Consider the following 70,971-nt stretch of genomic DNA (forward strand, 5'->3'; position numbering starts at 1 on the left):
ATTCCAGTGGGAAAAGAGGTTCTTGCCCTCATTCCCCCTTGGACCAACCATCTATTTAGATGGTCCCTTGTGCCCTAGATCAGAGCTCAGTGACGAGTGCTTATGCTCTCTCTGCACTGGGAAAAAGGGCTGTTCTGTATTTTGTGGAGCAGTACATGAAACACAGATGTGGCCAGCCCTAGAACATGTTGTGGTCTCACAGCTGGTTTTTGAGTGCAGGCCCTAAGGTCCCTGGGCACTCTTTGGCCACCAGACCAGCTCAGATTTTCAATCAGGCTAAGGTAATGAGTTTGGAAATAGAGCAAACTCTCCCACCACCCTCCCTTCTGACATCTACTGTGCAACACTTGGGGCATTGTGATGCAAAAGGCACCAGCGAAGAGATGCAAGATGTGACTTGGAAAGTCCCAGTGAGGCATGCACATGGCAGAGAGCATCCCTGCAGGAATCCTGGGTCCCTCATTTCTTCCCTGACCACCAAGAATGGCTGGGTTTTGTTTTCTTTTTTCTTCAACCGTTGCAAAACTGATGTAGCAGGGACAGCAGTGCACATGAGGAATGGACAGGTCATGAATAGTGCCAAACACTCCAATCACACTTCTTGGATGGTTCCAGTTGTTCTGGACCACAGCCATTCCAGGACTCTCATCAGACGATGCTGTTACCATACACTGCCACCATTCTTGTTCAACTTCTCTCCTCCTAGCACCTCTACCATCATCCCTGACCAGATGCATGATGGAATCTGTGTGAAAAATGAAGAGTCAACCTGGAAGAGCTGTTCCTGCTCCAGCATGATGAAACACACTGCACCATTCTTGCAAAAGGATCTAGAGATAATATTTGCCTTCTGCTCTTCCTGCCCCACATGCCTCTGCTGCCTGCCTGGTGCTAGTCTTCACCTTTTAAAAAAGTCATATCCAGGGAATAACAGAAATGATGGACACAGGAATCAGAGAAGATGTAAAAATCCTGCAATATCTTTTTGATGGAGCAAGACCACAGGTCTGCCACAACAGGTCACTTCCCCCATGCTTTCCCTGTTGCTCAGTGGATAACCCAAATTTTTCCCTTTGTTTCAGTTTCACTGGAACAAGTTTCACTCAGTCCAGTTTAACTTCTCTATCTGAAAGTTTCCAGCCTTGAACAAAGTCAGTGAATTCTTACCACGGGATTTAGCATTGAATTTTCCATTCTCCCTGACCATGTCTGTTCATGCCAGGGCAGCTATTTGTGCTGGGAAAAGACCAGGATATCGAAAGTCATAAGGTCTTGAAGCACTGTATTTTTGTACAGAAGGTTAGCTCCTGGAAGCCAATGCTCTGAGGCAGAATTTTCTTCCTGGAGCTCCTTAGTGTATTCCAGAAAGGGGTTGGTGTTGTGAAGGCTGGTTGTCACAGCCCTCGAGGTTTTACTTCATTTGTAAATTAGCTTTTGCAGACTGTAACAAGCAAGTTTTTAACTACCTTACAAAAAGGAAGGGACATAGAAAGATCATTGTGTTCTTGGCCAAGGAGAATAACCCAGCCAAGCCAGGCTGGACGAAATAACCCAAATTCCACCTCATGCCCCAGGGCAGCTGGCCACTTCCACTCCTGCTCAGGGCCTCAGGACCCACATAAAGGAACTCTACAGCTGTGGAACAATTTTGTTTCCGGGTGCTCCTGGAAATCCAGCAATTTAAATCACTTTCCTATATTGAAAGTTGTCTGCACCTCACTCTGGAAGGCCTCCCTGGAATCCATGGGCTTTGCACTGCTGTAAGACAACAGCAGGGGCCAGCCCCACATGGGACACATCAAGAGAGGGTGACTGTCACATGAACAGCAGCCCCAAACATGTGCAATCCCTCTCACTCACAAAAGGGTCATTTCCCCACCACAACAAAAATTATTGTTTTTACCATTAAGTAACCCCAGAAAACCATCTGTTTTCCTCAGCTATCATCTGTGTATCATTTCCACAGACATACTTACTCTCTGCCACAATGTTCCCCTCACATACTGATTTCTGAATTTGAAAAAAAAAAAGCATCTACAGAACCTAAAGCTGGGGACCCACTCTGTACTCACAGCTTTAGCTTCAAAACCTATCTGCTTGAAACTGAGTGAACAACCTCCAGGATCATCAGAAGGCAGGAGGAATGCCATTATTATGAGTGTTGCGGGTTCTCCCCATGGGCTGTCCTCCAGATCACATCTGGGACATCCCTGGTGTAAGGGTGTAAGGCAGCAGCCTCACCAGCAAGTCCCCATTTGCTGCTCTGTGATTCTCATGAAACAAAATTCAAAACACTGGGGAAGACAGAGAGGGAACCGCCTGCCCTGAAATGCAAAGCTCAAATGTAATGTGTGGAAGGAGAAAGAAGCAGGGCTGTGATATGCTTGGACAGACAGGTGTCAAAGACTTAGGAAACCGGGCAGATCTGTCTCCTTTTGCAGCAGATTCAAGTGGGAAGGGCATAAACCTGTTGGGTGAGACTTGGAGGTGCACAAAGCATCAGTATCCCCATTGCAGTGTGGCTCCATGCCCAGAATGTGTCCTTCACTGGAGCAGAGACCAGTAATCTCCCTCCAGCACAGGATCTGCAGGGTGGCAGGCACAAACCCTGCAGCAAGGGCAGCCCTTGGATGCCTTCAAATAACCAGGAAGACATTCACAGAGCCTGGGCCCCTGTGTCAGGCATCACCAGCACCTGGCAGGCACCTTTTTGTCCTGTCTCATGGTGATTCACCAGGAAAGAACCAGCCCAGCTTGGCACCTCAGCCACCCCCAGGGGTTCTGTTGGGGAACAAGGGAGTACAGGGGACAGGCTGCAGCCTACTGAGGTTTCCAAAAGGCATTTGGAAAGTTCTTGCCCATAGGTTCAGAGAGAAACTGGAGAGCAATAGGTGAATGAGAGGTTATCAGAAGGACAAGTAACAGAGCAAAGATAGGAAATAAGGCACAATTTTAATATTGGAGGGCTGGTCTTCTATACAGGGTTGTGCTGGGATGTCTGCAGAAACCTGGGCAAGGTGGACAGGCAGGTGACAGCTGTTGCAGATGACATCAAACGGCTCATGGCAGTAAAGGTGACCTTATGATACTTAGCAAACAGGTGTTCAACTGGCAGAGGAGATTATGTCAAGGGAGGCAAAATCTTGTTTTACATACAAAACAGGAGAGCCAAATGAGACCACAGGCATTAGGTAACATTTCTAGCTCTGTAGAAATGTTACCTAATGCAAGGAAGATAGAAGAAACCTCAGATTAAATGTAAGGAGTTACTAAGGGCGGGGGGCGGGGGGGGGGGGGGCAGGGGAAGGAAGTGAACAAATCTGGAGCAGGAAATCATGTTATAACAAAAACTTTTGGCAGTCCCAGCTCAAAAATTCTTCTGTTTGGTTCCCTCCACCTTGAAGATAGCAGAGTGAGATAGAGGTAATAGCAGAGGAGATCAAGAGCAGAGACATGGCAGAGCTTCTGGATGAGTAGGACAGGACTCTTCAGGCTGGAAATGGGCCAGCTGAGGATGGCAGTCTGCAGAATAGTGGAAGACTAAATAGGATGGAAAGAGGAAAACTCTTTCTTCCCACACAAGAGGTATCAGATGAAGATAGTAGGTGTATAACCCAAAAACAGAAAATGAAAACTTTTTTTGCACAAGGTGTAATTAGGCTGCAGCGGCTCCTGCTGCAGGATGCTGTGGTTACTAAAAGCTCAGCTGAAAGCAGGAAACAGCCAGGGATGGAGAAGGGACAGAAGGAACAAAACAACATTGAGGGCTCCCAAATACAGACACTGCTCTGGCTCAGGAAATGTGTAAGATGAAAAATGTTGGGGTATGGGAGAGTATAAGACTGTGCCTCTCCCACCTCTCCAGCTATCACTCTGCATCTATTCTTGACACTGGCATGGAGAGGATGCTAGTCTGGAGAGATGTTTGACTTGAGTCATGCTGCCATCCTGCACCCACTCCCAGATGCCCCAGATGTTTGAGGTTTGCAGATGGGGGTCATTTGGCTCCATACTTTTGTGTTTACTTTAATAATTTTGGTGTGGTGCCCAGAAATTCAAGAGAAGCACTGAGTGACGTTGTGAAAGGTCACCTTCATTGCCAAGCCTCATTTTCAAATCCAAAAGCAGTGTAAGAAGTCACATTGGTATATCAGTCTTCTCATATTTATTCACAAAAATGGTCTTCTGTTCCCTTTCTTTTTGCCACCCAGTAGAAAAACAAAACAAAGATGATGCTATGTTAAATATAGAAAATCTCTTTACAAGAGACTTTTTATAAATTCTATAAATTGCATTTATGAATTCCAGTCAACTTTACCTCATAAAAAACTCTCAAATCTTTTTGCCCTGGACTAATGGAAGCCTGGAGCTCTGCCTAAGGTCCTTCTGTGCAGCTGGGACATGTGTTTATTCTTCAGTCATGTCAACAAGAACAAACATCCCAAGCAAGCACCACTTCTTGGTTCAATGACTTGAAAAAACAGGACCTTGTGGGAAATTCCATCCCTGCCACTGCCTCTTGACAGGCCTCGCTTTCCAGGAAGCAGTACAAAAATGTAGGTCCTTGATACCAGCATGCTTCAGACTGGGAAGGAGCATTCAGTGACACCAGGAAATTCCTGTCCTTATATTCCGCTCACATCTGGTCCCTGGTAAGGACTTTTTCTGTCCCACATGGTGTGGGGCGAAGAAAAAGACTCCTACCTTTGAGGAGATGCAAACCCCTCTGGTCTATTATGTTTTTCCCTCTCTTTGTTTTCTCTTTCTCTTAGTACAAGAGGTCAATGTTAAAAAATTACAGATGTGTCCTTCACCCCAGCCCTCTGCTCCATCCACCTCCCTGTTGCACTGGGCTTGGGAAGAAACTTGCCAAAGCCCACACAGTCCTCACCTCCTGTTTCTTTTCAGGCAGGTGAGATGATGCTCCATTACACATAAGCACTCACACAAGCTGTAAGTCAGTTTGGCCTGGCCATGGGGCTCACAGGATGACACCACTGCTGGAAGGGGGCTCTGGAGGCTCCATTCTCCCTTCCCATTCAAATCAGGACCATTGCCAATACTAGCTCAGGTCATCCTGTGGTTTTGCCTAGAGTAGTCTTGAACAACCTTCAGACAGCAAGTCTGCCACCTCTCTGGGCTCAATCCTCTCCTAGGGAAGAAGTACATCATCTGCTGATACCGAAAAAATTTTGACACTGTCACCATCATAACCGCACTTCATGTGGGTTGTTGTCAAATTGTCCTTTAAATTCCCTTTTGCCAGGTGAAGCAAGCCCAGTTTTTGCAACCTCTGCTCATGGTTTGGACCCATCTGCTGAACCATCTACTGACCACACATCCATTACTGGGACATGTCTCTCCTGCATGCAGGCATGGAGTGGAGACTTCAGTGGAGATCCTTCTGGCCAGCAACAGTGCCTTTCCAAAAACAGTGCCTGTTAGAGGACAGGCCTTGTGACAAGCCCCCTAACATCAGCTCCAAGCACAGCCCCGAGGGAGATGCTGGAGGTGGGGCTAGGGAACAGATACTTTTGGTATGGAAGTCTCAGCACCTCAGTGCTGCCCTGCCTGCACTGGCAGAGCCTGGCAATCCCAGGAGAACCTGGCCAGCACAGGAATTGTCCCCAGCCCCCACTTATGGCTGGGAGAGAGGCACCCATCTGTATCCTATCTGAGGTGAAATTTCATCAGTGCTGAAACCATAGCAGCCCAGCATTGTGCAAAACATTTGAGGCTAACATAAACATCTCTGTTTTTATAAAAATAGAAATCAGATGGCATCTAAATGAACCCAGAGTGCTGTTCCTCCCGTGCAGTGTTCTGTCATTTGTCCACAAATGAAGGAACTGGGATCTGGATTTTCCAACTAAATGACACAGGCCATGCTCTGCCTTTGTTGGACGCTACAGCCCTGCTTTGACATGGTGCTTAAGGCATGCTGAAATCTGAGCTTGTGTCATGTCTGGCAGCCTGGACATTTTCAAAATCCTTGAGACACGTGATTTACCAGAATCGCTTCTTTTCCTGCATCCTTACAGCCCTTCAATAAAGCCCCAGCATTCTGCTGGTATTGGAGAGGGACAGCCCTAAACAAACACCTTAATCCCAGGGGTTTGGCAGCTCAGACTCTGCTGACGACCAGGACAGAAATGAGCCAGACACCAGCTCAGGCACCTTCCCTGCACCTTCCCACAGTGGGGACACACCTGACCAAACACAGCAAGACATGCAGCAGCAGCACTGCAGCTTTAGAATGGAAACTGAGGCACAGCATTGATGTGTGACAGCTATGCCCAGGGCCACATACCTTAGTGTCCCCAGGAATCCTGCAGACTTTTCAGCCTGAAGCTCAGCTGCTGAAGTGGTTTATCTGGAGTTCACCCATTCAGGATAGTTCCCATTCCCAAAACAGCCTTGTGCTGGGCAGAGCCTGTCAGCAATGGAGGCACCCATGTGGGTGAGGCATGGCTGCCCTCAGCCTCTGTGCTATCCTCCTCCTCAGACCTCTTATGTTGATGTCTTGGGGATGTTTTGGGGAGATCACATTTTCCTTCCAGGGTCCCCTGTTCTGCTGTTGTCTCCCCCACTACTTCCAGAGAAGCTCAATTTAGCTGTACCTGGAGGCTGCCCTGCTTCAACTCTAAGGATGTCCCTTGTGAGCCTGAGCCTCCAGGGATGCCCTGGAAAGTGCTCCTCACCCCTGCACTGAGTACACAGGGCTCAGTACTGCTTTTCTGATCCCTCTCTTCATGGTTGGGAGAAAGGATCCAGCTCTGGGCAGAGGAAAACAGGACCAGGTATGGGAAGACTAGAGAAATGTCAATTTTCAGGACAAGAGGAACTGAAAAAAATGAAGTAAGTGAGGCAGATTACAGACACAGATAAAACAGGGAAGACCCTGGGGCAGGTTGGTCTAAAAGGAAAGAAGAATTTAGAGAAGCAGACTGCTCCTCAGGATGTAATATTAAAGGCATGAAGAAACCTCCCAGTGCAGTAGGAGGATGTGCAGCATGTTGGGAATTCAGCTGAATCATAAATTCCTTAATCCCTTGAAGTTCAAGAAGGAATTACAAAAAGAAAACAAGCTATTCAAATTCCAGGAGATTAACATAAAACCATGGCACAAGCATCTGGGGAGCAACTGGAAATCTGAAGCACAGATGCCAGTACTGAGGCATGAGAAACACCACGGGAACACAATTTTAAGTGCTCAGAGGTGCATCTGCTCCAGCAGCAGCCTTGTCTTAAGCAACCTCTGTCATCCCCCTCACCACCAGCCCAGCCCCCAGGAGCTGCACTAGCACAGGAGAGGTCACATATGCAGAGGGGGCTGCCAAAAAAGTAAATTAAATAAGATAACACTAACAAAATGTGCACCCATTTCAGCCTAAATAAACCAGAGGTTTCCAAAAGTGGATTTCATCCACCCAAGTCACCCCAGCACAGCACATTTGGAAAAACCCTCCTGCAGCCATCCTCAATGGCCAAGAGGGAGGTGGGTCTCTGGGCAAGAGCAAGCAGTGCTGATCTTAAAAGACATTTCCTAGAAAAATATCAGTAGAATTAAAGAGTTTTCACCATGAGAATGATACCAAGACAATACACCAAGACTGTTTTAAATCAAATTAGTTCTGCCTAAGTCTATTTGCTTTCCCTCCAGGGCAGGAGTTTCACTTCTCTGAAAGCACAGCAACTGTGGATTTCAGAATTATGGAATGGGTAATGTTGGAAGGCACCATGAAGATCATCCAGTCCAATCTGCCTGCTCAAGCAGGGTCCCTTGGACCATGTTACTCAGGATTGTGTCCAAGCTCCTTTTGAAAATCAGTGCTTAGTCACCCTCACACTAAAAAAGTTCTTTTTCATGGTCAGGTGGTATGGTTGGGACTGTTGACTTTAACAAGATTTTTAACACTGTCACAAGTACCATTCATGTAAAAAAGGGCTGACTGCAGCTCGGCACTGGTCTGGGAAGCACCACACCTCTGGGCATACAGACCTTGGGCTGGGGGTCTGCTCCTGCAAAGCTTCTGGGAAGCAGACACAAAACTGTATAGAGATCCATGATCAGAGCAAAACTGCAGGGGGTATTGAGTGCAAGTCCACAGGAGCCTAGTCTGAGCCAGACTCATTAATGATTTGAATGCTGAAATGTAGAGAAGGCTTGCAAGAGGTCTAGGGACTGCAAGCACAGTGACCAGAAATAGGGGAAGAATCTGATCTCAGAATTATCCAGGAACATTAAAAAAACCAATAGGATGCACTTCAAACACAACAGGAGCAGCATATGGCAATGCAACAGAAGTAAACAACTGTATAAACACAAGGAGGAAATTGCCCATTCAGTAATAAGTCTGCAAAAATTCAAACACTCCAGAGTAATGACAGGTCATGAATGAGCTGTGTCAGCACATTGCTGTGAAAAGGGAAGCCTCCAGCTGGGAAATGCTCCACTACTGGCATTCCAGAGAACAAAAGGCAAAAGGTAGAATGATTGACAGACCAGAAATGTGATGTCTGAGAAAGCATTGATGGAACCAACACAGTCTAATTTAAAAAGGAAAGAAGGCCTAGACAAGATGTTGGCTCTCAAAGAAGTAAAAGCTGCTTCTAGAAAGAAATGCAGTAGTGGGAAGGGAAGGCAAGGCAAGGCAAAGCAGGGCAGGCAAACCGGGGAAGGTAAAGAAGTCTTCAGGGAAATTCAGCTCCACAATGGCTTTGATACCAGACCTTGGTCATGTGATTGCAGTTCTTCCCTGATCAGTCTCAGAAAACCACTCACTCAACTTTTCCTCGTATGTTGGGAATGCCCAAGGTTTGCTGGCAACTCCACATTCCCCCAGGGTCCTGTTTTTAGGTAAGCTGAAGGGAAGGTGATGCCAGAGCTCTGCTACTTGAACCTCACTCTGCCTCACAGGACCCGGGCACTTGGCTCCTGCAGTCACTGCCACTTCTTCCTCCCTGCAGCAAGTGTTGGGTATGCAGAGACATTTCCCACTGTGCCCACAGTAATCCCTGTCCGTGTGGCTATCAGGCACTCTTGGGGAAAACATTTCAGGCATGACTGTTTTTGATTATGATCTTGTGATCTGAGCTCCATCAGCCTGGGCTTGTTTGGTTTAAGAAGGAGCCAAGAAAGTGCTGCTGACAGGGCACTTACCAACAACCATGCAGGACATGACACAGCAAGAGGCTCATCCCTACTAGCCCAGGACAACCTTAATAAAGAAACCACCACAGAGCTATGACACAGTGCACCCTGTTCCTCACGGCATTCTCCCCTTGCAGCACAAGCTCCTGCCACAGGACTGCCCGGGACACCTGCCGTGCTCTGGGCACAGGGCTGAGCCAGGGACAGCCAGGACAGCTGCAGCAGCCCGGGCTGAGCAAACCCCAGTGGGGCAGGGAACCTTGGCCGCAGGGCTTTCCCCATGGCAGGGACGGCGGCAAAGCAAGGATGAGCACAGCGCTTTTGCCAGGGTTGACATTCTGAGACAAAAGACAAGTACATTGGTGGGAATTTAATGGGAGACCTAAGTGTAAACACGACAGGAGAAGGAACCCGCCCAAGCTGAGGGACCGGGGAGACGGCCCAGGGCCCAGCTGGGTGTTAGGAAGAGACTCACGATGGTCCGAGGAGGGGGCAGCTTTGTTCCCGCAGGTCAGCCCAGCTCCGCTGTCCTCAGCTTTTAAGCTGAAAGCCGGTGGGACAGGGCTCAGGAACACCAGCTACCAGTCGCAAATGGGCGACAGTCGGCGCTGAAGCTGGGCCCGTGTCTGGAAGGAGAAACCCTCCCGTGCCAGCCCTGAGGGCGTCCCCGCTCCGCGGCCCCACGCGTGGGCCCGGCTGTTCCCGCAGGTTTTGCTCCCATCTAGTGGCGGGTCCCGGCTCCACACGGGCGCTCGGCGGCCAGGACGAGGCATCCCGGGGATCCGCAGCTTGGCTCGGGCGGGGGCGCTCAGGGCCCCTGGCTGTCGAGGGACGAGGTGACACAGGCCGGGCAGGGGGGCTGGGGGCTGCCCTGAGCCCGGGCACCTGCTCGGCCAAGGGGCCACCCCTCAGCCTGCGCTCTGCAGGGTTCTCCCCCTTCTCCCATGGAGCTCTCCGTGAAAAACTCATGTTTGACGCCTGCCCCAGCTTCTTCCCGAGCCGCAACACCTCCTTTTGGGTTTATCCTTCCCTTCCCCAGACCCTCCTCTCCCTCCAAAGTTTGGATAGTGCTGAGTGAGACCCCAGCAGACATGGGAAAAACGGGCCATGGACCATGGCACCATCAGCAGGAGCTGCAGCAAGCATCTGGGAATGAAAATTGGAAACTTTCTCAGCACTGGGCAGCCTGGAAGGGAATAAAATTACATCATTCCTCATAGCACAAACCCATTTTTTAGGCACAAAAGATCAGTGTGGAGAAGTTCAGAGGGTAGAATCCAGTGAAGAAAGAAATCTAATACTCATCTATGAACCAAGACTGGCTTTACAATTTTTCCAAAACTCTGCAAGGGTATATAATCTAACAAACAGCTCCAGACAGTCTGCTCGTGCAAGTACTTTATCCCAGCCCTGAAGCACAGGGGTTTTCCCAGCAGCTGCTTTAAACTCAGTCCATTTTTTCTAACTTCTGGCAGACTGGCACCCCTTTAAGAACAGCCCATTGAGGCAATATGCCATAGTCCCATACAGGCTGTGTGAGCCAAGTTGGACAGGACAGGCAACTGCAGCCCCTGGAGGGGCAAGGGGGCAGCTCAGGGAGGACAGCTGGGACCAGGCTGAAAACCAGGCTAGCAATAGGAGACAGGAGAATAAGCTGGAGCTCAGAGAGATGGAATCAAGGCTCCTAAAAAGCAAGTAGGAGAGGCAAACCCATGCAGGATTATTTATTTTGGCTGCTGACTTGCTCTTAGTAGAGCCATATGATGAAGTTGTGAGGAGGCACCCAGGGGTGAAGGCACAAACCCATCTGCATGTGCCATATGGCCTTAGGTCAGACTAAGCCAACTAAAACTTTATCCTAAAGCCCTTCACCACAGCAGGAAGCCCAGCTGCTGTGGAGTGGGAAGAAATCATGTCCTTGGGTTCTGGCTCTGCAGCACTGGCTGTCAACCTCTCCCCTTCACATTCACAGAGCTCTTGCTCTTTCTGTAGAGCACAGGACATATCCCACCCATCCTGCTCACCGCTGTCTTTCACAATCTTCCCATAAACCTGCTGGTTATTTGGCAGGCTGGCACATCTCTAAGCGCTCTGTGCATCCTATTTTACAGCAGAGTTGAGATCCCAGAGTTTTGTTCTCCTGCAAGTCTCATACTCTGGTAAGGGGCTACACACAGCCAACCCAATTGATTCATCACGTAGGCATATTTCCCTGTAATGCCCCACAATAATAATGCAAATAACAGACATGAGAGAGCCACAGCCCTTTCCATGTCCCAGTGCCACTAGATGGCACCAGGAGTGTACCCTTCCCAGCCTGGGTGTTCCCAGAGCTGCTGGGGGAACTGGGGGAACCCAGCCCAGCCCTTCCTTGCTACAAAGCCAGAGACCCCAGCACACGCCAATGCTTCCTCCTCCTTGTCTTTTCTTCATGGACCGTGGGGTGCTGCGGTAAAGGCAGGCATTTCAGCCTTAAAGTCTAACCTTCAGTGATGTGCTGGGGGGGAATAGTCTGTGGTGGCTTTTGCCATGTTGTCTGTCTCACACACCTCCCTTTCCCCACCCGTGGACCTCTCCAGCTGGGTGCTGGAGAGGAAAGCCTCAAAGGCGGCTGATTATTCTGATTAATATTGGGATTATCATACGAGTTTTCCATCACTGAAAGCTCCTCTTGGGAGGGACAGGAATAAAACACAATTTAGTACATAATTTTGCAATCAGAATGTTTGCCTTCTCTGAGGTCTCACAGTTTTAGAGTTTGGTTCTCCTCCTGCACATTTGATACCCAACAGAGCTCAGCATGTCCCAGAGTATTATTACCTGTGTTTTTCACTATCAAGCCCTCCATTCCCTGTCACATCCTTGGCAAAACCACTAAATAAACCAGGGAAGCATAGGGAGCACCTCAGCAAATGTCAGATCTTTCCTCAGACCTCACAGCATAATTAAGGAGCATCTGATTTCCACTGCCTTCAGCATCAAGCCCTGAAGGTGACCCTCAGAGACAGCAGCTCAAATGAGGGCGCTGGCTGGTGAGGCCCTGTAGCAGCACTTCAAAGCATCCAGCCAAACCCTGGCCCTGAGCAGTGTGGGGGACTCAGGCAACAAACCATTGCTTGTCACACAACACTTCTGCCCAGAGCAGAGCTGGAGAGGTGATGGAGCACAGTTTTCAGAAGAGCCAGAGCAGCTTGTCACTCCTTCCTGCCCACATACAAAGCCTGGTGTGTCTGGGTGATGGTTGTGCATAGCAGTGGCACAACCCTTGTGTCAAGGGGATCCCAGTGAAACCTTGGAGGCAAAGGGAGTGGGAGGATTATGTGCAAGGAGCCTCTGAGATCCTGTCCTGCTCACAGAGGTGGAATCATTGGAAGGAAGGCCAAATGGGAGATGTATAGCACAGCTCCATAGTGATGCTGGCAGGTTGGTGGCAATGGCAGGGCTGTCCCTGCCCACATGCTGAGGCCACAAGGTAATCCTGCAGGAGGATCCTGGGTGTGACCCTGCTTCCCAGCCCTCTGCAGAGTGGCACAAATCCTACACAAGCGCTTTAACCTCAAGTTAGGGTGAAAGCTAGAAAGAAGGAGGCTGGATCATTTGGGAAGCTCAGGTCACACAACACAAGAGAGTGGGTTAAAATCCCTCATCCTCCTTCCCTGCAGCCTCCTCTCCCCTCCCTGATCACCTCAGACCATCCTAGGGAGTGACCCAGTATTCCCTTGCCACTGCCTTCCCTCCTGGGGAGCAACCAGGAGCACTCCCCCCCACCCCACCATCTGCTCTCCACAGGTGACCGGTGGGTGCCTAAGGACATCCCTCCCACACCATCTTCCTCCACACCAGGCTGCCTCTCCCCATCACTCCCAGCCAACATCCCTGCACCCTCTGGCTCTGGAAAATTTCATTAAACCTCATGGAAAATCTCAGGTCTTTATTTGGTCTCTCCATGAGTGAATGCTTCACACACAGTGCAAAAACTTGCTGCTACAAAACCCGCACACAGCAATGGCAAGCCTGGTGTCCCTCAGGGCTCCCAGCTGCTGTTTCCAAGCAGAACACGCCCTTGTCTGGCTGCAGATGTCAAATGGCACAGACACACATAGATATCAATATCTGCATGGCCAGAGCTGTCCGCATGCTGAAGGATTATTTTTTGCCCAACAGTGATGGAAATGTCATAGAGGGTTTCGTTTATTTTCTCAGGAAGGCTTGTTGCTTGAAATCCCCATTGGCAGAGGCTGACCCTGACACTGCTGTCACAATAGAGTCTGCCATCCAGGTCTGACATCCCTTCCCACCCTTGAAAAAATGTGCAATTCAGCAGGAGGGAAGGGTGACTGGCCCAGAGTTCCTGGCAGGGCTGGCAACCTTCAGAAGGCAGGTATTCCTACAGCCCTGGAAGCCCAAACCATGCCCACTCAGCCAGGTTGCAGCTCCCCCAGATTCTCCAGCCTTCCCACCTCCCAGGGAAGGTCTCACTGGAGCCACAATGGACAGCTATGAAATGTTAGGGACACCAGCACTGGCCTTTTGAGCAGCCATGCAGTCAGGAAGGGTAGGCAGGCCATGGAATGCTCTCACTGCCCTTCATTGGCTTGAGGGATGAAGTGTAACAGTGCCAAGGTCTCCTGGTGCACTGAAAGCACACAGAGGACTCCCTGGAGATGGCACAACCTGTTTCTTCCTTCTCCTCTGACACTCATCCCATGCTCAGCACTGCACCAGGAACAAAGCTAATGACAATTACAAGCCTGTCCTGGCTCCCTTCCAGATCACAGGACCCCATCTGCATGCAGGGCTTTGGGATAGGGCACCTGTGTCTCTGGGGTGATGACACAGCACTGCAAAAAGTGGCAGCACCCAGCTGGGTCTGCATTTCTCAGGGCACCAGGGCATGACATGTCTGTTGCTACACTCATTGACAGGTTATGCACAAGTTTTCCCTCTTCTTGCCAGGGAAGCAGACTTGAGGGGGAACAGCTGCTCAGAGGAGCACTGGCATGTCTGAGGTAGAGTTTTTTGCTTGGTTATGGTGTCAGAGAGGAGCAGTAATGGCCTATATTCACACAATAACAAAGGAGAGCCTTGAACCACATTCAGCTTGGGTGCTGTGACCAGTCCTTAGATAGCCAGGAAGAAAAGTAAGTGGTTTTCCTTTGGAACTAACTATTTACATCTGAAAACTAGCAGAGTCTTTGCCCAGAGTCTGGGACAAACAGCTCCTTTTACTGCCTGCTTCACATGAGGCTTCCCCTCCCTCTCCAAGAGGAAATTTCCAGTAACTGAGGTATAAAAATTAATACAAGACTATGCTTCTGAGCCAGATGTAAAACTCATACAGGAAGAGCTCCTCATTCCACACCTCATCATGGCAGGCTGCCCCCAAAGCAGGTCACAGACTTCACGAGAGAGGGAAGAGGCAGCTCTGTCTGCATCATCCTGGTGCAGGTCAGGTTTTGGTGGGTAAACTGAGGTGCCCAGACCTTTGTGTGCAGGCATTGCCAGCACAATCAGCCAGGCAATATTCCCTAACAGAGGTCTTGGATCCTTCGGGAAGTTGCAATGCTTGGACACCACGTGGTGCAGCAGCCCCTGGTTTCATTAGAGATTTCACGAAACAAGGGATGGAAACAGAGAGGAATTTAGTCAGGGGAAACCTTCCTCCACACTTGCCACATCCTGGGAATAACCACCAGGACTCAGCTGAATGACAATCACTTGGAAATTTTGAAGAAATATCTTTCTACCATATCCATATTCCTCCTCGACTTTTCATATAAGATTAGGATTTGAGCCACATGGGTTTCCTGCAAAAGTGCAGGAATTTTGTCTTCCATGGCTGACAGGCTTCTCCATGCATCCAGCTGCATATGAAGCTTTCAAAGAGCTGTGGTTGCAGATGCTGGCACAGGGGATCAAGGCCTCATATTTGTCCCAGCAGGCCTGAGGGAAGGCAAGAAAAAAGCTGGGTAATTAAATAGTACTTGTCAGAACATGTGCAAGAATCAAAAAGCAGAAACATCCCTCCTGTGCACACTCTTGCATGAAGCTGTATCAATACTTACCTGTTGAAATCCTCCACTTCCTGGGATAAGTAATCCATGGCCCACAGCCATGGGCAGCACCCCCACTGCTGCCTGCCCTCCCCAGCCAAACCTTCTCACTCCTCTTCTGGAAGGACATTTTGTGTTAACATGAAACAACCAAACCCAGTGCTTTTCCAAAGTCCTGCCACCTCCATATACAGAAGGGATAAATGTGTTCCTGGCTAGGAGGAAGCAGATGATTCCCAGAGACTCTACAAGTCGCACCCCAGAGCATGGCAGCAAAGTCACAGGGCTGGAATGGAAGGAGGAAGGTGGCACATTCCGTAACTGATTTCACCTTTACTGATACACCTGAACTCAGATGAGGTGACCAAACCATGCTAGGCATGTGTGCCCACCACACTGCAGACTCAGTGCAGTGGGTCTGCTGGGACTTGGGAGCCTATTTATCCAGGGAATTTCACCAAATAGGAGATTAAATGACTTACGATGCTTTGAAAACACATTCCTCGATATCTTTACTAAAGCAAAGGTGACACTATGGGTAATTTCTTTAAAGCAGGGTATAAACATGGGTGGCTGACAGCCAGTTCATTATATCAGAATCAGTTTTCATTAGGAGGGGAAGCTTTTGTTCTTATGGTTTCTCTAATTGCTTTCTCTCCCTGCTACGAGGGCAGCCTGCTGTCTGCCTGTGCCTGGAGGGCAGAGTCCTGCATACTTCATCCCTGATCTGTTAACATGGGTAACTATAAATAAATGGTGACACCTGAGAGTGGAGGAAGAAAGGGACTGTGCTTCTCAACCTCAGTCTAGTCGGCTTATGCAACAGAAGGTAGCTGCTGACAGTCTGCAGTTATTAACTGAGCAGGACTATTTCTGATAGCTGAGGGCTCTGACCTGGCCAATATAAAACAAAATTCTCCCCCTCTGAGCTGGATAACTTTGGACTAACAAGAAGTTGTCAATTATTTAAAATGAAGAAAATAGTTGCATGTTCTCCACTAAGCAGTATATTAAAATCATGAGGCACTGCTTAACTTCGAAACCTGCAGCAACTTAGCCCCCCCAAAAAAATAAAAATGCCCATTTGTGACTACAAAGGAGTCCCTTGGGAAACTGAAAGGTGATTGCAAGTTCTCCAAATGAGCTTTGGCAATTCTCACCATTGGATTTAACTCCTCACAGTGACAGCCATCCCTCTGATTTAAGCCCTTCTCCCTTCTGTCGTCAGCTGTGCCAGCACACAGTAGGCACACTTGCCTCACAGCACAGCACAGCACAGTCACCTAAATGGGGCCAAGTCTGGTTTAATTAATGCATCTGTCATGGAGGGGAAGTGGTGGGACTCACATATCCCTCCCCTTGGCACCAGAGAAGCAGGAAGATCACTGAGAGAATCCTCCTGTCCTGCTAGGAGGCAACAGGACTTGCCTGGGAGACCGTGCCCATGCAGAGGGTAAGAGCTGGGAGGGAGGGGGTGCTGCAGAGAGACCTTGCTGCAGGGACACACAGACAGTAAAGAAAGATGGGGAGGAAGAGCCCTGTCTTCTCCTTTGTCCCTTCTGTAACCTGAATCACTCATCTAAGCATTCAGCACCCTGCACTGCCTACAACACGATCCTCAGAGTGTGGAAGTCTGCAGGCAGAGAGGAAGTAGCGCCAGTCTATAGAGCAATAAGGACCTTGGGGAGGTGAAGCTACAGCCCCAACTCCCTGTAAGCAGGGTGCCTGCCTGTGCATGTACACATTACACACAACCATACTCACACACACCCACCTTTGCTAACAGCAGAGGCAGCCACAGAGTCCATATCTTCTAGGTTTTACTTCTATATCTGCAAAAAGCAAGTTTGTTTCTGTTTCCGATTCCCTGCAATTATCATGAAATGCCTTCAAGAGAGCAGCTCTGTCTTCTCGGCTGAGCGAATCTTTGATGTCCAGCACTGCACTCAGATGTTCCTTCCTTTCCAAAAGGACAAGAGGACAGGTAAGAGAATGAGCCAAGAAAAACAAACCAAACAAACAAACAAACAAAAAGGGAAAAAAAACCAGAAAAAACAAAACAAAAAAACCCCAAACAAACAAAAAAAAAACCCACCAAACTTGTTTTGTATCCCTCAGTTTTGCTGGACCAGACGAAAGATTGGAAGCTGCTTTTTGACACCCTCTGGCTACCTAAGGGGGAGGCCATATCCCAAAATCTTTGCGGGATGGGGCTGAGCTCACGGGACCCAAGCCTAGGGAACACAGCATCCCTGTGAAGTATTGAAAATGTTCATCTCAGATTCTTCCTAGAAAAAGACCTGTATGTTTCCATAATAGGTTTCAGATAACTCTACATTTGACCATTTGGAAGCATTTTTGATATCTTTTCTCCCCTCAAATGGAGCTAATTCTTATTTATCTGGAAGGTTACAGGTTTTGTGTTCACAGAGCACTGTTCTGCTGAGCAGGGAAATAACATATTATATATAAGGCAAATGTATCCAAGCCAAGGTGTGAAACAGAGAAATCTGTTGTAATCAAGAACAGTGCATCCACTCACACCAGGATGACCTCCTCTGAGATCTGTGTCTTCTGAGAACTATCTATGCCCACTTCCTATTTTATATACATATACATATACATATACATATACATATACATATACATATACATATACATATACATATACATATACATATGTATATATATATATATATATATATAATTGCTATGCTGTATCAGATAAGTTTTATAAGGCTTTATAGCTCAATAGCACCTTCAAAAGTAGTAAAGTAAAAAAGAAGTTAGAAACCAGACGAAGCATAACATAATCTCTTTGTCTTTCTTTTTATTTTTTTCCCCACAGCAGTCCTTCCTACAGAAGTATAGAGACTTCCCCTGCTGCAGGTTTATATCCTGACTGTCATGTTGAATAGGCACTGAAGTAATTATCTACCACAAATTGTCTGTCCCATATTTGAAGGTATTCACACTTTTGGCCCTTACAGCATCCTGTGAAAGAGAGCTCTACACTGCAATGATGGTAAGTTGGAAAAACACAGGCACAGCACATCAGAACAAAAGATAGATGCAGTAAACCACAGGCTTTGGAAAAAATTCAATTAGCTAAGATTTCTCCTTCCTAGTAAAAGCTGTGTTCAATTCTGTTAAGTTTCCTGTAAGAAATATAGTGTATATTATTGCTGAATATACCTAGAAACTTGTGAAAATAGGTATACAAGGTTTGGTGAAGTGTTGAAGCCAAAAGCCAAGTGTTTGGAAGTTATGAAATGCCCAAGTTAAGGATGTTCTTGAAACCTACATTTGATACATTTGTGCCTGTAAATTCTGCATTAAGGTAGTACTTTTCCACAGCATTTCTGCTTTGTTGACAGCAATTTCAACCATCCTCCACCTTTACAGAAGGACACCTCAACTTCACCAGTTCATGTCTGACAAAGATATAAACAAGGCACCAGCGAGTACATTCAAAGGCTCTCTGTGCCTGGCCCAACACACTGCAAAAGTATCACAGGACTAATATTGCTTTAGGCCTTCTGGTGTCAAGTAATCATGTAAGAAAGTACAGAAGTCAAATCAATAAAGACATTACCTGAGGTCAGGAAATTCTTTTAGAATGGGCAGAAGTGCTATTTTCATCCCCTCAGGATCAGAAGTTTGAATAAGTTCTAAAATTGCTTTTATGGGATCCTTGAGAGAACCAGCTGCAGGACCCTGGGGAGAGAAACAGTGTTATGTTCAGGGCAGGGGAAAGAGCACAGCGTGTTAAGAGCTGGACTCGTGTCAGACTGGGGATCTCTCTCTGTGTTAGGAGCTTTTCATGAGTGTCTGTGCATGTCTAGAAGTCTGATTTCCCCCCAGGGTAGCAGAAAAGAACCTGGGGAGTAGTTACAGACTGCTTCCAGTGTGGCTGGGCAACCATCTTCAACAGCGCAGAATCCCCTCCTGCACTTCATTTGGCAAAGTTGGCAAATGTACCTCATTCTGTCCTTTCAGGGCCGTTTCACCCTGTGGGAGGTGGTTTGCTTCTGGAGGTAAGCACAGCCCTGTGCTTGACCTATGTGAAAACAAGCATTGTTGGCCAAACATGCTGGCATTTCTGCTCCCCCAAAGCAAGCCCAGGGACAAAGCAAATCCAGAAAAGCCACCTTAGGGAGAGGATGAGGGGACACAGATCCTTTAATAGAAAAGAAGGGGGGAACAGGGCTGGACAGTGTAAAAAATGTGAATAGTTGGTAGATGTTGCATATGATCAACTCCCTCTAATCTGGAGCACACAGGAGAAAAAAGTCTCATCAAAAAACACACAGCATTTTTAGCAGAGCTGGAGAAGCAGAATGCAGATGAACCACCGAGAGAGAACTCCAGGTCTTGCTCAGATATTTCATCAGTGCAGCAATGCAATTTAATTGCTTCCCTGAATTATTGATGCCACCACGTCAACAGAGACTCTGTGACGAAGTAAACCTGGAGAACAGGCTGCCAAACTGGGGCAGGAGAAGCCCAGGTCCCCCTGATCTCCAGGGAGCATTAGAAACAGCAAGGCACACTCTCCATGTGGCACCTCTGCACTGAACATAAATTATTATTATTATCATTATTAACAATAATAATAAAAATAATAATAATAATAGAAGACAGCCTTCCCCCTCTGCCCCTGCACTACAGGCACACAGCATGTCTAGCTCTGTTCAGTGCACAAGCTGTACTCAATTCCTGAGGCACTGGTACTGTACAGCTTCATACTTGGCAAGCTCACTATTACAAAATGCTAATTAATTTGAAGGTGTCAGATTTAGTTAAGCACTACATAGGCAGGCAAGGTCAGAGGTAAAGAGCCTGCAGTCTAAAGGGGAAAAAAAGAGGTGTTTCGTCAGCAGTGTTTAAGTGCCTTTGACATGTACTGCTCTTAGGAGAGAAGCAAGGTATTTCCTAATGTGTTTTGAGAACAGAGGGGAAGGAAGAGCCCAAAGAAAGGGCAGAGCAGGGCAAGGAGCAGGTGCAGCTTGTGCAGCAACTGCATGATAAATTCAGTCTGCAGCAGAGTTCATATTTCACATGCATAACCGTGAGCCTCATGACTAAGGAGCAGGCTGTCCCCTGCAAATCACTTGTGCATTTCACCTCCAAGGCTTTTGATGCTCTCACATCAAGTAAGAAAGTGCACACACTGGGGGACACTGGGGAAACAGCTCTAACCAGATGCAGCCCTTTTTCATCCAAGCTTAATGTAGAGTTTTAATAGATAATTAGATTTCCTTTGCACACTTCCATGCACGTTACATCCAAAGCTGATGCGGAGCACAGCTTTACTGGTTAACTTCAGAGTTAAGATTAGAGAACCTTTCTGCTATTCCCTGTGTCTGAGTTGCTGAAAGCATTAATTCACCTGTGACTGATCATGCCAAGAGAGGTGGGTCTTCAGCTAAAAGCACTGACAGCTTCCAGCTTTCCACCATGAAACTAATGCATTAATTATAATGGGTCTGAGAGGATTTTAAAGAGGCCTACAGATGATCATTTTATTTCATTTTATTCATTGGACAAGGTAAGAATTGCTGACATATGGCTTGCAAGGGACTAGTCTGTGGAAAATAGATTTTCAGTCCCTAGCATTTAAATAGGCAAGTTGTGAGAATGACTCAGCATTCTTGAAATTATTATAACCAGTGTACCCAAGGGGGTTTATATGCTGTCACATCTTGAGTCCTGTTACCAGACTGACTTTGCAACCGCTGCTGTGCTGTTCAGTCCAGCCCCTTATGAAGCACCATGACTGGTCACTCTCAGCCTGCATCTGCTAATGAGCCATGTCAGGGACATTGCACAGCAATGATTCTCCAACTGGACCAGCTGAAGGAGGGGACATTGCTACCAGTGCAGTCCCTGCCTTTGGGTAATTATGTGACAGCCTGGTGGCATCTGAAGATGCTGTGTGCAGCACTGCTAATTACCCCAGATTATGAGGTGAGGCTTTTTAAAATTTCTGAAGTTGGTTCTGCAAATCAGAACCAGCACTTCTGCACAGGTTTTCTTCAGAGGTGTGGCTCTGGTTTTACACTCAATCTTCTGCAACATGCCTTCACTTCCTAATGGTGTGAGGTGTTTACCCCTGCGGGAAGACTCGTTCCTCCCCACAGCCGTCAGCAGCCACAACAGCATCAGCATGTTTTTGCCTTGAGGAAACACCACAGCACAGGAAAATTGCTCAGGCAGCCATCATCCCAGCTCTGAGGGGCTGGAAGGGCCTGTGGGGAGGGAGGAGGCTGGATGGAGGGGTGGCAATGCACACCCTGTGTCCAGGGAGGAGCAGCCTTACAGGGCAATCCAGAGAGCAGCTGGAGATGTGGAGCAGCCTGCTTGGTTCATCACTCCAGAGGCTCAAGGGAAGGCACTGCCACCCTATGCCATGTACCAGAGGCCTGATGAGGGGACCTGGCAGCTTTGGAGCTGTCTCACCAGCTCAGAGGAGCATGCCTCATTCTTGTGTCAGTGGCAGCAGTGTGAAACTTGCCTTCTCCAGTCATACACTTCAAAACCACGAACTAACAGCCTCTGACAGATCAGAAGGGCTGTCAGCACATCTGACTGTCATTTTGGTGAAGCTTGATACCCCGGTGGTGAAAACTCTTAAGCCTTTTTGTAGCTTTCAGAGTCTTTCCCTCTGCTGGTATTGTTCCTGATGACAGAGAGCAAAACTGTAACCATATCAAAGACTTACTAAGCACTCTTTAAAGATGGTTTGCATCATCCTATGATCTTCTTCTATCTTGTTGACAATCCTCCTCCTCTGCATAGCAGATGGTTTCCTGGGAGTGGTCAGGAGGGCCTGCATGTATTCTGTAATAATAATGGCATTGACAGCCTCCACGAGGGCCTGTTCCAGAACAAAGATACCCAGATTAACTTCCCTGCACTGAACACGGTTCAGACCACACCTGTACCAGAGATGACAGCAGATATTCTGCCCATGCAGATGGCTGTCGATTTTCTTTCCTTAAGTATTAATTTAAAATGCTTGATCTAATGCTTGGACTGCCTCCAAGCTGCATGTGGATGTCATAAACCTTGATGATAAGTGGAGACATCAAATCAAAAGCAATGGGACCAGTTATCTGAGCCAGAGGTCACTCACACTCCAGAGCTGCAGTGACACTTGGCTTGGCTAACAAATACATCACCTGGGGAAAGCTTGGGCTACAGACAAAGCCAGATGCAACCTCCCTGGAGCATCCACAATTGACACCTGGCCGTTGGGTACACAGTTGTGGCTGGGAACAGAGAAGTCACTGAGCAACTCCCTCTTAGCTACCACTGCCTGCTGAGAACCCCAATGCAGAGGCCATGCAGTACCTAACAGGGACAGTGAGTGTTTCTGATGGGGGGTGGGCTGCTGCACAGAAACCACATTTTGTTAGCAATTGAAATCAGAGCAGGGTTAGGCTGCAGAACAAAGGTACAGGAAATCCTCAGCTATGTCCAAAACAGACAAAGCAAGAGACAGAGAGCTCAGCCACAGTGTTTCACCACTGAGCTGCTGCTTGCCCCAGCACTAATGTGACAATGTCTAGGGCCAGGCTTTAAACAACAGCAGAATAGATCCTATGTTTTTTCTCTTCCATTACCTTTTTCCATATTGCAAAACGTTAATTAAAATCATCACTGACAAAGAGACTGCAGACCTGGGAGTACTGTGCTTAGGAGAACATGTGGCACATGTAGCAGCAGCAAATCCAGCCTGCACCAAAGAGTGTTCCCCAGGTTCCAACCTCTCTGCTGAAGAGATAAACTCAAGGGTGTTGTAAGATCGTAGACAAGTTGTTTAGGCTTCTGTAAAGGTGGAAAAACTTGGGTACTTTGTGAGGTTGTTTGCCAATGCTCTGCATGAGACACTATGCTCTTTAAGAATCTGGATTTTTCACCCCTCTGTGTCCACTCTACATCAAAGGGATCCTTAACAATAATCCTTAAATATAATAATCCTTAAAAATAAGGTTGAAGCACATCAGAAGCTAAGAAGATTTCCACTACAGTGGTACTGGGGCAATGGTAGGAGGGGAAGGAGCCCAACATTCCCTTCTGTATTTGGGAGGTACATTCAGTTTCCACATTTCCTCACTTGTTGGTTTCTCTGCTGAAATTACAGAAAGGGTATCTGTCACTACCTAACCCTGGTGTATAGAGGTATTGGGCTGAGACCACTAGATATTTAAAAGCCCATTTGACAATGGAGTAAACTGCAGTTTGGATTAATGTTCTAATACTGTGCCATCCAAAGGTTCAGTTACTAGTTTTAGTGATTTCATGGAATAGAATGGTTTGGGTTGGAAGAGACCTTAAAGATCATCTAGCTCAAACTCCCCTGCCATGGGCAAGGACACCTTCCACCAGAACAGATTGCTCAGTACCCCATCCAGTATGGCCTTGAACACTTCCAGAGGTGGGGCATCCACAGCTTCTCTGGGCAACTTCTTCCAGCAACTCATCACTCTCACAGCAAAGAACTTCTTCCTAAAATCTAATCTAAACCTACTCTCTTTTAGTTTGAATTCATTACCCCTTGTCCTGTCACTACATGCCCTTGGAAAAAATCCCTCTCCAACTTTCTTGTAAGATGATTTCCTGAATAAAATACTGCTCTCACTTTCTTATTTATTTATTTCTTACCTTATATATAGCTGGTTTGCTCTTCCTAAAGGTCAAAAAGCTTTGCTTTAAGGATTCAAGGATGTGGTCAAAACCACTGTCACACTTTTTGAAGTAGGCCTTCAGTGTTCCCTGAGGAAAAGAAACAGGGTCAAAGGGTGCATATGTAGGGACACCACACAAACAATAGATACAAATTATTGTGCCTTTTCTCTTTTTGCTCTTGGAAACAGATTCCTCCATAAACTGCAGTATCCTGTGCCTTTATTTCAAAGAAAATCAAAACATGAAAGAAAGAAAAAATTTCAACTAAGGAAGGATGTGCTAAGTTCTTAAGCCCAAACCTGTAAGACTGAAAACCTGAGCCCTAGGCCTCCTATTCCCCCCCAGGGTTGCCCGTGCTCTGCCAGAACCACCCCCAGTTCCCATGTAGGTGTGTAGGCCCATGGGACAGGCTGGCAATGAGCTCTGGAGACCAAAACTGCACAGTGTAACCAGATTTTCTCCTGTCATTTTCCTTTTGCTGCCTCCAGCATGCCCGAGGGAGCCTGTGCAATGAGGTTGAAGATGCTCAGGGGAGCTTCCCAGGGAAATGCACAGTATCATGCACTGTTAGGAGCCTGGAATTCTGTGTTTTCCAGATACAAGGGTGAAGGGTGTCTGGGCTAATATGCTGATACTAGAAAGTATGAAGGAAGGGGACCTTATCTCAAGGGAGGGATGCATTTCTGGTGAGCCTTCTCTACATCCTCACTACCCAGCACAGCCCTGAGCTCTGTGAGTTATCACTGTCCTGGCAAGATGCTCAGCTGCTGGGAATGAATAGGTACCAGGTGAAATTCAACTTTTGGGGTCTGGGCAAACACTACTAACAGTGAAACTGGGGTCCCAGAACTGGAAAAGGTGAAGCTGTCCATATACAGATTCTGGCAAGGCAGAGGAGAGTACTAGGCTTGAAGGCCAAACTACGGGTTCACCTTTTCCAAATCAGGACATGAGAGGGAAAGTGCATGCCAGCCATATGGTCTGCAAATAGTCAGAATTAAAATGGGTTTTCCACACCTTGACTTTAGAAGTGGTGGTCTGCAGAAAATGCTCCATAATATCATCTTCCATCCTGTGTAGGAACCCATTTACCTTAACGTTCTGGTCAGTGCTGACACTGCAAATGTATGTTAGTTTATGCCAGACAGTTCTGTTAAGAAAAATAAATATGGAAAGTATTGATCAGATCAAATCATGCTATTCTCTCAGATCAAAATTCTTTCTACTGTGACCACACAGCATCCTGGGTAATTGAATGGACACATGCTCAAGTCCAAAGTTAGCTCAGTGACCCACATTTGTGCACTCTTTAAGACACTGCCACAAGGGCACAAAAGCTCAGTGCACTTGCCATTTGTACCCATCACGAGTGAGATCAGATCACTAAAAAATTCTAGTGCTCTCAAAAATGAGTAAGCATGAAGCAGCCTCGACAAACAGAGTCTGGCTAAGCCTCCTATGTGCCTTTGACAACCTACAAATACAAGACAAATAATTATCTTCCATCAGAATTGTCTTCCAGTCAGCAAATCCTGGTTAAAATTATCACCAGCTTGAAACCAGACATTTTACATTCTAGAAAGGCTCAGTGTACAACTTCATTCTCAGTAAAGCTGTAAAGGATTACATAAAAGAGACTCATAAGTATTCAGTCTAGGATCCAGCATCATCAACATGCAAATACAACAAACAAAGCACCTACCTAGGCTCAACACAAGGCTCCGATGTCAAGTAATCACTGTGCATATGTTGGATTTTGGCGTTTTGCTGACTCTAGAGATTCCTGGATAACTTCACACAGGAAGAAGAGAAGCAACCTTGTTTTCTCCATTGCTGGAAGTGCTTCTGAAATTAGCTCTTAGGTGCAAACATCCTCCTCCACCCTTCTGTGCTTTATTGCTTCCCTCCTTCCTAGCAACCCCAGGGAGATCCTGGCATATTCCATGGGGTTTCATTCAACAAAGCATTTAAGATTGCACCTCCCAAGTGCACTAGCACACACATCTCAGCATAACCTTTATACCTTCCTGCTGGAGGACGACCAGACCAGGGAAAGGAACAACATCACAACCCACAGCGGGGTTAGCCAGGATAGTGCTCCCACACATGACACAACACTGCTGCCTGCCTTCTGCTCAGTGCAGGAAGGGGAAGATGGCTACAGCCCCTGCACCTGCAGGGCTGGGAGCAGGCAAAAAGTGGCAGTACAGCCCTGTGGCTCTGGCCATAGTCACAGCCCCCATCTGAGCCTCCCTCTTGCTGAGGTAACCAGGGCAGCTCTGAAGGGGTCTTGCTGACAGCAGCTGGCTTCCTCCATGTTTAAAGGCTGGTGTGCACAGGCTTGGACAACCATATCCAGCTGGAGGCAAGATTGGCCTCATACCAGAGTCAGACCAGACCAGCAGAAACTTTGTTTTGCTCCCCGTGTCATGAGGCTCTGTTTTCTAACCTGAGAAGGCAGCAATTCTCCAGGATTTGTAAGCTGCTGCAGATCTGGGGGCAGCCATCAAGGTGGAGAAAGCTTCTTACATCATCTTCATAGCTAAATTAAAACAGGAAGAAGTACCTTTAATATAGTGTGTTCCATAACACATCTAACAGCAATAGCAAACTGAAGAAATATTCAGTGATTATTTGTCTTTTTATCTCACAGTTTCAGTCCCCCAGGTGGAATGTACAGCATGACAAAATCTGTCCTGCCCAACTGGTGAGGAATAAAAACACAGGAACAGCAGGGAGAACCCTTGAGCTACCTCTGCCAGGGACCAAGGGGCAGGTGGTTGATTTGCTGTACTTTCTTCTTGGAAGCAACTCAGGCTTTGCCAATTATAGCTGCAGAACAATGTCTTAGTGTATATGAATAACCCACAAGGTCTCTGAATGCTTTGTCAGTCTCAGTCTCACAAAGGGTTTCTGGACAACTCCATTTTATAGGAATTTCCTTCTTCTCATCATGTGGAGGGCCAAGGATCTTAAATTAAATCTCCATCTGAAATACTACCTACAACCAGTAGTCCTGGCATTTTCTGCTCTGGTGGATGAGATGCTCATGGGGAGAGAAATACCCAAGAACAAAAAGCAGATGAAGGGAGTCAGAGGAAGTGGCGAGAGGCCAGATGAGAAGACATTCATTCTCCTGTGAGAACTAGGACAGAGCAGAGCTCCCCACCCTCCCACAGAGCCAGCAGAAAGCACTGTGCCTGGGATGCACAGCCAGGGTAGGAAGGGCCAGGTCTGGACACTGGACACATGGCTGCCCCTCTTTCCAGGTGTGTTTAAGGTCTGAGCCTCTCCAGAGCTCCCCCAAAGGTTTTTTCCTGTCCCAGCTACTCCAGATGCATTTTGTTCCCCCAGCTTTAGTCCAACAACAAATACTGAGCACAGAAACAGCAGTGGAGTGCTGTCTCTCCAGTAACACCTTGATGAGAAAACAGCCATCAAGATCCAGGTGAACAGAGCATCACCAGCTGCTTCATCATGATTTCTTTCTTTTGAGCATTAAGAAAGTTACCAAAGAGGAAAACAGCATCCTTCCTACCTCTCCAGGAACCTCAGGCACTCCTCCAAGCACTCAGCTTCCACCTTCTCGCTCAGGCTCTCGCTGACTCGCCTGGCAGCCTCTGTCTTCTCTGTTACTATCTGTGAATTTCAATGTGTGAGAGGAGAACTGGCCAAAGCCATTTGTTCCCTATGCAGTGAACAGGAATACATCCCACTGCTCACCCTGCAGCAAATCCCTCTGCCCTCTTGGCACCAACTTCTGCTTCAGTTTTGAGAGTCCTTGTGGAAATAAATGTATTTTTCATCAGCTTTATTGGAATGCCTGACCCTACACTTTTGCTGTTTGCTACACTATTTTTGTTGTGGTCAGCAGGCCTGTGCCAGGGTAAAAGCCTATCCCTGCAGATGTTCCCTGCCATCTGCAGGAGCACCCGTGCTTCAACCTGGCTCACCCTTGCAAATAAATTTGGAACACTGAAAAGAGGGTTATGCAGACCTAACTGTGTGCCCCACACCTCTGACAGAGTCTCTACTTGGGATGCCTGAAGGGGGCAGGTGGCACCTTCCCAGCCACCACCACTCACACCTGACACAGCTCTGTGTGTTAAACCCTACAGCACATGTCCTGCCCCACCGAGCCCAGCTGGGTGGCCCAGGTGTCTGCAGGAGGTAGGCTGTGCCAGACAGCTCAAAATTCACCCCATAGCAGGCAGGCTTGAGCAGGTGGCAATTTAATGCTGCCCATTAGTTGCTCTGTGGAAACAAAAGCTTGCAAGGGGAGGAGAGCCAGATGGATAAAAGGAGACAGATGGACCCATATGCTGTGCCCTCACAGTACTCATCAGCCAGAGACAAAGGGTGACTCACATCATGAATGGGTTTTTCCACTGCTCATAACATATGTAAAAGCTCACCCAAAGGGACCGGATAAAATATGCCACCCCAAAGTGTCAGAGTCACAGCTGATGAGTTTCCAATACACCTCGCTCATTTTCTATCTGAAGTTTAAGCATCAGCCTGAGAAAATCGAGGAGGTGGTAATTTCATAAGACTTTCCTATTAATCCAGGCTCTTCCATCACCCACCCTAGAGCCTTCCAATTGTCAGTTGCATACACAACAGAGCAAATCCACTCATGCTGAAGCATGGCCAGATGTTACAGATATGAGGACTAGGGGATTCATACCATCCTTTGTCCTAGTTCCTGTTAGAAAACTTTCCACTGTGAGCCAGGAGCAGGACAAAAAACATCTTGGTAGCTAAAAGTCACCCTAGCACAGGTACATCACTGGGCATATCACCGCTCCATTACTCCAGCAGGTACAGAACAAGGCAAGGAGGAAACAGTCCCTGTTGTGAGCTCTTCATGTGGTGCCTGGGTCTGAGATGGGCCAGAAAAGCCAGTGTTTGCCAGCTGAAGCTATATCCTCACAAGGAAAACCAGCTGCTGTTGATCTGCAATGCCTCCAATGCCTGAGGTTGTCTGCCATCCCAAAAGACCATGGAGCTACTTCCCTCCCTCATGACCTGAAATGGGACAGCCATTGGGGTGGTGGAAGCAGAGAAGAAAGACACAGTCGTGGCAGTCCACAACCTGCCCCTGATCTCCAGCCTCACTTGAGCCCAAGTGTAAACTCCAGGATTTATTTTAATCCTGCAGGTCTTGATCCAAACACCCTCTGCCCACAGTATGTGCTGCTCACAAATCAGCAGGGTGTGCTCCTGCAATGCCCTTGGAGCACTCGCCTTTGCTGGGCTCTGCAGAATCCCCCACTGCCCGACCTGCCAGGGCAGCAGTCTCAGCAGGGACAAGCAGGGAGCAGCCTGCCTGCATTTTGCACTCTCAGACATGGGGCCCCACCACGGCTCAGCAGCTCTCCCTGCTTTTATAAAAGTGCTCTGCAGAGCTCACAGAGAGCAGACTGGGTAACACACACCACAACTTTCCAAATGGTTTTGTAAAGATCCAGGAGCAGGTATGAAAATGCAGCTTCAGCTTGAATCAGCTCAGGCTTATCCTTAGTTTAGTAATGGGGCTTTTTTTCTTTAAGTATGCCCAGGACAAAGACAGGTTTGGGAGCAAACAGACATAGCTTAAGTACAGCTTGCAGACTTTTAACACATTGAGCTTAGACTGAGACATGCAAAACTGGGTCTTGCCAAATACCCACGTAATGGTGTGCAAAAACACAACTGCCCCAAAGTACGGGAGATTTTTGGTTCCCCCCAGTTTACCTCAATGACTGCAGCATCTGCACAAGGGGGTTTCCCGATGTCAAAGGCTTCTTTCAGTGCTTTCCCTACTTCCTTCTAAATGATAAAAGAAAATTTAAAAATACAGTTAAGAAACAGTGGCATCCATAATGAGTTAGGTTTCCCAGTCTTTCATTATCCATTTGGACTAGATTAATTTCTACCTCCATTTTTTTTTTTGGCTGTCTCATTTAACCCAAAGCCTGGCTATTTTCCAGCTGACCTAATAACATCATTCTGTTTTGTTCTATATTGTTTGTTTGAGTTTAAATGATATGCAGCTTTCTTTCATCCCAGTGTCAGCTTGGGTTATCTACAGTCTTCCCTAGTTAGCTTAGCTCAAATGAAGGCACCCACACAGCAAAACAGTGCTTAGACACATCTTCATGCTGCCAGCTACTGTAGCTGAGATTTTCCACCCTTCCTCTCTCCAACCAGCACCCACAGAAGCCAGCCAGCATTAATTAAAACCATTCTCTTGCTTGAGCCAGGGACTTGTGAGTGCAAAGAGGAGCTGGGTTCATGTTTAGAGCTACTGGCATGGTGAGATGGGCCCCATGAGGCCCCATGATGGGAAATTTCCCAAGACTTGGCTGGCTTATGCTAGTTTGAATGGCTGTAAAAACAAAACTAGCACTGCAGAGAAAGGGCTTGTTGCTTAAAACATGATCTGACCTTTATAGAAGTTTTAAACTCAAAAGTCTGGCTTGCTTATTTATTTTCATTTCTGAATCTTCCTCCAAGGGATGTAAAGTCTGATCTCCCATTTTGGTCTTTGTTCTTTTCTGGCTGATGAATTAGGAAATTTGTGGCTGCCAGCTGAAGAATTTCATCAAAAGTATATTCAAAACAACTGTTCTCCCATATTCACTGAAAAGTGTTAATCAAAGACAAATAAGCGATTGTAAACAACCCAGAAAAATTTCCTTCCTCACAAGAGCCATCACCTGACTGTGAGCAAATGTGTGAGCACTGTGTGCTGAGATAGCACATCCCAGCTGAGCTGCACAAACACTTCAAGCCTGCCCCCCACAAAGCGACAAAGCATGGCTTAGTGAGGAACTGGAAGGCAATGAATAACTTGTTGAGGACAGCACTTAGTTGTTTTGGATCAGATTATGTGTCTGAATTAGAAACAGCTTGCTTGACTGTAGCTCTTGTAGTGATACCATGTCAGACACCAAAGCTCCAGTGTGGAAAGGACCAAAACTTCTGCTGTAATAAACAGGCCCAGTTTACTTCTTGTTTCTTCCTGTCTGACCAAAATGTTGCAAGGCTTCAGATCTGTGGATGGTCAGTACACCTGTGCTGACTGCAGAACACAAACCTCTTCTTTTGTCCAAACTTCTTTTGTCCATTTGAAAAAATAGAGGGATGATAGGGAGAAGACACAGACCCAAGTAATCTTTTCAGGTCAATGCAAATGGGTATGAGAATGGGCCTTGTCATCACGATGGAAGGTCTGCCTTGCACTCTTGTCAAATTCCCCATTACAGCAAGGACAGAGGTGGCAGACTGGCCACCCAATCAGTAGCATCAGCGTTTTCTCTTCACCAACTTTGTAATCTCAAAGGCACAAAGCTCCCTTGACCCAGATGTGTCCAGACTGAGGGGTATACTGCCTGCATGCAAAGCTTACTAAGTTCCCCACATCAGAGTTATGAAGTGGTTTTGAACCTCATGTAGCACCTGGGCTCTTACACCTTAAGATATGCTCACAATTCTCACCACTCATTTCTGTTTGATGTGCTTTTAGTTTACACAGATATCAGGCTGCCACCCTCAATTGTAAGCCATAAGCAGAGCAGACCATGGCTTATTCTGGTCAGGATCTTCTCATTCTGAAAAATTTAGTCATCCATTGTAGTGTCAAAACACACACCATGTGATTTAGTCACAATAATATATGACAATTGTCAAGAGGGAGCAGAAGGATATTTGCTCAATAACAACTTCCTGTATATTAGCATAATGAAGGGCTTAATTAATCTAGAAGCAGAAATAGAGGGATAAAGCAGGTTTCATAAGCTGTGCCACTGACCTGAAGAGACATCCATAATTTTTCCATATGGAGTCAGCTTATGTCCACTTAAGCTCATTAGCGTGAATCTGGAGCTGTTCCCAAGCTGGCCAGGTTTGAAGCGAGCTGGGGCAATGCTGTGCTACCCTGTCCAGCACTTCCAGCTCTGTTCTTTCTGTACAGGTCAGCACCACATAGAGCTGTGATGCTTCAGGATCCAAGGTGCCATGAAAACTCAGGGCAGCATGGCACAAAAGCTCATAATCACTGCCAGATTAAGGTGAGCCTGCTCAGCACATGGTGTATCAGGAAAACAGAAAGCCCATGGTTAAGCAAAAGCATTCTTCAGCTATTACATTAGAGGGAACTAAAAAAAATTCAATTTCCCATCACTCTTAGTCAGCATCTTTGAGGGTTTGTCAATGACTCAGTCACTTGCTCTAGGATAACATCAGTGGCACTACCCTGAGTTAAGTCACTTCCTTCATTGAAACAAATGCTGAAAAAAGAAACTTAAGAACACACGGTCTTCCCCAGTGTAATGATTCAAAACAGCCCATAAAAGATACTTAAACACTGAAACCAGTAGGCTTTAAACATATTGTCACCAGCTGGCACTTCTACTCCCATGTTTGTGACTACCTTCATGCTCTCTTTCAGGAAATACTTCTTGAGGAAAATCCCTGCAATTTAGATTACTTTCCCTGGGATGATTCAGCAGTTTGCCATGGAATTTCCCCTCCTCTTCTCCCCAGGGGCTGGTGGAAATGGAAAGCAAGAGAGCCGAGTGTGGTGACTCCTTTCAGCTTTAGCTGCATAAAAGAGGCCCCGCTGAGGTTTCCAAATAACGTGGTTTCCTCTGGAACTCCCTGTAGCTACAGCACATCTTCCTTGCTTCATTTGTATTCCACATGTCCAACAGAATTTTTCAAAGGGGGAGCTTTGCTGAGAAAAGTAAGAGATGCTGCAGCTGCAGGGCTGGGGTCACCTGTGGGATCACAAGGCAGGATTCTCTGTGGAGGACTGCTGGGTGGGCACCAGCTGCACATTTTCTTGTGCTGAGCTCTGAAAATAATCCTTGCTCTAACATCAGCAGTATCAGTCCAACAGGCTGGAGAGGACTGTGAGGGGTCCACACAGAGACAAACTTGCTGCCTCAGTATCCTGAACAGCTGAGGCAAAGGGGCTGTAAAAAAACCCCAACTGTTGCACACTATGGGATCATTAACAGATGGAGAGAAGACAAACAGCATTTTGAAATGCCCTTCAATAAGGAAGTGGATTTCACCCACAGTCTCCCTTTCCTCCAGATAAATGGGCTTCTGAGCAGAGCAGATTGCAGCTCTCTGAATATACAGCAGTGGGATGAAGACACATTTGCAGATGTCCCAGCCTTTCCTTGCTAAGGAGAAAGGACTCAGCCCTTGGACAGGGCTGCTTCCCTTTGGCAGCAAAAATCATGGATCTTCCCATCTGGGCTCTGCAATGAAACTCAGTCAAGATGGAGATCTTGGGACTCGCACATACCTGAGCAGAGCTGGCTATTTAACGAGGGCACCCCTTAATTTAAAACCATGGAAATAAAACCAGGTTGGGGTAAAACTCCCAAGTTCTTACCCGTGCAATTGCAAGTAACTTTTCCTCAGTCTTCAAAAGAATCCACACGAGGCACTGTGCACCAAGGGAAAGGCTGTGCTGGGGGATGTGCCCGGGTCTCACACATGCCTGGCTGCCACTGTGTACAGAAACAAGAGCTCAGCCAGAGGGGCAGCTTCCCGCGGGTCCACAGCATTGCTGGCCTGGCACCACAGCCTCACACCAAGCAAACAGGGAGCCCTGCAAGGACCCAGCGGTGCTTGCCATGCTCAGACAGCCACAGCCCAGCAGATGATCTTTACAATGGCCTTTTGCCAGCTTTTCTTTTGTGCTGTTTCTTTTCCTTCTTCCTACACTTGCTGCCCAAGTTAAGGTTTTTGCTTGTTGCTCCCCTCTCCCCTTCCCTCACTGCTGCTGCTCAATTCCTTCTTAAGCTTGGGGAGAGTCTCCTGAGCACACTTACAGGAATGCACAATTTTGCAAGTGTCACATATTCTTTCTGAGTGGAATAAGAAGCAGCTATATACCAAGACAACTGCATTTATCCATGAGCTTTCATAAAGGTTGTAACTGTAATTAGAGAGGAAAAATCAAGTGCTGAAGTATGGCATCTCTGCTCTTCTAATTTCCACTTTTTTCACTACCATCTGACTAATACAGTCACTGGTCTTACTTGTTTGTTTTTTACCTTCAAAGAATTCTGCATTTATATAATACATTTTTTCCTATATTTGACTTTTCTTAATATAATTAAATTACATAATTTCTCTCCTCCAATTTTATTAATGCTTTCAGCATTTCATCAATCCCTTACTCCATGGTTTTACCATTTCAAAAGGAGCAGTAAAAGGGATGCCTCCTGACCTCATCTGCCATGTGCCCAATGATGGCCAGTGTGTACCTACCACACTGCTTCACTCCTTCAGGAGCTGGCTGGGGGAAGAGTCCACCTGATGAACAGCTAATGAACTAATCAAGGGTTTATAAGTGTAATTAATACATGGAACAGAGAAGCTGTAGGCTTGGATGAAAGCAATAAAATAATCCAAAAAGTCTGAGAACTATTAGGGCAGAAGTAGATTGGAGTTGCCAAGTAGCAATTAAATCATAGACACAGAGAATCAAATGTCTCATCTACCATAAAAAAAGAAATCACAAGAAAGTTCCACGCTTTGATGACACCCATAGGTTTTGAATTCACATTGGTTGGGTCACAGGGTCCCAGATGTGCTGCTCTTCAGAGAGAAAGCCATATCTGTTTCCCCAAATTTGGGCAGGAATTTAATGATCTGTTACATATTTTTCCTCTGATCCGAACACTAATGAAGAAAATACAGAAGCAGCTGGGAAAACTACAGGTCAGATAAAGCAGTGGAAGAACCAAGGGCAGAACAAGAGAAATCCATAGAGCACCATGCTGACATAAAGGCCAGGGAAAATTACTCTGGGGTAATTGGAGTATTACGGACCTTGTTTAAAAAGGCTTGATGCAAGGAAAGCTTGATGCGAGGAAAGAAATTGGTCAATAAAGCAGAAAACTGTTCATGTTCAACATGAGTCCATCAGAAAAATACCTCCCACCTCAGGTAAACCCTGAATCTGGTATTAGGGATTTAGAAAGAGGCAGTACTGCAATGAAAACAAGGCTCTGGTTCTGAGAGCACAAAAGATAAAAGAGGCAGTGGGCAAACCTAGACTCAGCAAGAATCCTGATCATCACTATGCTGTCAGGAAGCAGGGACTATTCTCAGAAACAAAAAATAGAGATACAGAAAAAATGTAGGGGAAAGGTCCCTCAAACATACCTTTTGTACATTTTAATGCTCCATTCATAAATTAGAAGAATTTGGCTGAAGCTGAAAGAGTTACTGTCAGTAAGTGTGGCAAGGTGAGAACACAGAGAGGCATGACAGCAGCGGGCATAGGTGACGAGCAATCCTGCTTCCTTGAAGACATCACTTCTGTGCTCCAGGCTGGGGAGAAATGTTGTTTCCAGATGGCTCAGGTGCTGTTTTAGTGCAGTCTCATCTATGTTAGAGGAACCAAACAGGGGAATCTGGGCAATCATGTACTGCATTAGCTTTTCCTCCAGATCTTTTCTCCAGAAGTTTGGGCTCCAGGTGGAACCAGACTCCGTCTCTAGGCTGTTGCCAAGCCGCTCTGCTTCCTTCTGCTTCTCCCACTTCAGTGATTCCCCCACTGACTGCAGTGGCTCCAGGAGCATCCTATCACTTCCACGGAATGCTTCTCCCACTACAGTCCACATTCGCTCAGCCAGCAGCACATAAAGTGATTCAGACTTTCCCATACCATCATTTCCAGAATGCTCCAGATTATGAATTTGATCACAAGCTTCCAAAAACTTTCCTTGCTCAATGAATCTGCAGATGGTTTCCTCTGCAACAGAATAAGAACACAACTTGCTGTTTGTTCATTTGTCTATAGGATCATCACTTTAATATCCAAGTTATGAAGTATCTAGTTTATATGTATTACAAAATTCCTCAAGATCTACTCAAGATCAGCCCACATAAGGTCTAGCACAAGCATCTCTCAGTTTCCTCAGGACCAGCAAGTTTTCTTTTTCATTTCTAAATTTCTTTCATCCTTCCTCCTCCAGGATAACCAAGCCTTCAGATTAGTCTGCAGCTTTCTGTCATCATTCCAGAGACCACCTCATGTGAGCAATGAAGGTTCATTAATTACAATCTTTCCTTAACAAATGTACCCTCTGCCCAGAAGAAAAGCATTCAAGAAAGGACATCTTCTGAACAAGCCAACAGCTGCAAGTCAAGCCTGGAAGGAATTCTCTGCCTCCTCTACAGAAATCCTGGCAGGACCAAAGTGCTGCAAGCTCCGTTCGGAGGAAGATTTTCAATGCTGCTTGTTTCCAATGTATCTTACCTAGCACATCCAGCCAACCAACAGGAGTTAAATGTACTCTCACAACAGATACACAGAGCTGCAGGGCTTTTTCCCATGTGTTTTATAGATTACAAGGTTGAGCAATGAAGGGTTAAGGTTTGTCCAAAGGTATCTGGAGCAGAGCCCAGCGGACAAATCAAACTTGATGAGAATGCAGGGAAAGTTAAGTAAAGCCAGAAGCAGTGGGACTTAAATAATTCAGGATACAACTTTGGATCTAAGTGAAGAATGAAAGGAGTATGAACTTCCACTATGTTTTTCTAAATCCTTCTTACCTTTTCTCTATGAAAACATCTCATATGTGAAGTAAGAATTAAATCAAACAGGACTGGAATGAGGAACATGACACAAAATGGAAAAGGGCTGATGAAAGGATAAAGGATTTTCAACAAAGCTGAACAGGAGAAGTCTACAAGCTGCACCCATCCTGCCTCAATACCTGCATGGGAAATGTTTAATTGGCACAACCAGGCTGTGTGCAACCCACCTCCCCCTCCCCATCTGTGGAGGAACAGCACAGTCACACGGGTGGGGTGTCAGTCACACGTACATCATCTTTCTCACAAGACACATCATGAGTCTTTGCAGAGATAAAAATAAGAACAGTAAAGAGAAACATTTGTGAGGCAAATAAAAAGTGAAATACAGAACTGTCCAGAGTAGCAAGTGTAGGGTTCAGAAGGTACAAGAATTCAGGTGAAGGATGGGGAGGAGAGTGGAAAGCTCCTAAATCAGAAGCTAACAAAAAACAAGAGCCTGAGGGATGGGAGGGGCAAAGACTATCCAGGCCTGGACCCAGAGATAACTTCAAGGTTACCTGCAGGCGTCCCTCTCTTCACTCCTTTCCTACCGGTTGGCCTCTTCAGCAAATTCCCTGCCACAGCTTCAGCACCAGCCTTCTCCACTGTCTCCTTCCCACCAACCACAGTCTTCAGCAATTTGCCTGCCAAGGTTTTCAATTTCCCTTTCCTCTTTGCCTCCTTCTTCTTTCTCTCCTCATGTGTGGCCTTGGGCAGTATACTTGCATTTTCCCCAGTCATTTTCTCCCTCTTGTTGCCTTCTCCCACAAAGGCTTCCCAGGAATGCTTTGTCTTCCTCATGATCCAAGCAGATTCAGGTGCTTTCTGTCCAACTGGGAATACTATCAGAATAAAACATGAGAAACACTTCTATGCAAAAAAAATCTTAGTGTTTATCTCCCAGAGAAGTTCTTTCTTCTTCTGATTTTTTTTTTCTGTGCAGCTACAGACATCAGCTGCCTTTGAAAAAGTCTAACCTTGTTCCTGTCTGTGCCAAGTGAGGACACTTTTATAGGCTTCCAGCCCTCTTATGTAATCCTTCCCTCTTCTGGGTAAATAATGTCAAAAACCTCATACATAATCTAACCACAACCACTGGGGGAAAGCCAGGAAGATTTTGGGCATTTTCTAAATGATTAAAATATCCCTGCACTGCCTATTATTTTGATGACAGTCCTATCAGTTTAAGGGAGTTGATTAGTAACAATTTCTATGAAGCCCATAACATTTTCCACCCACCCTGCATGCTCAGGCTACACCTGAGTTTTTCTTTGGCAGGGAAATCACATCTGGGTTTGGAGCCAAAGTTTACCTCACCTCCCAGCAAGCCTAGTGCTAGCCACCAGGGACATAAAGGCCCAGAGAATGGGTGTTGGTTTTCATGTTTTAATAACATCACCCAGAGGAGATAAGAGCGATCCCAACCTTCTAGAATGTGCAATATTCCAGCAACTATGTACTCTATTATGTATTATTTTAAATTTATGTACACACACATGGAAATAAATGGCATAATGTTGCAGCAATCCACCATACATATGTGTGTGTCCGTACACATATGTGCACACATGGATCAGTTCACCAGCCAATATCCAGTGGTGAAGAAAAAGGAGGTATATGTCTGTGGGCTTGCTTGTCTTGGGCTGCTAAAGGTTCTGACCATAAACCACAGAAAGAATTCCTCCACAGAAAGTATTCTTTAAATCCAGGAGCTTGCATTTAAAATAGATTTTTTTCTTAAATCCCTACACTGCTGTGAGAACTTGGAGAGGAGTTGAAATGCTGTCCGTACCATGCCCTTCTTGCAAAAGAATTAAAAACTGGGTTTAATTCTCCATTCCATTATTATAAAGATAAATCAAAAATGTGACAATTTTCATCTGCTGAGGACAGTTTGTATTAATCATTGCAAGCTGTACTGATTCAAAACCATACACTATGCAACAATGATTTTGGGAGTATGAATTTAAGGGGAGATTTTTCCACACATCATCTAGACAGTTTCAAATATGTTAATTCATATTTCTGGGTTTAATACCTGCAGTTTCTTCCAAGATTTTCTACAGTTTCATGATAGTAAAATTCCACTTATTTCCTACTTGGAAACCAAGTGAATGTTATGTAGTTCTGGCTCTTTTGTAGGTGCTTAATTCCACCAGCATGTTATCACAAAGCCGTTTGATTCATTAGTAACAATAGGGAGGAGGAAATAAACACATTTCATTTGGAAAGAGAAACAGAAATTCCAGCAGCGGTCACACATTTGAGCTGCTGCCATTAGGAAATACTGAGCTTGCAAAACACAGTGTTTTCCCAGCTTGTGAATAAAGTTGAAAATTGAGAGGCTTTATACACATTCCATTTTGACCTTAATTATTGATCAGCTGAAGTTAAAATGTTTCATTTGGAATGTTACAGCTTCACAGTATATGAATACAAGATGCAGTAAGAGGGTCAGTACTGAGAGAAGCATTCCAGGCTTGCTGAAACCCTTCATAAATATTTTCCCATGAAAATTCCAACACAATATGTTTATGTTTCACTTCATCAGCGTTTTTCCAACAAGCCTGTCTCTAACAAAAACCATTTCTCTGTGGAAGAAAATTAGGTGTCAAAGTGCCAGTCCTGAAGGCAAGACTCCCTGCAGTACACAGATTTTGTACACACTTATAATTGCAGATCATGCCCTGAACTGTGGCAGCATGATGTGTGGGAATTGCTGTGTTTTCCCAGAAAGCTTATTTCAAGGGAATACAATACAAGCCTGTGGAAAGCGGGGAGTGAAGGCAGAGATGGACTGACATCCTGAGGCTAGGACCAGCTCTTACTCCATGGACTACTTGACCCACTCAATCAAGGGAATGTCAGACACTCCCCAAGATGAGAGTGCCCTCAGGGCACAGTCCACCCCAGCACTGCAGCACCAACAGCCCACATGGCTCCTCTGTCCTACCTTCTCCTTGCTCCCAAACCAGGGCAACCAGAGGCAGAACAGGCCATGGCCTCTGGCAGCAGGCAGCCAGGAGCACCCTGCAAAGGAACAGCAGGATGGGGATGTCACTCTGACCAAGGGTGCTGAGCCCAGCAGCAGCAGGAAGTGATGCCCCAGCAATCCATTGTCACCCACTCTGCACCCCCTGCCCACAATTGCTTTGGGTTGAAGGATGCTGTCTCTGAGGGGAGTGCACTCTTGCAGGAGAGGACATGCCACAAAGGAGCAGCCCAGAGGCCACCAACAGCCTGCTTTTCTGGGGCTGCATGCCTTAACAGCACCTGCATAGTGTACAGGCCTCTCCCCTCTGTCTCCAATGCTATGTCACTGCTCAGGCTAAAATTCTGCAATTAAAACATGGGGATAATTTGAGTCACTAGGAACATAATGTACCACAGTGTTCTCATGGATGATGTTATGCTGAGACAGGCAAAGCTCACAGGGCAAAGCTCACCTTTACATGAAAGTGTTGAGACCAAACTAGAATAGAGGTTTTTCACTAAGAGTTTAAATCATGCAAAGGGGATTGTTTGCTGTCCAAAACCATTTTTTTGGGCAAAGGAACTGGGGTACAGCCATGTTTTATCTGCTCCTTCCATGGGCTCCTGGGGTGCTCATTCAAGGGGAGCCATTCCAAGGAAAGAAGGGCAATAGGAAACCACAAGGACACAGGACCAAGAACAAGGACAGTTCTGCTTCTGAACAAAGTCCTTTGTCAGCTGTATCAAATTACTTTCTTCTTCCTCCAAAGCCACTTCTTGGAAACCAGCCCTCTCCTTCTTCCTGGTGTTTCAATGCCTCTATTTATCCACAGTGGGATGTTCTCTAGCAGGGTCATTCTCTCTGCCATGACCCTTGCTATGCTTACTGTGAAAGAGAAGCAATTTGTCTCTTAGGAACATCCCCAGCATTCAGGACTTTCCCTCACTTCCTGGAGCTCCTGGAAAAGTCCACAGCCTCCCCACATCACTGAGACTCTGTCTTCCTATCTCGGAAAAACTGTAACTCCTTTGTCTTCGTGATTTTCCATTAAACAATTAATATCTTGGATAAGTTTTTATATGGTTACTTTGTAGACTTGACTCTTTATCTTGCTATTTCCCAATTCTGCCTATATTGATAAAATCTCTTCATAACAAGTGGATTGTGTGCCTGACTTGAACAATAGCTGTTTGGTCTTGATGCTAATCAGATGAAGTCAGACTATTAGCACTACAAATTAAATGACTTTGCAAGAGTCCAATTACATTAATATTCCAATTCCAGCAACACAGTGATGCCCCTGCTTGCTTTGCAGGGACATTACATGAACACAGTCAGGCATAGACAATGGAAACTTTGTGTTCAGTAACATCTGTTATATGAAATACACTTGGTCCTAACAGGCAGGCAGATTGCAGTATCTGGAGAGAGAGGTTTTTCACCTCCTTCTTTTGTTTCCAGAACATGCTGGTGCTTTCCACCACTTTGAACCAAAGGCATGAAACATGGCAGAAAAGAAAATTAAATATGCAGAGTATGGCACAGAAAGATGTTGGCTTCCTAGGATATAAATCCATGCAAAACCACTCTGTGAAGCTATGCTCCTCCACCCACATAGAGTACCTTTGATTTCATCAGCAAAGAAGAGCAAGTCTCTATTCCAAACAAGGTAGGTTTGAGAGAGACAAAACAAACAAACCAACAAAGAAACAAAACAAAAGCACCTTCTCCTCACATTTGACATTGCAGCTGGTATTGCCATCACAGTCGTATGCAAGAGGTGACTTTGTGTATTGTGCACAGTCAGATGTTTATCATCCTGTGGAAAGCATATATTAATTCTTATTTCCTAAGGAAAAAAAGACAATACAGCCAGAGGTTGAGTGTATCTCTGTGTTTATGTGATCCCCTGCCCTAATGCACAAGAGTGGATTTTAAGTCAGTTTTAACTAATTTTAAAGCCAGTTTTAACCAAACTGACAGAAGGTGTCTCACACAAAGCAGTGCATCCTTACACACTTCATAAACATACATGTCTGAGGAGAGGATAGATCTTCACTGCCCCTGAAGAGAACACAGCATGAACTCAGCCTTTATTTCACACCAGAGACTGCTGCCCAGCAGTTCAGTGTGAAGGTACACAAACACGGTTTCCTTGCCCCTGGTGCTCACCAAATCCCCTGTACTCTCCAGATAACCTGTGTGTGTGCAAGAGCAAATAAAGCAGCACAAATATTTAATACAGGCACCCTCTCCTACAGCAACAGATGAAACAAAGCTGCTTTCCTACAGTGACTCCCAGCCTCAGGCTGAGACCTCTTACTGCCTTAGATCTGTGCTACCCTGAACATGCCACATTTGGGAGCAATAGGGAAAGAAAAAAGCTTCTTCCTTTCTATTGATGAGTGTGTTTGCTTGAGCTTTTCTCTGCTCAGCCACTGATTTTTATCCCATTTTGAAAGAGTTAATCTAAGACTTCTGTCCTTCTCTGGATTTGTCTGAAACTGGAGGAATTTGGTTTATGAGGAGAGGACAGGCAGATGGATTGACAGCAGCACTGCATGGTCCCAGCATTTTCAGCAACTACACTAAAGTTCTAAGGACAAGGTCCCCAAACATTGGATACTGCTCCTTCCCCTGCCCTGAACACTGAAACAAAGCACTGGATGTGATATAAAATTTTGCACTGCCTCCATTTTCCCTCTGATTGTGAGGACCCCATTTTCAACTGACCTCAATTTTCACTTAATTAGTAACCTACTTTGCTGTTCCTTTAGAATATTTTTAGCTAATTCCTGGGGATTTTGCCTAATTCTGTTTGTTCTTTTCAGAATGAAACAAGCATTGCTTTAAGGAAGATGCTTCCTCTTTTGACAAAAATGGCAATGGTAGTAGTAATAATAAATTAAACACACAACCCCCAAAATTTTAAGGATTAACTGTGGAGAGTTAAGCAGTAGGAGTGTTTGAAATGGCCATAAAAATCCTTGCATTGAGAATTTCTTAATCCATATAGTAAGAGAAGACTGAAACAATACTTTTTGGAGTAGCAGCTTAGTCTTCAGTGAAGTTTTCTGCCATGTAAAACAGCATAGCACTGCAAGCTGCCAGTTTGGTCATGTCAAAGAGCAGTCATCCAACAGCCTGGTTTCTAATCTTATGAGTTATCTGAAGTTATCCAAGGAAGGTTTTCCAGCTTTGCCAGAGGAAATCTACAACTTGAAAGCTGCTTGGTTGTCCTAGGAATAGAAAGGGCTTAAAAAAATAATCACGGATATTGTTTTCTAGCTTGGTGAAGAATGCATTACCTCAACCACTACCATGTCTTATTTCCAGATGATCCATTATTTTATCCAGAGGGGTATTTTTGGGAAAGTTTGCATTATGAATATTCTATCTACATTTGGACAGATGAGCCTAACATTTTGAGTCTCTTCATTTGCCTTAGATCGACAGGATTCCTCTGTGCATTTTTACATCAATTCTTTCCAGCAGTAAAAACTTTAAGTTCAACTTCAGAGGAAACTTCCTGCACACTTCTGTACACAGCCCTACACAGAGCACATATGCAGAGATTTGGGACTGAAAATACACATGACATCATTTACATGCTTTTTCTGCTGCCACAGGAGGCCAGTGATTGAGTAAATTCCAGTCTTCAGTGTTTCACCCCCAGTGCACTTACATGGCTCCACAGGCATATCTGCCAGACACCATCTGGAGGCTAAAAATCATAACTACAGATAAGCTGCCAAGACACCCTGAGACTTCTGACAGGAGCCAGGCACATTTCAATATTAACAAAATATCAAAACTCAACTGTTGTTTCTCCCCTCAACATTCACTGCAAGTGTCTGGCTACAAACTAAGGCATAAATGCCCCATGCACTTGCACTTCCAAAGGAGCTATTGGATGGGGTATATTGATATATTAATATATTTAAATAAATATATATTATTATATACATTTAGATATTAATATGTAATGTAGTAATATATTAATATATTTATTAGTATGGGATGGCGTATACCCTCATCCTTGTGGCTGAACATGTTGTTTGGGAGAGGAGGTAGAAGAAAAGAGATCAGCTTTTGTATAGACACTTAATCTTCAAAAATGCTCAGCACCAAGTGCCTCCTGTTGTCACTTCTGGACAACCTGAGCAAGAACTCCATTCCCAACCCACAGTGAGCAGCAACCTGGCTTAGCCACTAGCCCTGGTAAAGCTCAGGATATCCAAAATCAGGATACCAAATCACACTGTTAAAAGGTCCACCTTGAAAGGTTTTTGCAATCTGAGCACTGGAACTTGCTAGCTAGTGAGGGACTTGCTACAGTAAGAGGCACCCAAAAGGGTCCTAGGAGAGAGCCCATCATCCTCTGAAACTACTTCAGAAAAATACCCTGGGGAGGAATTCTTCATGAGCATAAAAAGAAGCATTAAATTTTTATTAGCATCAGTTCAGGCTGAATAAAGCAGGCTTCCCAAAGACTTGGTGATAAAACATTTACACTACATCACTGGGTTTTCTTCCAAAAGCAGAAAAGCATTTGGAGAAATGTCACTTAGAAAATTCAGCACTATTTCATGATGTGGAAGCTGCCTGAGGGTCTTCAACATTTTCAGACCCATTCCTGTCTTACACGAATTGAAGAAACACCAAGAAAATGAGGGGTGGGCAAAACCTGGGGTGGGCAAAACCTGGGCAAAAAAATCAGAAACAGGCAAGGTAAAGGAAAGGGAAGAGTATTTGTAATGCATGCATCTGCTGTCAGTATCAGGATGTATCTCATCTTTTCATCACTTCCCACGTCTCAGCAGAGTGGAGGTAGTGCTATATAAAGATCCAGAGACACTACCCCAGCTCCTGAGAGCTGCACAGCACCAACTGCCAGCACACTGGCACTGTTCCCCTGCCGCCTCCTTCACAGCCACTCTGCCACCTTCATCACTCACAGAAAGATTCTCCCTGCAAAGGAGGAAGATGTGGTCCTCGAGGAACCAAAATTAGGTGTCTTGTAAGGATGTTTCTAAATTACCAAGCAAATTTACAAAGGAATTGCTATTTTTTTCCTATCATGAACAAGCACGTTATCTACACTGTTCTGACCTTAGATCTCCTGCATGTATTATTTACTGGCTGTCAAGAGCCAAGACTCTTGAAAAATAATAAAAAAGAGTGAAGAGCACTAAGGATACATTGCAACAAAGGATTTAAGTAACTGATAATTTCCTTTTGTTTCAAAGAGAATAATTAGCCTGTTAACTGTACACATCTGTTCAGTGAGCAGGAAGTAGTGGTGCAGAGTGGTGTTTGTATGCCCCATGACTACATGACAACAAATGCCTTGGAGTCAATAACCTCTGAAAATCACACAAACTGCAAACCAAGCTAACACAGCTGATCTTGACACAGCACAGAATCTCTGGGTTTTCAGGCAGCTTGGAGCTCGTCTGTTTGAATAAATGGGTCAATATTGGTATTTTCTGCACAAGGTTTTAATGTGGAGCTTCCAAGCCCAATAATGGTTTTATGTTCACTGAGGTCTCTTTGGCTGTTACCCCACTCTTCACACTCCAATATGCCAATTTGCCTTACAATGTGGGCAAAACACGTAAAACAGCAAAAATCTAAGCTTTCATGCTCAAAACCTGTTTTACATCAGGAAAAAGATGACTGCACTGATTTTGTTGATGAGGAAGAAAATTAACTGGGCACTCCCTATCCCTGGTACCTATTAACCTTACCATGGGTAGCAATTTAGTCTACACAAAAGCAAGCTCAAAGAGCTGTAAAATATCTTCTGGATAAAAATGTCTACAGACCACACTTCATACTAGGGGGAACTGAGTCATTCATGTCTGCAACTTCCTTCCCCCACCCTCTGCATATGTAAATAAAATGGAGAAAAAGCATATTAACATTTTCTTTCCTCTTCCTTCCCAGTCTCAAGAAGCCATCACAGCCAGACAAATCATGAACTACAAGCTGGACTGTACTTTTATATAAAACATATAACACATTAGATCTTCTGTGGTGCAACTAGTTCCAAGAAGAAGCAGCTGTACCTTGTGATTATTAATCTATTCTAACATTTTTGAAAGGAAGAGATGGGGAGAGATATTGGTATGTATGGCAAGTACTGACTAATATTTAAAACCTTTGGCATTACCATATGTTCCTGGAAATAACAGCCAATGTTATTAGTTGCTGTCATTGATGACCGCATGTAAATGACTATCTAATCTGCATATACAATTAAATAGTTAGATGCCATATGTAAGAGCAGTTATTTATAGGCACGAATTCAGAGAAAAAGTTCAAACTCTATTTTTATAATACATGTTCTCACAAATCAGATTGTTTTGACCATAGATACAGATCTTCATTACTGGGTGCCCTATTTTAGGTTAAAAAAAAAAATTAAAAATCACAATTAATACCTCATAGTATTGATTTTTCCCTGTGATGATGTGATTCAGTAATGCTTGCAGGATGTTGGCAGGATATTATAGCTGCTGTCCACAAAAGGCCTGTCAACTTCTGGAGCTATGAACAAAACAAGCCAGGGAAAAGCCCATCCCACTGAAGGTCTGTCCAGTGAGTTCAATGAAGGCTTGATCTATTCTTATGAGCAGCTGACCTAGATTTTCTGCTTGAATGAGAGCATTACCCAGCATCAAGGCTGCTCAGAATCAGAAATTCATGTATCACTTATCATGAGAGACAGGAAAAATAAGGAAGAGGATACAATCTTGAGGGAAAGCTGTAGCATCCGTTTGCATAAAAACTTTATCCATATCCCCACAGAGCATTCCCCGACACACTTCTGCTCTAATTTCAGAGTCTGGAAAGGGCTGCAGCCCTCCTTACAGCACACGTGGCAGGCCAGGCAGGCACAGCTCTGCAGAGAGGCTGAGATGTGCCAAAGCTGTGGAGGACAGGACTGCACAGCAGGGTGGCCAGCCTGCTGCTCCGGAGCCGCCTGCAGTTTTCCGACAGCTCGGAGGCAGCTCCTGCCGGCAGCGAGGCTGTGCTGGATCAAGGACTGCTGGTTCACATCCTGCCGAGGGGAAATGAGCCAGGGAGGGCTGCTGAGCCCTACACTGCCAGGTCGTGGTGGGATCCAGCTGCAGACTCAGCACACCCGTCACCCCTGGGAAACTAGGGAGGACTCAGTAAGGCATTGCCATGTCCTGCTGATGAGCCATGCAGAACAATTTTCCTTCTGCCAGTTCTCCAACACACAGGAAGCACATCTTGTGGCACTCAATAATGTAAAGATAGTGGAAGGCTCAAGGGGCAGGAAGGTGGATCAGCCCTGGGAAAGGAGCCCTTTTCATCCAGCCTCTGCTGCTGATCCACTTTGTCATCATCTCCCTGAGATCCTATCAGGCTTCTCTACATGCCCATCTCAGTAATCTTGCATAGTAACCAATAATACTCAAAAGATCAGTGATCTCTGAGGGTGATTTCCAGGAAATCCAAGGGTGTTCTTCCCTGTAAGGGACGCTTCTTTGATACTAGCCCTTGGTGGCAGCTGTCACTGTTGTCACTGATGCTGAGCTGCCCATAGAGAATACTTCTGGGTCCAGGCCTGAACAATATCCACTCAGAAAGGATGAGAAGGAGCTGGAAGACAGGGACGTCTCTCTCATATGCCCCAAGGTACAGCTCCTTCCCTAGGGCTGTGTTGCAGTCCTGGCCACAGGAACAAGGACAGGAGAGCAGACTGAGTCCATGGGGTGAGCAAGGGCTGGGCAGTCAAGGGTAATTTCCTTCAAAATATTTAAAACACAGAAATATTTCAATCTGTGCCACAGATGAAGACGGAAAGCTAAACTCACATACACAGATTCAGGTCCACAGATCACAGGGATATCCTGCCCACTCTGCAGACATGAACATCCCAGGCTGGGGCTGCAGAAGAGGATTTCTGCTCATGTGAACCCTCACTGACTGTACCACATGGGTGCAACTTACACATTCAGCCCACACAGAAGGCAAGTGACTGCTGTGGGCCATGCAGCCAGTAAGCATTTCCCCAGCCCCTCTCCTCTGAAACCTCCAGAGGGGCCACCAAGAATCACAGAATTGTGGAATATGCTGAACTGGAAAGGAATCACAAGGATCATCCTCCAAGGAATCCAGCTCCTGGCACTGCACAGGACATTCCCAAAAGTCATACCATGTGCCTGAGAGTATTGTCCAAAGAAGAGACTGTAAGAGTTGTTTGACCACCTCTCAATTCAGATCTGTTTCAGCAAAAGCAAATACTCTGTCAGGCAATGGTTTTTCCTCGCCAACATTTTTTTTTGCACGTGGGCAACATGCAAACTAGGTCAGTATTATTCCTACCAAAACACTTGCTATGGGTGTTATTTTTAGAAAAGCATATTATTGTCTGACTTTTATTTATGAGCACACAGAAAGATCCACTGTATATTTTCCTGTCTGTCTTGTTTGGGGTGGTTTGTTTTTTTTAATTCTTTGGGTAGGTTGCTGAGATCTTGGGCCTCTTTTTGAAAGGCAAATTCAGACTATTGAGAGACCTTGCTGGTCACATGCCTTGGCAGTCAGTGAAACAAAGCACAGGCAGCAGTGGGCAAATGAAACCAGACAAGAGCACAGAGAGAATATGAAAAAACAAGGTAGTGACACGGGTAACAAAGAATGAGGATATGGAGCAGAAAAGATCCCAGAGGTTATGGGAGATGGGGAATCAGGCAGGGTTGGATGGATAATAGAGAACACATATCTTCACAACTCCTGAAAGGATATACCCAAGACCTCAGCAGTCAGAAGAAAGTCAGCAGGAGATCCCAGTTCAGTGAACAGAAAACTTTTCCAGAGATTCAGGTTTATTTTCTGAGAGCTCTTCTTACCTCCTCGGCACAAAAAAAACAAACAAAAAAAAAACCAAACCAAAACAAAACAAAAAAATAAACCCACCCTGCATCAGCTTTTCATTCAGCAGGTTAGTGGTCACAACTCTGACCCATCAGACAAACAATCCAGGGGAGAGGGCCCCTTTAGCCAGATCCTTTTGTGTCCAGATGTCTACTTGCCTGGCTTTCACCTGGCCTATCTAGGTAGTCCAGAGTTTTTGTCCAGTGCTTAAGTCATCAGACTATCCAAGTTCTGAGGAGGTGAGTCCTTCCACTAACTGCATGGCCAGTGTGAAGAAGTGTACATCTCTGTGGATAATCCAGATTGCTTTCATAAGCAGAAAAAAGACACAGGAGTAAGCAGTGTCCTTCCTCTCAAGTGAATGCAGGTATCTAAAACAGCCTGTCAAGCAGCACACCAGCACTGGTCATTCACTTCATCATCAGCAGAAAGAATTTAGAATGAGTAGCTCAGGCACTGATATGTATATGTCAGAACACAGGAACCACCTAAATTTCAAGAAATTAACCACAACAAAGAATGTCAGGGACACATCTTCAGGCCCATGGGTCATCTGACTTTCCATTCACATGAAAAAAACAGAGGTATATGATCTGTGAGGGCACAGGTCAGCTCTATGGCTGATGACTCACGGCCGTTATGGGCTGCAGATTGTGCAATGGAACCAGCAAAAGTTGCTTGCTAGGGTGAGTCACCTCAGCAGGAGGGAAGTTCCACATAGAATCCTCTTTGCCCACCTTCCCAGAACGCCACCACCAGCCCAGATCTTCTGTACATCTGGGAAACACCTCTTGGTTCTTGGTTTCAAAGCTGCACAGGAAACATTGGAATGTGCTGCTGAGAGGATGAAAGCGTGGGGACAATCTTCTCCTGCCACAGAAAAAGGAAAGATGTTGAGCTGCCTGGGAGAGTCACATGTTTGTTGACACCTTTTCTGCCTCTGTCTCTTGCCCAAGACATGCTGCTCCAGAATAAGGGCCCTTTTGTGGTTTCAAAGACCTATTTGGCAATCCACCAACACATTACGGACACTAAAATTCATTAAAGTTGCTTTCATCTGTCCTTTGAAATTGATGTCAAGCCTTGAAGCTCCCATCCAAAACATCCTGCCTCCCTTAGGTAACAGCTGGTACCATCCAGTTACCTGCAAAACAAAACAAGAACTTCAAAAGAAGCAAGACAGGCAGAGACAAAGACAACTGGAGCAGATCAAATTCACCTTCCAAAGGCCAACTAACATTTCATTCTCCAGCAAGGTCATGATGCCACAGGTACAACCTGCAGAAGGAGTTACACAAACTACATCCTTGACATAGGGCAGGCAACAGCAGGTTCTCCTGGAAACAGAAGCAGCACAAATGAACTGGGAAAGGGCAGGCCCTGTTACACATGGCATAGCATGGGAACTCAACTCTGTGTCTAAAACGCACAGAGGAAAAATGATACTCAGGGATGCTCAGGGGTGTTTTAAGAACATGGGACATGTTTCACTATCTCATCATCTAGCATTGATATGCCACATGTTTCTAATATTGCTTCCAGAGAAACTGCTGGTTTGGGCCAAACATTATGAAGACATCTTCTTACATGCCAAATTTTCCATTTTTTTTTCCATCCCTCATATAATACTCACACACAGATAACTTCAGCTGTCAATAACCTGCAACAGCTAGCATGTGATGTTGCACTGAATTTTCTGTAACCATGTTTTGGGAGGATCAGTTAATTCACATATACTTAATCAGTCACTGACACATGCATTCTCTATCATATTGTCTAAACCGGCAAGCTAATACTGCCTTGAAAAGGAACTGAAAGCAGCAATCATTCACTGCAGTCATTAGCAGCAAAAACAGATTTCCAGCCATTTCAGTTACACTCCTGAAATTACACAGTTAGAGGTTGGTGCCAGAGTCCCATTTAGCTCAAGAGCCTTTTGTAACAACAATAAACAATAGCTTCTTCTTCATTTATCTGGCTTCCCTTAAGAGGAAGAACTCATATTACAAAGGAAGGGCTACATAATCATGCTTTACTAGCTCAAGGTACACAGGACTTTCGTAAGTCCCTTGGAAATTTCAGTATTCACAACACCCATGAAAGTCATGAGTAGCCCAAAGGAAAACAATCTGATCTTGGTAATAGTAGAAGTACTAATGAGTGCAGAACAATAGTCACAGGGCAACAAAAAACAGAAGGAAAGGTGTAATGGGAGCTGGGTTGTCAGCTGTGCTGTAAGAGGAGAGCTGGTGCAGGCCTGCTCTGTATCCCACCAGCATCATGCATGATGTCTCTGATGGTCACAGAGCCACCCCAGAAGCTGAAGGTGTTGGAGAGGTGAGAAATGCAACTCCTCTATTCCTGCTAGACAGAAAACACCAGTTGTCTCCTCCTTTCACCACAGTGATGCTCCCCTCACCTCTACCTTTCCTTGTGGGAATGTTCATTCCAGTACAAAGCTGCAGAGAGAACAAGTTCAAAATCACATCAGACTCATTTTTAAAATACCTTTTTTTTCTTTGTTTTTATTTTTTTAAAAGCATGAAGTGAAGACACTGTGTCTTCTACAGAGAGGGTAATTATTAAAAATGGCCTGCCAGTGCCATGAATTTTATATGACAAAAGCTCCATCCGACAACATATTTAAACCTCTCTCCTCATCAGTCATCAGAGCTCTGATCCTTCAGCCAGAAGATGTGGCACATCCTACCAGTAGTCCTGGCACAGGGTCTGACTAATGCTGTTCACAGGCCTATCCCTTCTCCCTACTGACCACCCCTGAAACACAGGCTGCCCTGAAGTATTGCCTTGGAGGAGACAGATCTGCTGCATCAGCTCCTGCTTGCAACGTGTCCCACTGAAATGCCCCCACCACGCAGGCTGTTTGGAATACACAGATGTCAGCAGAGATTTGGCAGGTCTAGCAGAGCATCCTATCTGCTGCAAGGCCTCTGGAGGTCACAGATAAGCAAACCCAGGCAAGGGCAATGCTGGGGGCATAAATATACAAGCAAAACAAGACAGGCAGCAGATCAGACATGTCTTCCCATGATTCTGCATCTGGTGAAGAATTCAGATGATGACTGTGGAGTTATAGTTGGTAATGAGTCTTCAGAAAACCCAGATTTTACAATGAATGAAACTTATTTAATTCTCAATTAGCTATGGAAGATTAGCTGGGTTGGGGATTAACCAGATACTCCCTCCCCATAGCAACCACAGCTATAGCACCACAGCACCACACAAGGAACATGAGTCCCTGGGCTGTGCCCCACTTTCACCCCAGCAGGTTAAAGCTGCCCCCACTCAGGAGAGAAACTGGCAGGTTTCTAACAATCCTTTCACTTGTAGAAGACATTAATAAATTCTTATTCCCTAAATACCACATAGCTCGTACAAGCCAGAACCTGTTTTATCTAGGTTACCCCATCCCACATTTTCTTCAACGGCTGAAAGCTGATGATATTTACTTGAACCAGCCAACACTAAAACAAGAACATACCACGTAGCCTGCAAAAGCTGTCCCAAGCATTAGGCAGTTGGTGTGCTGACACCATTGCCTATGTGCTGAGTAACGATGTCTCACTATTTCTTTGTGCTCCCTTACCCATCTCTTCCCATCTGTTTTTCCTTGGCATCCATTCTGATCACATGCTGTTGAAAGCAGGGCTTTCTGTTAGCACCTAGGAGATAATCCATGACAGAACACTGCAAAAATCAGCCTAATTGATCCATGTGAGTAATTAGTGCACTGGAGTTGATGCTGCACAAGGGCATGTGTATGAATGGGTTAAGCATGGTGTGTCTGGATGGAAAATGTGACTCATAAGTGTTATTAACATTATTCTTTCTCATGTCCATAACCCTAAGTAAGAAATGGGAGAAATGGAGTGGGTAGAAAAAGACAGCAGGCTGGCGGGCAAGTATCTCTTAAGTACAACTGCACTGAATTACATAGATCAGATGCTGAGAGGAGCAGAGCATTTGCTACTCCTACACACAGCCCCATTTCTTCTCTTACAGCTATTAGTTTTGCATGCTTCTCCATTCTGTTTTTGCTTCATCTTTCACGTACCTAGTCCAAAACTCGGATCTTATCTTCATGTATCCCAGTGACTTCCTGGCCCGTCACGTGCACACAGAGCTATACCCACACATTGAGGCATCTCTTTCTCTGCCTTCTGTATATGATGATAGTGCCACTACACCGGTCACCAGGACAACAGTCACAACCTGTCAAACTGATAAGAAGTTGGTTGGTTGGGTTCATGCTTTGAAAGAGAGCAAGACAGGGGCAATAAATGTAATATACAGCAGTGAACTGCAAATGACATTTGGTTTTCCCCTTAGGGAGCTGAAATGAGAATGAACATGAGAGTAACAAAGAAAGAAGAGAGTCTGAAGAGGCTTTCTGTTTAACTTTTAAAGCTCCTTAGTTAATGGGAAATGGGAATTTTTCCTGGGTAAGACAAAGAATTGGAGCTCAGATGTGGGGCTTATCTCAGCCTTCTTATGAAAAGGCAGAGGTTTTGAGCCCACATAGTCCCATATTTCCAAAAGTGACAAAAGTTACTGGCATGCCAATGGGCTCAGAGGTTGTCACTGCCAGATACCAAAGTAGAGGGCAACTAAAAGAAATAAGTATTTACATTGCTAGAACTGCCTTTCACTAACAGCAGACAGGACTGCTATAGGACTCTGCTACCACAGACCAGCACACAACATGTCTCTTGGATGGATCTGAACCTACTGTCCAGGAAGAGGACACTATCTCTTCCCACAACACAGCCCCACCAAATATGCTGAGCTGAATACAGAACTGGGACATGCCATTCAAGAAAACTATTTTGCCAAACAGGTATTCAGTAGTTATGAAAGCCAGGCGGTATATCCAAATTTTTGAATCCTGTCAAAGCTCGGAGAAGCACAGAACTGGTATCTTTCACATTCAGTCTCACAACTTCAATGTCCACAGACTGATCATTTTGTCAGTGCAGAATTAGATATGAAAGACAGTCAGAGAAGAAAAGAAGTTGTAATTCTAAGTGAAGTCTATTTTATCATGTTATCTATAGGCTATGGCACAAGTAATTTGTTGAAGTGGTAAAGCCTTGTCACAACAAAACGGAACTGCACATATCCAGGTGAAGTACAAGAACTTTGGTAAGACTATCCCTCTAAAACTGATAAGAAACTCTCTCCTGTCTCTTTGAGAGGTACTCATGGATACAGCAGGACTTCAACCAAAGCAAGACTGCTGTAAGCTGTGTTCAAAACAAGGTCTGAAAATTCAGGTCACATTGGTCAAACTGTAATCTAAATGGGAAGACGGAAGCAATACAAATACTGGCAGACAACAGCTGGTGATAAGAGATAGGTGATGGTTAAAAGTCTCCTTCCCACTTCTGCTCCTCACTCCTTCCTAAATACAGATGAAGAATTTGTACCCTGTCTCTCATCTGGTACCCCAGCATTTAGACCCCTTCTCCTGTATATAAGGGAGAGGGGAACTTCAATCCACCTGCACAAATATCTGTTTTGCCTGGGGATGAGATACACAACTACAGTCCAACACATTCAAGGCCTTTTTAAGCACAACAAACCGATGCCAAGAAACAGAAAAATGTCATCAAGGCCATATGGTTTGTTTTCTTGCATTTGTTTTGCTTCTCACTCAAAATGGGCAGGCATAATGCAGGGAGACAAAGAGGCCTTTCGCAGCAGGCAACGTGGTGTGCACTCCTGGGTCACATCAGGCAGTTGTCTGTCTGCCCCGTGCCCTTTACCCTGTTTAGATTGTAGCTGCATCCTTTTAGTATCAAGATGTGGATACTTAATGCATGCTCACCTTTGCCCCCAGCCACACACTGTTTCTGCTTAGCTAATGCTTTTCTTGGCAGGCTCAGCCAGGCAAGTCAGAGTTCAGCTTGCACCCCAATCAGCTGAAGCACAGATGATTGGCTCTGAGAAATGCTGCAGAGGCATGGCCAAAATGAACTGAAGTCGCTTACAAGAAGCTGGAAATTACCCTGTGTTGGTACTCAGCCAGTTTGATTCTGGCCCATGACTGGGCATCCAGCCACAGCCAAAGGACAAATCAAAATAAACAAACCAGAAGTTTCTTCTAGGGACATATTATGAAGCGATTTTCAAAACAGGATTTACGAACAGAATACTGTCTGTCCATGCCTTAGCAGCATGGACAGCATAATGACAGGCCCTCTAAAAAGCTTTAAGTACAGTGAGTGCCAGTGGGAAATGGACAAGATAAAAGACACAACACAAGTTAAGACATACAGGGCTTTTCACAGCTCTGGCTCAGCTCTCCCATGCAAGCAATGCATGCCAAGTTTTCAAAAGTGGTCAGAGCAAATGGTTGAAGCTTAACTGGTCCTGAGTACAGGCTTAAGACTCTGAATTTGTTTTATCTGATATTTTTATGTATTTGTTGAGGAGCAGTGATCACTTATCAGTTATGAAAGAGACCACTGTGGGAAACCCATGAATACTAACTCACCTTTGATTCATGTGTTTTCATTAGCAGGTCTTTGGAAGAATATATTGCACAGCCTTTTGTGCAATAGCCCTGTGCAGAGTCCACAGATGTAGAGAGACAGACTTCCCCAACACTCATCATGTCTTCCAAAGACCTCTCAGGAGATACACTGAGATAGGTTAGAAAAAGAATGGAAAACACAAAACTATTTGCAGATCTGGAACATGATAGGCAAACAGGCAAAAATCAGGTGAATCTGCCATAACCCCAAGTCAGCCACAGAGCTGCCTTTAAGACCTTTGCTATGGTAAAAGAAGTCCTAAGTGGCTCACTCCCTAGCATGTTTGTGCTGACTCTCAAGCAGCCTGGCCACCAGGCTGGGAGTTGGCAGCCCACAGCTACTTTGCCTGATTCCCTGCTGCTCCAGGATGTGAGTGAGCTGTGAGCAGTCTGCCTGCACACATCCCAGCATATGCCTCCTGAGCACCAGAGCTAGCACAGAGCTGGACAAGGTGCAGGGGACAAGCTGTTCGCCCTCCTGCCCACCCAAATGTTTTTCAGGGTGCAGAACTCAGTAGCTCAGGACTCTCTGCAAAAGAACTCAGTGGGACTCCATCACAATTGTGTGAGAAAAAATTTCAGGCTTCATCTGTATGACTCAGCTGTTTACTGCCAGTCTCTGTGGGAGCAGTAGTGGCACTGAGATTCACAATTCATTATCTATAAAATAAAAAGAAGTTTTATCAAATGTCTACTAGTAAACATCCTTCAGAGCACAGACCCATACAGAGACTTACCCTCAAAGCAGATAGACTAAACTGCAAAACCCCTTGTCACAGTACTTCTTGTCTCAGTGCACCAGGGGAAAAAAAAAAGCAAGAAGGGAAAGTAAAGACTTTCTTTAGCCACATTAGGTGCAACCAATCAAAAGAACTGGTATCTATTTACAAAAAAATAACCATTTATAAGCACGTGTCTTTGAAGACAGAAGTATTATATCCATAATCAGGGATAAGTGCACAAAGCCAGTACCAAGAAGGATGTCTCAGAAGTAAAGTGTTTAACCAGCACATTATCCACTGGTTTAAATGCTGCATCTCCACAGACTTGAATGAGCTCACATGTATTTACAAATGACCTTCGAGATCCCACCTGCACCCACACACTTTTCCTAACTTCATCTAGCAGAGGCTATTCATCCATCATCTGGTCATCCATTAATTTGTCAAATGTGTGTGCTGGTTTCAGCTGGGGTAGAGTTAATTATCTTCATGAGGGCTAGTACAAGGTTATGTTTTAGATGCCCAAACAATCAGAAATGAGAGGAGCTGTGTATTTATTACACATTTCTGAATAAGTTATGCCAAATATCTAGGACAAACAATATGTTAAGCCTTAAAGAACCCTTTGAAAGCTTTTTGTCTGCTGGAGGCAGCAATGAAAAAGTAACATGATAGAAAGGGAACATATTCATGAGAATGATTAGAAATGAACTGTGGGTGAGATGCAGCAAACACTGCAAAGAGCCAGCGTATTTTTTGAGTATCTCATATTTTAGAGGTTGGAGTAGTTGTGAGGAACTTTAGGAAGTCCTGGTTTGTGTCATTTATTGCAAAGAAGACAAATTCATGAGAACTGTACAACAATAAGTTGCATCTTATTAAGATGTCTCATGTCTATATCAGGCACTGAAGCAAAAATGCTACTGTGTTTGAAATCACTAGTGCAAATAAGGCTTAAGGAAAAGGCGTCTTAAGGACACTGGTGAAATAAGTATAAATAAGACTAAGTGCCAAATAATGCTTTATGCATGTGATCTCACATGCACACAATAATTTTGGAATCCTAAAATCAAGTTCTGAAAGAATTGCAGGATCAAAATATTCACAGCTACCATGTAATGTAATTCAGTTGTGGGTGCCACAGTCTCCCAGATGAATGAGGTGGCCACAAATCATGTTAACATTAGCATTTATTTTTGATCCCTTCAACTCTATAAAAAGGCCTGTTTCAGGAAAGCTTGTATCCTAAGACTATCCCAAGTATAAAGCTCAAAAACAACTAATGTGAATAAGATTTTTTTCCTTCAAATAACACCCTTAAGCTTCAAGAGACAATTCACCCTACATTATGCTTTTGAGCCTTCACTGGCCCACCTGTGTGTCTTAAGAGTTTTGAAAAACTGATTTTGGAAACAACTCAAGGCAGTAAAATCCTTGTAAAAAAGTTTTCTCTTCAGTGTCTCCTGGGTCATTCTCAAAAACAGAAATCTACATTAAGTTAATAAAATCATGCTAGACTTTAGAGTCAACACCATGTTTGACCCAGATTCATATTCAAGGATACCTTTAGCCTCATTTCTTAAACAAACAAGATTTATGCAATGGTGGTATGTTTGTGTGTGAGTATGCACCTGCCTGTGTCTTCAGCACCATTTACCTCTTCCTGAACCCCCTGTGTAATTCCAAGCACAGTGAGGATCACAGGTAGAGTGAAACATTATTATTGCTTCAAGTCAGCTTTTATTAGGTGTCAAAGAATCCCCACCAGCCAAAACCAGATTAATTTATTACATCACTCTTGGAAATCATGTGTGTTATTAGCTATTTTAATATTGCTACTAGTCTGCGTAATACCCTAAGCATATGTAACACTTGGCATATGCAAACCATAAGACAAAGTTCCTGCCTCTATTTTCCTATGTAAGTACCACTCCCCCTGCTTTGTTTTGTAGTTTGGCAAATAATTTACTTTAGTAATATAAATATTTGAGCTGCAAACCACCACAGCATTCAAAGCCTTTGGCACTGCATGATAGTCATGTATTATTTGCTTCAATACAAAAGGTAATCCCTGTGTTTTTATTAAGAAGCTGGCACCAGATGTACTCAAGATGCTGGTTAAACATACCAAACAATCAGCAAATTCTCAGCCATGATGTACAAATCCAACATTATCCTCTAGGACCTGTAGTTCCCTGAAAAACACCTTCAACGTTGCAAGAGAGACAACTTTTAGGGATTTAAAATCAGATTTAGGAGAAAAAATAATTTCTGTGATGTGTCTGTCTGTTTTCAAATGCTCAGCACTGCCCTACCAGCCAAGCAGCACCTTCAAAGGCTTTGTTTTGGAGAACATAAAATTTCCCTGTGTCTTCAAATTTGGCTTTTCCTTTCCTTTCAGCACAAGCATCAGGGATGCCTTATCCTCTTCCTAGATCTGCCAGTGAAGCACAAACTTAATTCCTATGTGGGCTTCAGTATTGCCTCCAACACTCAGCTCTTCCAGCAATGCCCTTGTATTGTTCTGCAGCAAAGAAACTTCTCCATGCTCAAACAGGCAGAACAGATGAGCAAAACTTGCAACACCCAGCAGTTCAGACCCCTAGAAACAAGATCAACAGCCACATTTTAACTCACAGGAGGAGGGCTGTGGGAGCACTTAAGATCTCCAGGGTGTCCCCAAACTGGTGGGAGGTTTGGAGATAGGCTCTCAATACTGGGGGTTACGACACCTTTCCCTTAGGAAAAGTAGAAAGCCGAAAGGTAACTCTAAGCATTCATTACTCTTTTTTACCACTTAGAATCATAATCTGCCGGGAAATCTATACTGATAATCACAGTACTGGTTGCCAGACCATCAGATGCCAAAGGAAAAGGACGAAGGAGGATTAATCTGTGGAGGTGTTGGCAAAGCATGACAGCTGCAGAGGGCCTGAGCAATTCCTTTAAAAAAATGGAAGTGCAAATTGCTAAAATGGTACTGGAAGAGAGACTTAACTTAACACACAGGCAGACATTGATGTCTGAAGCTTGACTATGACAAGAAGCAGGGAAATGTAAATGCAGTGGTCATTAATGGGCATTATGAACAGGCAGGTAGTTTTGACAGCATGTTCTCAGCTGGAAGCTCTATTCCCAGGGACTGCTTATCTTCCACATCCACTTCTTTCAGCAACCATATAAATGCAGCAGGCAGATTTGCCAACCACAGGCATGCAACTGCTGGATAATGGTAGTGGTTGCCAGTTAGGCCCATAGCCAAAGCTGCTGCCTGGACAAACTGAGAAAACCTGGCTTTCCTGATTCCTATCACCAGCATTTCCACTTACTGCTGAGACACACAGAGAAAAGATAGGTCTTCAGGGCAGGGACATCACTGCTATCAAACACTGGTTTATATTCTGCAGAGAAGCTGCTTGCCTCTCCTTGCTGAGGTGACTCCCTTGTATAGGCAGACATACACTGGAAGAGAAAGGAGGATACAGGGAACCTTACTGGTGACAAGAACAGATCCGGGGCAGAGTTCATGCTGTCAGCTGACACTGAGCCTTTCAGGGTACTCCAACCCAAACACTAGGTGGGAGATTTTAGCATTTCTGCATAATAATAGAAGCAACAAAAATAATAATACCATAAATAATGGCTATATGTGTGTCCAACATCACACACTTGCTCTCATGTTTTTCTCTGTTTACTAGTTACTGAGCTACTAATAACAGCTAACAGGAAAGATGGTGCTACAGAGCATGGAAAGAAAACCATTTCACAAAGTGAACCTCCTCAAGTCGGCTAGTAGCGTGAAGGATAGAAATTACTGTAAAGCTTCTGAACAGTAAAACCAGAATTAACCTCTGCCCTTGTGACTGATCAATGCCTAGAGTAAATCCCGATGGATTTCAGACCCACCCTTCCCTAAAGGTTACCTATTCCAGCCTGACATGTAAATAATTAAACTATCTCTGCACGTTGCCAAGATAGGAAGAAGAAAGGCTATTGCTATTCCACGTAACTACAGATAAACTTGGCCCTCCTTCCATCTGCTGAAATTACAGCCAAAGCCATGAAGACAGCATGAGGAGGAATCCATTACTCAGGAGTTAATGTTCCTGCCTGCACTGGACAAAATAAGAGCTCTGAACCAGCCACTGGAGATAACACACACAGCAAAGACAAAACATTCAAGGCCAAGGTTACCAAGAGGGCACTGAATTAGGGTTATGTTTGCTGCACCACTGGTAGAGCACAAACTTTCTGAATAAACCACAGAAGGACATCTAGTTGCCAATCAGGGATTAAAAGGACACATTGTAACTGTGAAGATTACAAACCAAACTGTGAAGATTTTGAATTTGCTAAGAATTTCAACGGAGTTATGGCTTTGCTGCATCGTCACAGTCATTGATTCTTGGTTATTTCTAATAAAAATCAGCTAAGGCAACATAGAACAAACATGGTTTGTTCAAGGCACATAATAAAGCAATAATAAAGCATTTCTGTGATAAGGGAATGCATCCCTAAATTAAACTGTGGGAAATTTCCTATTCTTGGACATGAAGCCATTTGCAAAACCTGAATTACTAATGTCATTTAAAATGTCGTATCTACAAAAGAATATATAAAACCTGCATAGTTTCTGTCAATAAAATGCAAAGTACACAAGCAATCTGTATTTTGAAGGTCACACAAGCAATATGAACCATGAACTTCAGGATTCATGAAACGGTGACATTTTAAAGTGTGAGGAAAGAAAAAAATTCTGTCTTGTCCATAACATGAAATATTAAAATTAGAAAACTGTAAATATTACAATTCAGTAAAAATATTTGGGATACAACTTCTAATATTAATGAATTTTCTGCTGAGGAAAAAAATCAACAACTAGCTACCATGAAGTCAATAATTCACAATTTTATTCTGATTTGCATAATCCAGGAGAATGTCATGTGACTTCACCTGGATGAAACCTGTTTTTTGCAGAAGAAACACCATCTTAAAAGATACCTTTTTAACTTTTGTCAATTCAAATATGTTTAAATACATAAATACAATTTATGTTTAAAAACTATCTTTCTTTATGCTATTAATCACAAGGGTTCAGAGTTATTCATAACGTCAAATAGTACCAAATCCAGGGTCTCTTTCCCAGCAGCTCACTACGTGCTGTTGGCAACAGTATACTGTAAAACTCATAATTTATTAACCCCCTAGGTGTTGTAACACCGAGCTAAAGCCGCAGACAGGAGGCATTTAGCAAGTTATATGTGCCACACAGTTTCACAGCAAAGGATTTCCTGCTGTGCTTTTCTTGCCTCCCACTTTTTTATGACTTTTTTTTCCCTCATGGTAACTGCCAAGCCTCACATACTTTGAAGATGCTTCCTTATTTTGCCCTAACACTCTCTCTCATTTCAGAAAGTGTTGCTGTGCATTAATCAAGGAGACATTTAACATATCCTGAAGAAGTTTTACCTTTTTTCAAATGCTGATAGTGAAGTCTGACACAAAATTACATGATGGACACCTTCCATTCCCAGAAGTGTCCAAGGCCAGGTTGGATGTGGCTGCTCTGGTGGAAGACATCCCTGCCCATGGTAAGGGGTTAGAACTACATGATCTTTAAGGTCCCTTCCAACCCAAACCATTCCATGACGCTTTACAGGACAGTGTCCTGGCTAGAGACCAGCTATTCCATACGCTGAAGCTGAAAGGAGACAAGTAGCAAGGGCAGTTGCCACAATGAGGGTTTTGATGGAAAGCACCGAGATGTGCACTTTTATCTCTGGTTGCACCAGCTGAGGAAAAAAGATTTCTTATTGTTGTTGCGTGCCACTGGAAGTGGCAGTAGCCCTGTTTTTGTGACTTCTAAGAAAGCCTCATTTATCAGCCACCTTCCTGAACACAGTTCGGCATATCAGACCAAAACTGTTCAATATGTACTTCAAGGTTCAGCAGGAGGGATGTCTCCTTTGACCACATCAATGCGGTATCAAAGTCAGGCAGGAAAACTACGCGCCAAAACTAACTTTAGGCAGGAAGACATTTAGAGTATATAACATTATATAACGTCAGTACTAGTTTTATTGTCGCTCCCTCTCTTTTCCTCTATACTCCCACAGAGCCATCAAGAAGCTTTACAACATAACTCAATAAGACAGTGACAGGAACTGAGGAGCATTGCTCTGCTGGGGAGTGTTTATAGGGGTAAGAGAGCTGGTTACCCACTCAATTCATAAAGTCAGGAATAAAGTCTTTGCCACTTTAACATTATTGACACTCTAAAAGACCCAAAACATATAATTCCTGTGATATTGGAAGAGTGTAGGTGGAAGAAGATGGTAAAGAACACATAACAGGGAAGAAATTATGCAAGTTTTCTGCTTTTTACGTGAAAATAAATCCAGGCATGCATTTCATACAGGGTCCCAATTCAGCTACATAGGGCCGGCCACATTTTCCACTAAGAACAGAGTACATGCATGTGACACTTGTGTCATCCTTTGTAAAGCAGGCCAGGCACCCAGAGCCACCCAAAGCTGAGCCTTTATGACACTGGAGGTAAATAACAGGCTCTTTCCCACACCCTGAAAGCTGGCTGTGCAGGAAAAACACAGTTTATTCAGCAATTTAATTGCTTGAAATTATTTGTACTATTACTTGTATCATAGTTGCTGAGATGTCAAGCACTGGGTCACTGCCCTCCAGGGAGTAGCTCAGCCCCCCGGGCCAGTGTCTGGGCACACCGGGCAGGACGGAAGGGCCGGGAGAGGCCGGGAGCGGGAGCGGCCTCACGCTCAGGCCCCGCCAGCCCCTCAACCCCAGCCCCTCAGCCCCAGCCCCTCCACACCGGCCCGGCCCGGGCCCGCCCCCCGGCGCTCTCTCGCGAGACTTGGGCGCTGTAAACGCGATGTCCTTTGGGGCACTGGTGAGGGGGAGGGCACGGGGGAGGGAGGCAAACCTTTGATTGATAGTGGCTTTCACCAATAGGCGAGGGGAGCGGCGAGGTTTTAGCCAATAGCTTCGCTGAGAGCCGAGCGGTGAGCCAATGGTGATGGCAGGGGGCGGGGCTCACCGCTGGCTGATTGATCCCAGCTCTGGCGTTGTTCAGTCGGAGCGAGAACATTCTAGAGGTGAGTACGGGGCAGCCATTGCCGGGTCCCGTCCGCCGGCCCCTCCTGCCTCAGCTGTGTGCCTCTCGCCGCCTCTCCCTCCCCTCTTCCCTTCTCTCCCCCCTTCTCCTCCCTCTCCCTCACAGGTGCCGCCGCTAACGATGCTCCTGATTGTGTCTTGCCCGCAGATTGCCCGGCACCGCTCTCCCTGGTGATACCGCCCGCCCCAGGACGCCGGGACCCGGAGGCTGCGGCGTCCGCCTCCGCCTCCCTCTCCGTCTGGATATAAGCGCCCCCTCGGCCGTGTTCTCCTCTCACAATCGGCTTCGTCGCAGCCCGGGGCGAGCAGCGTTGGGTTTATGTCTTTATTGGACGAAAACGGTGAGTGTTAATGGTGGGCTAGGGCGGATGAGGGCAGCGGGGTGAGGGTGGGGAAGGCAGGCGGATGGTTTGGGCTGGGCTGGGGCCTCAGGCTGTCGCTGAACGGTGGATATTTGCAGAGGTTTGGTGTAAAGCGTTCGGCGCTTTGACGGGAGGGGGAAGAGAAGCAAGGGCCGGGGGGGGGGGGGGAACATAAAAGCGCGCAACAAAATTCAACCCTAAAAGCCGTAGATCTTCAGCAATTTGTTTTTGGGGGGCAGTGAGGCGTTTTTTTTTTAATATTTATTTATATTCATTTCACTGCCACCATGCGACGAGACAAGATGGCGGCGGCGGGGCCGCGCCTCCCGCGCTGTGGCGGCGGGGGGGGGGGGGGGGGGGGGGGCGGTGGCGCAGTTCCCACCGGCCGCGGGGGGGGGGCGCTCGGCCCCGGGGACACTCGGGGGGCGGCCCGGGCGGGGGGGGGGGGGGGGGGCGGTGGAGCTCCCCTGGCCCGCGGCGCATGCGCGGCCGGGGGTGACTCCCCCATGGCTCCCAGCGCTGACTCAGTGCTTAATTGCTGCATTTATGACTCATCGCGAGCAGGGCGGGGACGCGGCGCTGTGCGGCAGGGAGTCGGTCTGTCTTCCCGCTCTCTCCTCCGTGCGCGGCATATAGCGGGGTGGTGCTTGGGATGAGGTGTCGTAGGGACCAGGAGAGGGAGCTTCAGCCTGCAGCAAACAAGTGCTGCACTCCGGAAGGAGAGAAAAATGGTGCGCTCCTTCTGGGAACCTGGTCACCGAGAGAGCTGCTTCCTCAGCACTTCTGCAAACCCGTGGTCAGGTTATGCGGTGGCTCGTCTTAGACATTCTGGGGAAGGAAATAGTGTGTATAAAACGGAGTCCGCGGTGTATTTTTTGCTGAGGAAGGGTAAAATTGTATCGGGGCTAATGTAGAACGCTAGGCACGTACAAGTCTATATTCTTATTCTGTAAAGACGTTTTAAACCTGACCAGAGGGACTCGGATCGTGTTGTACCATAGGCACGCTCTTACGCATAAATGCTAAGAAGGCTTTTTTTTAATGTGTCAACGCTTCTGTCATTAGTGATAACAACATGATGACGTGTCAGAATAGCCATGCTCTGTAGTCAGGGTTGCCTGTGTAGTCAACCAGTTGTGGTTTAAGTACTCTTAGATCTGATTATAGAGGCACGTGTTAATTTAAATATGTAAATACTGCTCAAGGCAACGTTAATAATAGGATTCATCCTCCTTCCCCTTCCTCCCCCTCCCTTCCCCCAAAGAAAAAAATCAACTGGAAAAGCTGCTGCACTGCTCTGTACCTCTGCATTGCTAGGCTTTCTACAGTGAAGCAACTTCTGTCAGACTTATCAGACTTATTGTTAAGTCAGAACTCAACAGAAGCTGCTATGAGAATCCATAAGTGAGAGGGAGAATTACGTAATTTTCAACTCCTTTCCACTCCGATCCAAAAACTGGTAAGCCATGTAAAAACTATGTTGGGCTGCTGCTTCATCTTAATTATATTTCTCAGCATTTTGGTGGACTTCCGTTTCTGTGATAGGTTCATGCTAATGTGGAATTTGAAATGGATTTCCAAATCTTTCTCCTGATTTCCTGTGCCCTTCAGCCTGAAGCCATACCACATGACCCTTATGGTGCAACTCACTGGTTTGCATAATAAATCAAGGAGTGTGCCCTTCCTGAGTGATCCCAGAACTCCTGCTGGAGTTAATTGTATAAAGAAGTAGTTGTAAGCTGTTCAGTGGTTTTAGGGTAGTAAGAGCGGGTGAAAAGCTTTGTAGTGCAGTTTAAAAAAGTTATTTAGGAGTACAAGCCAAGGCTGGATTTCAGTTCCCTAGGTTGAAGAAAGCCATAGCATAACAAGTGTACTTTTTTGTTTTTCTCTAGATATGATTTCTTATATAGCTTTGTAGCAAGAGTGAATTGATGTTCATTAAGCTAAACTTATTTTTTTCTGTCTGTTAACACTTGCAGAGCTGTTGCGCAGCCACTGGTACCTGTATTGGGGAAACATAGCATACAAGCAAGAACCTTACAGCCTCAGTGGCGAAAATTTTTTCATGTCAGAGACCGAGAACTCTTGCAGTCGTTTATGTCATCCCGTCTTCTCCAGACAGAAGATACCAAAAAACTGCAATCAAAGATCTCTTCATCTTATTGATAAAGCTACTAATAAGGCAAAATGTCTGTCAACGTCAACCGCAGTGTTTCAGATCAGTTCTATCGCTACAAAATGCCCCGTCTGATTGCCAAGGTAACTTTCTAAGCAGCAGCTGTAAGCAGGGAGTGTTCTCCCAGGAGGGGAAAGAGAAGTCCTGATAATGCTTGTCTGCTCCTTCGGTCCACACTAAGTGCATGTTAGGTCTTGGAAGGAGATGCACTTAAAAGCAGTATTTTTGTGTAGCTAAATGGGAAATGCACACTGGGTTTTTCTGTTGCAAGCATTTAATCTTAAAATGTTACTTGTTTTCTTTAGGTGGAGGGCAAAGGAAATGGAATAAAGACAGTTATAGTCAACATGGTTGACGTTGCAAAGGCGCTTAATCGGCCTCCAACGTGTAAGTAGTAGTGTGGAATGACACAGCATTTTTTAATGCTTTTGTGTTTGAAGTGGTAGTGTTAATGAAAGATTTGTAAGAAATAAATGTGATTAGCTCAGGATTAAATAATGGACAGAAAGAAACAGTAGCCTATTTAATTGCTGTTTATGAATCACAGCAGAGATATGAATGTGGTAATAGCTATAATTCTTCCTTTACAGATCCCACCAAATTTTTTGGTTGTGAGCTGGGAGCACAGACCCAGTTTGATGTTAAGAATGACCGTTACATTGTCAATGGATCTCATGAGGCGAATAAGCTGCAAGACATGTTGGATGGATTCATTAGAAAATTTGTTCTCTGTCCTGAGTGTGAGAATCCTGAAACTGATCTGGTGAGTGCTCTCTGTATTAATAGTGACACTATGGAAACACTGTATTGGATTGTTAGTGGAAATGGTGCAAAGTTAAAAGCAGACTTGAATATCTATGAGCAGAAAAGCAAGTATGCAGTCTTGCACCATTTGGGCAGATTTTTCATCTCTAACAGTTCATAACTTCTGGAATAAATTTTTAATTCTAAATTTGTCTTTAGAGGGCAATACAAAGTTTTTGAAACCTCTGCCTTAATCATTTGGAGATGATAATGTAGACATCAGGTTTAGGCTTTAATGCAATTGTTCTGTAAGTGGTGAATTACCTGGAGGTTGTTCTCTCTTTACAGCATGTCAATCCTAAGAAACAAACTATAGGTAACTCCTGCAAAGCCTGTGGCTATCGAGGCATGCTTGACACAAACCATAAACTCTGCACGTTCATTCTCAAAAACCCACCTGGTAAGTGCCTTTCCTTATTTCCAGGGATAAAAATAACTTCTGTATTGGTGGCAGTAGAAAAATAAATAGATCACATCTAATTGAAATGTAAGATGGCACCAGCATACTCCTAGAGTATGTCTGGGGGTCAAGATGAAGCAGCCATGCTGGTAATGTGTTTCTTCCTTACAAAATGTCCTCCCCAAGTAGAGCTATTTGTTCAAAGCTGGATTTACCTCTGCAGGACAAAACTTAAAAGGAAGGAATGTCATTGGCAGTAGCTTGTGGTAGCTGTTCCTTTAGGTCAGTATGAAGTCTGAGAGTAGGAAGTAAAAACTGTAGTAAATGCAAACTGTAATCTGTGCAAGCAACACTCTGTAGTAAGCATCTAGTTGCCTGCTGCAATTTAAGCTTGCTAGAATAGAAAAGTCTAACCTATTCCAGGGGTCTCTGCTTTGTGAGGTCACCTGTTATATAGACTTGGACAACTTTAGCAACAAACAAGACTTTGACTGCAGCTGAGGGATTCCCCACCAAATGTACATCTTCCCTGAGTCTTTTTGGGAATGGGTACTGCCCATAACATGCTGCTGATGAAAGCATCCAAACCCACTTGGGGATTTGGCGGAGGTGCAGGGACTTTCTAGTTTGCTCTAGTTCATAGAACAAAACATTCACTTGCAGAAAGTGGTGACACTGGTACAGGAAAGAAAGAAAAGGAGAAGAAGAACAGAAAAGGCAAGGACAAAGAGAATGGTTCTGTGTCCAGCAATGAGACACTTCCACCCCCACCACCAGAGGAGATTACTCCTCCACAGGTTGTGGTAAGTAGAAGGGAAGGTGGGGAGATAAGGGTGTGTGGTGTGTTGCTAAGATTTAAAACTTTGAAATCACTGGCATTCCTCACTGGTCAACATTGCACCTAAAGGTCTTATTACTGTATTTAGAACTTAGTGCTGGAGTAGAAGGGTCCCTGGTTTTCCTCTATAGCAGCTTTATCAGCTCATTAGTACCAGCATTTGTGCTCCTTGCTAAGTGAAAGCTGCCTGTCCTTTATCACTCTCTTTCAGGCACCTGGATTGTCTCCTGTGTACTAGGTAGAATGGTAAAACTGCATTTCCAGTAGCCCTACAAATGGCTGTTGACTAGGTCTAGCTTACATTTGTTATTTCTTATGTTTACATTTTCTCCATGATCTTTGACTTGCAGATGGTACTAGAAACACGTCTTTAGTTCTATCAGAATGCTGTTAAATCTGTGTCATTTCTATCCTCGCATAATACTAAGCCTGAGGTAATATTGTGTCAGTCTCTTGTTTCGGTTTTGTATTGTAGGAGGAGGAGGATGATGACGACTGGGGTGAGGACACAACAGAAGAAGCCCAGAGGCGTAGAATGGATGAAATCAGTGACCATGCGAAGAACCTCACACTTAGTGAAGACCTGGAAAGAACTATAGAGGAGAGAGTCAACTTACTGTTTGATTTTGTAAAGGTAACTATTCTCTGGTTGTTGGCTTGATGTAATCACTCAGCTGTAATTGTACAAACTGCTTGTAAGGAAACTAAAAGCAGCTTGCTCAAGCTTCTGCCAAGTACTGGTTCTAGCAGTGGTGGGAAGGGATGACTGCAAAGAGCATTAATACAGACCTTAAGTGGCATTAAAATGTTTCTGTACCTGTTCCCCTCTAGAAAAAGAAGGAAGAAGGTGTCATTGATGCTTCTGACAAAGACATTGTAGCAGAAGCAGAGAGACTGGATGTAAAGGCTATGGGCCCACTTGTTCTCACTGAAGTCCTTTTTGATGAAAAGATTCGTGAACAAATCAAAAAATACAGACGTCACTTCCTTCGTGTAAGCCATCTGTTCTGCACTCCTTATGACAACTGTTCAAGAGCTTTTTTGTAGCAGTTGATTGGTACTATGGGGAAGGACTTGTGTTTTATTTTTTGAACTTTATTTAGGTAGGGGGAACTGCTGGGAAGGATAGTATGAATTATTGTAAACTTTGTAGTCTCATGGGGCTGCTGCTTCTCTACTCAGTCTGGAGAGAATGTAAAAAAGCTTATTCAATCACTTTTGCTTTTATCACAATTCTAGTTCTGCCACAACAACAAGAAAGCTCAGAGGTACCTTCTCCATGGCTTCGAGTGTGTGGTAGCTATGCATCAGTCCCAGCTTATTACAAAAATACCACATATTTTGAAGGAAATGTATGATGCAGATCTTCTGGAAGAAGAAGTCATCCTTGGCTGGGCAGAAAAGGTAAAGGGCAGTATGTAATGTACTGTAGCAGTTAAATACCTGAAGGTAGCCTATTGCATCTGGCTTTTCTCTATTTCGGTGTAGCGAGAGAGAAGCCCATTCAGAAAAATGGGCTGTGAAAGGCAGTGGGTGATGAGATCAGAGTTCCAGTTTAGGCAGTATTTGGGTACAATCTGGTGTGAACTCCTTCAGTTTTCACACAAAATCTGTCTTTCAGGCCTCAAAGAAATACGTTTCAAAGGACCTTGCCAAAGAAATCCGTGTCAAAGCAGAACCATTTATTAAATGGCTAAAGGAAGCTGAAGAAGAATCTTCCGGTAATGAAGAAGAGGATGAAGATGAAAACATAGAGGTAGGAAAGGCTCATTTACTGTAAGCTGCTCCAAGGCTGCACTGTTCCTGCATGCTTGTCTTGCCAACCTTGTTCTGATGCACTCTAAAATAGATTATGGGGGTGTTACTGTGCATGTTGGGAACAGGAGCAACACTCAATTTACAGTGCTTTGTAAAGTATAGCTAATTGTTGTCAGATGTCTTCATGGGATCACTGTAATGCACTTGCACCTGGGTTACCCAGGACTACCATTCTGCAGTGACAGTCTCTTGCATCATAACAGCTCATGTAGTGCAAGGTTGACAGGCAGTATCAAGCATTATGTCTCATGCTGTAGATTAGTTAATGGGGGTGTGTTTGCTAGATAAGCTGTTGGAAGAATAATTTTCCTCACAGTTTAGGCCTAGGTAGAATCTGTTGGTTACACTCCAGCTGGCTGTGGCTGGGTGTGCTTTTACACAGGGATTGGTTAGTTCTCCTCCCAGCACTGTAATGCTGCTTCCTCCAGATAAATGTGCACAGCTCTGCCCTACAGAGCAGGAGTTCATGGCCATGGTCAGGAGGGTGGTTGGGTGTTGGAATTAATGCAGTGCTTAGGGCAGTAGGTGCTGTGGTTAAAGGAAGTGTCTTGTCTCCACAGGTGGTGTACTCCACAACTGCCAGTGTACCTAAAGTTGAAACTGTGAAGCCTGCAAACAATAAAGATGATGATATCGATATTGATGCCATTTAAAGTGATGCAACATAGCTTCCAGCATAGTAATGCAAACTTTCTGCATTTTCTGCCAGAAGTGTGACTTGTATGTGCACAAGCTGAAATGGCTTAACATCCTGTTACTTTGTATTCTAAAATGTATCTTTTTACTGTGACTGGTCTTGTGTTACTAAGCCTAATACCAAGGAGTCAGCACGTCGGTGAACTGATCTAGTTTGCAACTGGCATGTTGTATTTTGTTTTTCTAACTTGTGTTGGACACATACTTGGAGCACATTTATACAGTTGTGGAAATAAAGGGTTTGGTTTTGGTCAATCTTCATTTGTGACTCAACCCCTTATTGCCTTTGCAAGTAAGTATTTATGCAGCTCAGTGAAACATGGTGAAGCTGATCACACAATGACAATATCTTGAATGAGACAAAAACTCCACCCTAAACACTTTTCCAACAGTGGAGGTTTGAAACCTGGATAAGAAGCAGGTGTTGGGTAATGAACAGTGTGCAGCTGCCAGCTTCTTAAAACAGGACAGCTGTCTGTATTCTGGTCTTTGGTGGCTTGGGTTCTTTTTAGGCAAACCTGAGTTGGTAATCGCTACAGGAGTTGGGTGTTGTTGGCTTGAGTTCTTTCCTGTGGTTCTCAGCACCAAATTCAGGATTAAAGCTGCAGGAGCTGGTACTGCTGCAGTTGGTGTGTGCTGCCTCTTGAGGAGCTCACTGTTGCCATGGGTCCAGCTGTGCTGTGTTTAACTCCATTCACATTTGGGGAGGGAGAGGCAAAGAAGATCTTGCCACCCTGAGTACAGAGGTCCCCAAAGCTCACCTGCTTATCTCCGGAAGTGAGTCCTAAATTCCAGTGTGGAGGAATATGATTCCTTTTAGAAGCAGGATAAATAAAAACCTGGTCCATCAAAATCAGGAGCCTGGTATGACATGGTGTGTGACAGGTTTTGGCCAGGGAGGAGTTGAGGGTGGGGGTTTTGTCCTTCACAGCTGCCTGCCAGGAAAATTGATAGTGGGTTTGGGGCTTTTTTGTTGGATTCAGTATGAGAGGTTTTGAGAGATCAAGACTGCAGTGCATAGTGAGCTGCTTCTAGTCAGGTTTTTCTGGCAGAACTTGGAACAAAAGCAAA

The 70,971-nt window shown here is 45.1% G+C and overlaps 2 protein-coding genes and 1 non-coding gene across 11 annotated transcripts; 2 read left to right on the forward strand and 1 right to left on the reverse strand.

Moving 5' to 3' along the window:
• Positions 1-13,178: 13,178 nt before the first annotated feature.
• Positions 13,179-54,387, reverse strand: LOC134045723 (uncharacterized). Of its 7 annotated transcripts, none has more exons than XM_062495655.1 (14): positions 54,231-54,387; positions 52,458-52,623; positions 37,014-37,337; positions 35,077-35,668; positions 33,293-33,410; positions 29,638-29,712; positions 27,440-27,540; positions 26,351-26,443; positions 24,919-25,051; positions 23,878-23,988; positions 21,932-22,087; positions 18,803-18,924; positions 16,982-17,167; positions 13,179-15,097 (listed from the first exon to the last, which is right to left on the reverse strand). In XM_062495655.1, exons 3-13 carry the CDS (start codon positions 37,294-37,296, stop codon positions 16,987-16,989), a joined length of 1,965 nt encoding a protein of 654 aa, XP_062351639.1. In that variant the 5' UTR covers positions 37,297-37,337; positions 52,458-52,623; positions 54,231-54,387; the 3' UTR covers positions 13,179-15,097; positions 16,982-16,986. The 7 variants fall into 7 exon arrangements, with proteins under 7 accessions (XP_062351639.1, XP_062351643.1, XP_062351638.1 ...); XM_062495659.1 differs by lacking the exon at positions 37,014-37,337 and adding an exon at positions 48,425-49,252; XM_062495654.1 differs by lacking the exon at positions 54,231-54,387 and adding an exon at positions 51,885-52,065 and having other exon boundaries at positions 52,458-52,472.
• Positions 54,388-62,814: 8,427 nt separating this feature from the next.
• On the forward strand, positions 62,815-70,161 carry EIF5 (eukaryotic translation initiation factor 5). Of its 3 annotated transcripts, none has more exons than XM_062495661.1 (12): positions 62,815-63,147; positions 64,433-64,627; positions 65,148-65,427; positions 65,650-65,731; positions 65,935-66,107; positions 66,437-66,548; positions 67,212-67,351; positions 67,862-68,020; positions 68,218-68,379; positions 68,626-68,790; positions 69,008-69,142; positions 69,765-70,161. In XM_062495661.1, exons 3-12 carry the CDS (start codon positions 65,356-65,358, stop codon positions 69,855-69,857), a joined length of 1,293 nt encoding a protein of 430 aa, XP_062351645.1. In that variant the 5' UTR covers positions 62,815-63,147; positions 64,433-64,627; positions 65,148-65,355; the 3' UTR covers positions 69,858-70,161. The 3 variants fall into 3 exon arrangements, with proteins under 3 accessions (XP_062351645.1, XP_062351647.1, XP_062351646.1); XM_062495663.1 differs by having other exon boundaries at positions 64,486-64,627; XM_062495662.1 differs by lacking the exon at positions 64,433-64,627.
• On the forward strand, positions 66,893-67,016 carry LOC134045883 (small nucleolar RNA SNORA28). Its single transcript, XR_009933340.1, has one exon. It is a non-coding gene; the product is annotated as a small nucleolar RNA SNORA28 (small nucleolar RNA).
• Positions 70,162-70,971: the final 810 nt, after the last annotated feature.

Source organism: Cinclus cinclus, chromosome 6 (genome assembly GCF_963662255.1).
Source record: "Cinclus cinclus chromosome 6, bCinCin1.1, whole genome shotgun sequence".
Lineage (NCBI taxonomy): Eukaryota > Metazoa > Chordata > Aves > Passeriformes > Cinclidae > Cinclus > Cinclus cinclus.

Excerpts from the sequence above, each read along its gene's own strand:
- LOC134045723 (XM_062495654.1), bottom strand. The coding sequence starts at position 51,939 with ATGGTGTCAGCACACCAACTGCCTAATGCTTGGGACAGCTTTTGCAGG. Across the intron at positions 35,669-37,013 it reads GAAGAGAGGGACGCCTGCAG|AGGAAACCATCTGCAGATTC; the intron begins GTAACCTTGAAG and ends ATTCTGTTGCAG. Across the intron at positions 22,088-23,877 it reads GCAAACCAGCTATATATAAG|GCCCTCGTGGAGGCTGTCAA; the intron begins GTAAGAAATAAA and ends GTTCTGGAACAG.
- EIF5 (XM_062495661.1), top strand. The coding sequence starts at position 65,356 with ATGTCTGTCAACGTCAACCGCAGTGTTTCAGATCAGTTCTATCGCTAC. Across the intron at positions 66,549-67,211 it reads CATTCTCAAAAACCCACCTG|AAAGTGGTGACACTGGTACA; the intron begins GTAAGTGCCTTT and ends ATTCACTTGCAG. Across the intron at positions 68,380-68,625 it reads ACAGACGTCACTTCCTTCGT|TTCTGCCACAACAACAAGAA; the intron begins GTAAGCCATCTG and ends TCACAATTCTAG.